Source organism: Carassius gibelio, chromosome B14 (assembly GCF_023724105.1).
Source record: "Carassius gibelio isolate Cgi1373 ecotype wild population from Czech Republic chromosome B14, carGib1.2-hapl.c, whole genome shotgun sequence".
NCBI lineage: Eukaryota > Metazoa > Chordata > Actinopteri > Cypriniformes > Cyprinidae > Carassius > Carassius gibelio.
In genome coordinates, this window is record NC_068409.1 from 14,305,838 (window position 1) to 14,377,926 (window position 72,089).

The 72,089-nt window shown below is 37.1% G+C and overlaps 3 long non-coding RNA genes across 4 annotated transcripts; 1 reads left to right on the forward strand and 2 right to left on the reverse strand.

The window, feature by feature from the left end:
• Window positions 1–15,074: 15,074 nt before the first annotated feature.
• On the forward strand, window positions 15,075–18,042 carry LOC127971839 (uncharacterized). 2 transcript variants are annotated; one of them, XR_008156935.1, is made up of 5 exons: window positions 15,075–15,236; window positions 16,007–16,127; window positions 17,141–17,188; window positions 17,281–17,373; window positions 17,486–18,042. It is a non-coding gene; the product is annotated as an uncharacterized LOC127971839 (long non-coding RNA). The 2 variants fall into 2 exon arrangements; XR_008156936.1 differs by lacking the exon at window positions 17,141–17,188 and having other exon boundaries at window positions 15,077–15,236.
• Window positions 18,043–67,312: 49,270 nt separating this feature from the next.
• LOC127971072 (uncharacterized) lies at window positions 67,313–68,910 on the reverse strand. The gene is made up of 3 exons (XR_008156742.1): window positions 68,856–68,910; window positions 68,663–68,727; window positions 67,313–67,956 (listed from the first exon to the last, which is right to left on the reverse strand). It is a non-coding gene; the product is annotated as an uncharacterized LOC127971072 (long non-coding RNA).
• A 72-nt stretch (window positions 68,911–68,982) lies between these two features.
• Window positions 68,983–70,200, reverse strand: LOC127971071 (uncharacterized). Its single transcript, XR_008156741.1, has 3 exons — window positions 69,950–70,200; window positions 69,245–69,498; window positions 68,983–69,080 (listed from the first exon to the last, which is right to left on the reverse strand). It is a non-coding gene; the product is annotated as an uncharacterized LOC127971071 (long non-coding RNA).
• Between the last annotated feature and the right edge of the window lie 1,889 nt (window positions 70,201–72,089).

Here is a 72,089-nt window from a genome sequence, read left to right on the forward strand (position 1 = left end):
GAGGTGGAGGAGAATCAAACTGGATTCTGTAGCCTCTCTATACAGTGCACAGGACCAATTGAGACACATTTAGCAGTAGTTTTCACACTGATAAATGGTCTACTAAAGGAATCAAGTCTCTTGAGACTGACCTCTAGTGTATTCAGAGTGGCTGGCTCGGTACCCTGAAATGGCGAACCGACAGGGGACGGGTGTACTAGTTGCTGTAGAGACTTCCGTGGAGGTTGCGATCCTCTTAGCATCGCTACATTTCCAGGCGGAAAATGAGAGGAGCGCTTGGTGGAGGCCACTACACCCTGGAACACTGACAGGGTTGGCAGCCGATCTCCTGAGGGCACTGAAGAGAGATGGGCACCATGTAATGCAGTGTACACTGCTCTTTCCCAGAGGGGCCTAGCCTCTGAGGTCCTGGGCCACAGCTTCAGGATTCAAATACCTGAAGTCTCCTATTGAAAACGACAGCCCTCAGACCAACGTAGTCTGTTTGGAAGACTAGACCAGAGCTTAATCGGGGCAGGACCCAATGAAGCACGGTTGGCAGAGGCTCCCACATCACCAGGGGACATGCTAAGGGAACCAGTCTCACAAGGCTGGCCTCTGGTGCACTTAGAGCAGCTTGCTCGGTGCCCTGGAGTGGCAAACTGGCAGGGGACATTAGCAGCTTTACAGACCTCCGTTGAGGTTACGAGCCTCTTAGCACCGCTACGTTTCTGGGCAGTAAGTGAGAGAAGTGCTCGCCAGAGACCACTGCTACCTGGAACACTGGGTTGGCCGACCAGTCTCCTGAGGGCACTGAGTAGAGTAATGCATGTAATGCGGTGTACAATCTCCTTGGAGAAAGACAGGCGGAGCGTTGCACCCTCTCCCCGGGGAGAAGGACCACAGTGTAGGCTTCCAAACCCAGAGAGTGGGCACTTGATCTGTTGGTTAGTGAAGATAGGGACTCTCCCGACTACTTTCCCTCCACCAGATCCATATGTGAAACCCAAACAGAGTACAGATGCCCCTCCGCCTCGGCGAAAGACATGAGAAACACTAATGAAGGCTCCCTCCTTAAAAAGAGCCTTCTGAGAGTGAAGCAGTGGCAGTAACAAAAATGCTTGCATTTGGAGGCAGTCAGCTCCCTCGAGAGCTTACTCTGTGTGGTTCGCTCCCAAGCAGACAAAACAAAAACTGTGTGTATCCCCTCCTGAAATATAGCACAGAATGGGAGGAACACACAGCCTGAATGCTACCTGCTCACCGAAATGCTTCTTTTGACCGAAGCTTTGAGGTAATGGAGCTTATAAGTGGACAAACAACACTAAATAAAGACTCACAAACAGATAACAACTGACACACACAGAGCATGTGAATGACAGAAAGATAATGCCAGTCTATTGGACTAATTACCAGATGAGCATGGTCACGTTGGGGGCATTCCCATATCGTTCAACGCAGCTAGGGTTCCTGAAGGGGAAACTCCATTTATTCATCCATGCATCCTAGTATCTCAACAAATTAACTGCACCATGTAAAATAAAACCTTTATTATCCTGTTGATGACTGGAGTCTTAAATGAGTGAACATGATAAAACATTTCAAATTGGACTATTCATTTATTTATGTAAAAATTTTTAATGAGGAAAAAAATGACTGAATGCACCTTTAAACTACCCTCCAGACATTCTGCTGTCATATTTGTCACAAATATGTCTTTGTTTTCTTTTTAAAGATGGTAGCACATTCGGATGGCTGGTAGGCTGTTGTGAACAACTAGCTTGCTGCTGGAGCTGGTTTTAGTCCGGCCAGCAGGGGGTAGTCATTTAAGTCTGCTTCATTATACTAAGACTTTTGCATCCATACAAGTCAGAATTACCACCCTCTGCTGGCCAGACTAAAGGGGAATCCATGTCAGGAGTCCACAGAGTCCAGTTTAATGAGTCATCTGAAGGATGCTCTTTTTCAGAATCTAAAGTCTGTGTTACACTAGGATTTTTGCACCTGTTCAAGCCAAGGCATGATTACTCCTTGCTGGCTGGACTAAAACTAGCTGCAGCAGCTAACTACATTTTCACAAATTGTCTCTCACCAGTGGCCTGCTTAGCTTTAGTGAGGATCCAGACTCTTCCTACTCCATGCAACAGCTACATTGGTTGTGTGCATCTAATAGGTGTGTGAAGCTGGTGTGAAGCTGCTCTAATAATTTTAACATTCACATTGGTAATACAAATTATGCAATTAGGACTTGTGTTTACTGACCTAATACTCTTAAACTCCATAAAACTCTTTTGGAGTCAGGAAAAACTTCACCGGGCCAACTAATCATTTCAGTCATATGCTAAATTTAATGATATTGCATGGAATCAATCTTAATTATATAGATATTTTAACTCAAAGTGATGATGTTACTGACCATTTTCTTATATCGTGCATGTTGGGTATTACTGATAATAAATATATGACTCCACGTTATCTTCCTGGCAGAACTATTGTTCCAACCACCAAAGACAGAATCACAAATAACCTGCCTGATATACCTCAACTGCTCTGTGCACCCATAAATACACATAAACAAGATGGAATGACTAGCAACATGGGAACCATCTTCTCTAATACATTAGAAGCTGTTGCCCCCATCAAATTGAAAAAGGTTAGAGAAAACTTACTGCTCCATGGTACAACAGTAATACCCACTCTCTTAAGAAAGAAACTCGTAGACTTGAGCGCAAATGGAGAAAAAACTAACTTGGAATTTTTTTTTTAATTGTGTGGAAAAACAGAATGTCCAGCTATAGACAGGCTCTAAAAGCTGCCAGAGCTGAGCATATTCACAAACTCTCAGAAAATAACCAAAACAATCCAAGGTTATTATTTAGTACAGTGGCTAGATTATCAGTTAACCAGATGCCACTCAATCTATATATTGCCTCACAGTTTAGTAGTAATGACTTTATGTATTTCTTCACTTATAAAATAAAATAGTTAACATCAGAAATACAATAATAAATGTAGAACCTACAGTGTCTAGTACTTCAGCTTCATTCATTGCACTCAAAAATAAACTGCAGTGCTTTACAACTATAGGACAGGAAGAGCTAAATAAACTTATCACTACATCTAAATCAACAACATGACTTTGATCCTGTACCCACCAAATTACTGAAAAATTGTTACCTGTAACAGAAGAACCTCTTCTTAATATTATTAACTACACTTTATCTTTAGATCACATCTCGAAACCATTTAAGCTGGCAGTTATTAAGCGTCTTAAGAAACCAAAACTAGATCCTAGTGAACTAGAAAATTATAGACCCATTTCAAGACTTCCATTTATGTCAAAAATTTTAGAAAATTGTTTATGTTCAGTTGTGCTCCTTCCTGCAAAAAAAAAAAAAAAAAAGTATCTCTGTGAAGATTTTCAGTCAGGTTTCTGGTCCCATCATAGCACAGAAACTGCACTTGTTAAAATTAAAAATGACTGGCTTTGTGTGTCATACCAAGTCTGCATCTTATTTCTAGATTTACTCGATTTTAGTGCTGCGTTCAACACTATAGATTATGACATACTCATAGACTGATTACACAACTAAATGGGTATTCAAGGGGAGGCTTTAAGAAGGCTTAGATCCTATCTGTCCGATTGTTACCACTTTTTCTATTTAAATGAGGAGTTATCTCAATTATCACCAGTAAAATATGGAGTGCCGCAAGGATCTTTCCTAGGTCCTCTGCTATTTTCTATGTACATGTTTCCCCTTGGTAATATTATTGGAAAATATGGGATTAGTTTCCACTGTCGTGCTGATGATACTAACTAAATATCTCAACAAGACTAGATGCAACTTCTAAATTATCTAGAGTGTGTTTAAAATGTAAAAGATTGGATGACCGATAATTTTTTTTAAGTTCCATATCAGTTACAAAATATTAATAATTACTGTTACTACAAGGCCCTTAATGGTTTAGCTCACACTACAATCCATCAGGCTCCCTAAGGTCGTAAAGCGGCATCTAGGATAGCAAAGTCCATTAAATGGGGGTAGAGCTTTCCCATTTAGCTGGATCCCAAACTCTGGAATAGCCTTCCTGATAGTGTCCGGGGTTCAGACACGCTCTCTCTGTTTAAATCTAGATTAAAGACACATCTTTTTGGCCAAGCATTCCAAAAATGCATATCATAATCTTTGACTGCAGTTATATCTGATCAAATGTGCATTATTATTCTTTAGCTTTGGTTAAACAATTTAATTTTACTTTGTTGGAACAGCAGCAATGCTAGTTATGTCTCTATTTGTTTCTCTGTTTTTGCAACTAGGGTTTACACAAGTTTAGGTCTGGATCCAGAACACCTGAGAAGAGATTATGCCAACCCTGAAACAACATATAGAACTACTAAATGTTGCTATAAGCTTGATTGCATCATATAATAATTACTGTTAATAGTGTTCATCATCTGTTTGATTACATTTTTAATGGATTTTTTCATACATTTGTGCCATATCTGCATAAACTGACAGTCACCACTGAATATTGTAGAATCTTAATTATGTATAAATTTGCTTTGCAATGATTTGTATCCTAAAACGAGCTATACAAATACACTTGATTTGAATTGACTTTAATAAATAGAGTGGTAGCACATCCTGATAAGCTCAATAAGGCCATCAGGATGCCCACCAGTCTAAATAATTAAGTCAAATTCATATTTAAGGTGGGGAATCAATGACAACAGAATGTTAGGAGCCTAGTTTAATCGTCATGCACTGGTTGCTGTCATGCACAATGCCAGCAAGAAATTATGAAAATGAAAGTAATTCTCTTGACAGAAACAACAAAAACTCATATATTTTCCATTCACGTTCATCATTCTTGACTCGGAAAACAAAGCAAACATATATTAGCAATAACATTCCAGTGGTATTTTTATCTGGACCAATAATTCAAGCAGCCATCATATAAATAGCACGGCCTGAAGCTGTTGCATTGGATTATCAGCAGTCCATTTGATTATCGACAGTGATTTCAATCACTTATGAGCGGGAATTATTTATAAGTATAAATAAAGAAATACATTTAGGCCTCCCGAGATTTACTGGGTAATAGCTGATCAATAAATGGCCTCCCCTACCACCAATTACTCCATAACGAGGGAAACAGAGTTTCAAGGCATGTCTTGAAGTTCCTGGTTATATGTGGAGTCATGCCTTCAAATCCACACAAGTCCATAACCCACAGCTCTTCTCTGCTGTATGTGTGTAAAGAAGTGTAAAGAAGTCCTGTGCATATTTAGTCAAAGAACACATGCCACATGTCCTTCCTCAAGTGAACTTCACTTTTAGATGAATTGATTTCCTTTAGTTTTTTAGGTCTGACATAAGATACAAGGTTATTGAACTGGAGGGTTCATATCTATGATATATGACTCATCTTTTGAAGGCATACACACACATGTGTTTGCTCACCATGCAGAAGATGAAAAAAAAATGGTCTGCTTGGCACCCCACCCCCTCATGTTCACACCACTCAATCCCCCATCAGACTGAGACCCAGACAAGAGTGCTTGCTATTTGCATTACTTCAAATATATATTTTTTTTTCTTGAGACCATCCACTAAGGAATCTCTGTTGTGTTTAATCTCAGCATGAGGTCGAGACCACAAAGAATAATTGTGTTTGTACTTCCGTGCGTACCGGATGAACGTCTCAGCCCATCCATATGAAAGACAGCTTGGATTTGTATGCCATGCGACAGCGTGACTCTGCACAAACTTAGCAAAACAACTGATATGTTTTATTGGACAGGAAAAAGGCAAAATGAGTTGAAACAAATGTCAGGGAACGCTAATGGCAGGAACTTCTGGTCTGAAACATGTTTGGGAATTATTTGTTCCATATTTAATCTCCTCTGCCCATATCAAACAAGTCTTTTTTTAGAATATTACGTTATCAACATGTTGGCAACAGATGTATGTCAAAAGCACTGCAGCCCACCGGAACTCCAAATGTCACATTAGTCTACATCATATCTGGGCAGCGCAGCTGTAAACCTGTGGAATATCCCAATAGGTTTAACTAAAGGCTGGCCATATATTCACACTGACTGAAGAGCTTCATCCAACTGATCTCAATTTCCTCCTATCCATGTGAAAAATTTAAGTGGAACAGCTGACGTTGAAGGAACTCTTAGGGTTCAATGCAACGTAGGGTTCATCAAGCATTTCTGACGTGATGTGTATAACAGAAAATCATTTTTACTCATTAAAACAGAAATGAAAACAAAAGACTTAATGGTAGGATAAGCAATTTTTCAAAAACGCTTTAGAAAGGTACGTGTTTTCACATGATGTGGAGGGAGAGAATTTTCAGTGCACCAGACGGACATTAGCCGAGACAAGCTAGAGGAAGATAGAGATGGTGGATAAAAAACAAAAAAGGAATACGCCTGCGGAAAAAAAAGAAGGCTTAAGGCAATAAGGCAAGAAGTAGGAACCATGTAAATATCGGATCAGCTTTCCAACCGATCTCACAACTGCAGAACACGTGTAACCAACACCAGTCAAGGACCTCCACATCCAGCATCTTCACCTCCAAGATCGTCTGAGACCAGCCACCCAGACAGCTGCTAAAACAATTGGTTTGCATAACCAAAGAACTTCTGCACAAGCTGTCAGAAACGATCTCAGGGAGCTCATTTGCATGCACGTCGTCCTCATCGGGGTCTCGACTTGACTGCAGTTCGTCGTCATAACCTACTTGTGTGGACAAATGCACACATTCGATGGCGTCTGGCACTTGTGAGTGGAGAGGCGTTCTCTTGACGGATGAATCCCGGTTTTCAATGTACAGGGCATTTGGCAGACAGTGTTTATGGCGTTGTGTGGGTGAGCGATTTGCTGATATCAACATTGTGGATTGAATTGCCTATGCATGGTGGCAGTGGGGTTATGGTATGGGCAGGCATATGTTATGGACAACAAACACAGGTGCATTGATGGCATTTTGAATGCACAAAGATACCGTGACCATTGTTGTGCCATTAATCCATGATCATTACCTCATGTTGCAGCATGATAATGCATGGCCCCATGTTGCAAGGATCTGTACACAATTCCTGAAAGCTTAAAACATCCCAATTCTTGCATGGCCTGCATACTTACCGGACATGTCACCCATTGAGCATGTATGGGAGGCACTGGATCGGCGTATACGACAGAGTGTTCCAGTTCCTGCCAATATCCAGCAACTTCGTACAGCCATGCTTATGATAAATCTACTAGTTAACCTTTTCAGTGGTGAGTTTAAAATATTCTAGCGTTTTGAGTTTTTTTAAGACTACCGTTATTTTAGAACGTCCCCCTTACAGTTTCCATGGCGACGTGTCAGGCTTGTCACCTGACACACTGCGTCTACAATAACACTGAATGACAGATGGATCGCTTTTATTTTGTTTTCACTTTTTTTTATTTAAAATAATAACAAACCAGCCTACCATGTCATGAACAATCTGATATTCCAATTCATAAATATGTGTAAATTAGTGTGTTTCGTCGTTTAAAAAGCTTTCTAAGTGATCTTGATAGTGATCTGTATTGTGAGATGGGCGCCGCCATGTTTTTCGCGCTGCAGTGCAGAGTCCTCTCAGTCGGATTTACAGCAAGTAATTGCATCAGTCTCTCCAGAAATACATTTAATAAGTGGTGGGAGAACTGGGTGAAGAATAGAGTGAACTTTATAGTTACTTACACTATTTGTATCTGATATGAATGCAAATTAAATTTAAATGGATTGTTATGGTTGCTTCCATAGACATATGCATGTATTTTTCAAATTCTAAATGTATTGTTTTACTAGTAATCATGTGTATTTAAATGTCTGAAACCTAAAGTTTGAATTTGACAGTTATGTGACGTCACTGAACGTTCTGAATCCCATATGTGGGACCGTACAGCTCAAAAGGTTAATAAAACCTCAACTATATGATGTTTGGTATCTATGAGTTCATATTTTCATGATCTAAGTTAGAGTGTATATTATATATTGATACCTATAAAACACATTAGTTTTATAACATTATTTTCTTTTGAACCTCCCAATCTCATTTTGTCAATGCAAGACACCATACTAGAGACAAAAAGTTGTAAAACTTCCCTCCAAAAGGTACCATTCCTCGTTGGCTCACTCATATCCAGAGGCTGTGACATTGTCACCCTATAAAGACCACTGATCAACAGATCAGAGCGTTTTCTGTAAGATTCAGAAATCCCAGAATAAGATGCTGAGCTTAAAAACTTGCACCAGGCCTTCAGTCTTGACTTTCCATTCATCAAGATCCGATCTGATTCGAACTAGTCTTTCCCATTAACTCACTTCAGCAGAGACCAACTGGAATCCCAAAGTGCATCAGGACTCTTTTTCAAACAGGTGAGATGTGCATGTGTCAAACTTAGTCTTATTAATTGATACATTACAGGGTTGCCAACTCTCACGCATCTGGCACTCACGCTTGGACTTCAGCGTGAGATTGATGATGAAAGCGCGAGTGGCACGCCAGATGCATGAGAGTTGACAACCCTGTACATTAAGTATCATATGCACCTTTTACAAAGGTGTGTTTGAACTAAGAAACGTATGTTTCCTTCAGGCTGTAGGTCTGCTGAATATGAAATTGTATGATAGCTTCATGTTTTTATTTCTCTACTCTTTACTGCTTAAGCTTGAACCCTTTTACCTATGCCCACTGTATGTGTGTGTGTGTGTTGTGTGTATGTTAGACTAGTTTAAGTGTTAACGTAGTTAATAAAGTCTTACTTGTATCACACTTGAGGTTTGCTCAAAACTGAAGTCCCTAATCATGCAGATTTTTGCTACATGCTGTAAGTAATAAATTACAGTAAGAAAGTTATTTTCCTTAACCGGGAAATTAGTGTTCTTAGAATAGACAGACAGTTGACACTGAGAGGTCAAGTAAATACTTACAGCAGATCTAAATATTTATAATTAATCATAACTAGTTATGACTGACTTTTGAGCCTTTGAGCTGATTCGCTACAGCGTTTATAATTTTGTTCAGTGTATAAAGCATATGAGCACATATAAAATTCAACTTACTCAACCCAATGGAATTATGTCAACAATGCATAAACTGAAGTTCATCCACCTAGAAAAGGTGCCTTAAACAAGGATGGGTTTGCTAAATAAATAATGTGTCTGCTTTAATAAAAATACCAGCTTCACATTTTTGCTTTTAAACCCTCTGGAACAGTGAGCTGGGTTGCTTACAGTAAGTCTGTAAGTAGGTTACTACCAAATACAAGAAAAAAAAAAAGTAAATAGTGTTCTTTTACATGACTATTCAATGTCTATAAAGATATTTGTATATACAACTAACATTGTGCCAAGAAAATGGTGAGAGAAAAACAAGACAGGGTTTGGACATTAAAGCCATGTGAAAACCACCACAGAGACACAGAGAAAGAAGCCGTGCTTTCAAAATGATACCAGCCGAGAATCTTTGTTTTGAACATGAAGAAAGGCTGGAAGGCTCAACCTAAAAGTGGGCCCATTGTTAGCATGTGAATAGAACCACATTTACATTTGTTTTCTTGGCAGATACTTTCGTATGAAAATGACTTTCAACAGCATCCATATTGTGAGGTGTTGTGTTGATTACTTCAGCAGATAGTGAAAGATACAAATTAAGCAATGAGGCAAGACTGACTATAAAAATAGAAGCAATATGTACGTCATGCTGCGTGTAGAGCATGTTTAAAGTTAGAATTACTGTGTAGGTGTATTCATGCTGAGGTTTACTGATATTTCAGGTATTTTATGAAAATATGCTACATCTTAAACCTCATGGACTCAGCATGAGAGCAAAAGTTCTTCCACTTTCTGATATCACTGCAACAGAGAACATAAAAAGAAAAAAAAAACATATTTGCCTTGTTTTCCATCAATTATACCTAAACAACCTTACACCAAAAAAAATATATTTACTTGGAGCAAAACTACTTAAAAGGGGTCACATGACTGCTAAAAAAGAACTTGATTTTGTGTATTTGGTGTTATGCCATGTTTATGTGGTTTAAGGTAAAAAAAAAAAAAACATTACATTATTGTTTCTCCTCTATGCCCCGCCTTTCTGAAATTTGTCTATTTTTAGAAAGCTCATTTTCCTGAAAAGCGAGGTGTGCTCTGATTGGCCAGCTATCCATTGCATTGTGATTGGCTGAATGCCTCAAGTGTATGACGGAAATATTACGCCACTTAACACTGTGATGCTTTGTGCCTGACGGGTAGGATAAAATGCCAGGACACTGATGCGTTGAGACAAAAGCAATAAGACCCATTACAATCAAGGCTCCTCCTCAGACTTGATGCACACGCAGGTTGCCAGATTCACAACACCCACAAGAACGAGCACATTTGACGATGTTTAAAATGAAATATGCTGTGTTTTCTGCCAACTAGCAACCCGTTGTGCCAAAATACAATTGATAAACTGGTAGTGGGGGGGGGGTTCAAAAACCAAAACAGAGACCGACATTCAGGCCCAGAATGCGCATTTTCAAAGGAGAATAACTAACTGTAGCATTGTTTTTTTCCCAGGTAAACAAGTCTCTACAACATGGAGCCATTGGCGACAGCAAGAATAAAAGTTACGCCTTCTTTCTTTGTGTGAACATTTGGGCGGCGTTATGCAAATCTCCCTACATTGTGTTGTAGACATCGGTCGGGTGGCCAATTAATCATCGGATTTTTGGTAGGGGTGAAAAAAATGGATACACATGAGTATCATGTTATGTTGTTTGGCGATACTGTATCGATTCTCAAAAAGGTAATATCGATAAAAAAAATAAAAATAAAAAAATCATACAAGATTCATGGCAATTGTTCCATTTTGAGTTTATTTCCCGACTGCTAGATGGCAGTCTTCAACTCTGAACAAATCCTGAGTGACTGGAAATACTAGCATTAGCGCACGCCACTAATGTTAGCGTTAATGTAGTTCGCTGCTAGTTATTGAGGGTGAAAGAATAGTCCCAGTTCATGTTTCTGTGTACAAAGCTGAAGTGTGCCGTCATTTGGGCTTTTGTGGTAATGTCCACGGTGGGACTGTGGCGCTGGCTCTGCCTTGGTTCCGCTGCTTGCCACGACCGGTATGAAGAGGCAGGAGGGTCGCCCCACGGCTGCAGCTTTCTCTCATTTTGGGGGATTTTTGTGCACTTGGTGCGGTGCTCACGTCGCAGTTTCGTCAATTCCTTGCGGAACATAAATACAAACTGAAAAACTTGTGAAATCCAAGTGGAAAGGTTCAACGTCTGTATTTATTTTATTGTTTTACAATTGTTTTGTTATCTTTAAAAATCCTGTAAGCACTTTATTTTTCATTGATATTAAGCAGATGTAAATTATTTTGTTCAGAACAATTATGACATTGTCTGCCCGGCGACAACTTCCCCTGGTGTCTGTCAGTAAAAAAATTACATTTGGTCATTTAGCAGATGCTTTTATCCAAACCAACTTACACATGAGGATAATTAAAGCAATCAAATTCAACAAAAGAAAAACCTCTATTTGAGACTTTTGCAACCTACAGATCTTCTTTATGCAGCAAGAGCTTGTAACACTCCAAAAAGAAAGGAAATTTTGAAATAGCATCAAATGACCTCTTTAATATATTAACCCATTTTCAGAAAATGTAATGTAATTTTATTTAAAAATTATGTTTCCTACTCAACTGTCAAATTGGTTTGTATTTTCTTGTTTTAATCAAACATTTAGCCTGAAACAAGGGGGGGAATGTTTTATTTCTCAAGTGGTAAGAGAAATAAGCTAAATTAACTACATCGTGTAAGTATGATTAGATGTTTTACTGGAAAGCAAGCCAAAAATGCAGCTTCAGAAAATGATTTTCTGCAGTGTGAAGGACACAGATAGAGAAGTTTCTATTTCCATGTCTAGTTTGTTGTCATCATTTGTCATGATTTACCTCTTGGATGCTCTATATTTCTGCTTTGCTGTCTGCCTTTTCTCTTGATAGATATGTTTGGAGGGAGTGGGTGCTTTAAAGTAAAAGATGCAAACAATATGAATCAAAGATTTTGTGATAACATGTAAACATTAGGAAGGTGATGATTTTTTTTCAAACACCATATATATTCATATAAAAATTGTGTTTGTAGTGTTTGACTGTGTGTTCATTTGGTGTGATTAATAATGTGTATAAACCTTTGCAGAACAGGATCAGAGTCCAGAGTCCAGAGCTGGTGACATACAGTATGACATATACTCCCTGACCTATGGTGTTATGTCATAGAATTCATGCAATTCTAATTGCAGTGTAAATGCATTCATGCAAGTGTAAATATACCTATTTATTGCATATTCATATGCAGCATATGAAAACAATGTTATGGCCACACTGTATCCTTAAAGGTTTGTGTAATAAATTCTAATAAAATTAAAATATTTATTTCTAAATGTCTATTAAATGTTTTTCTCTTTTAACACAATTTTGACTTTATAAATATGCAAATAAATGCATTATTTTCAAATAAATAAATAACAAATAGACATTATCATTCATATCAATGGATGCTGGAGCAGTATATATTCAGCTCCAGCTTCCATTGATATGAATGAGAATTCTAACAGATCCTCCTAGATCTTCTTGGCTCAAATAGAGCACTGTTTTACTAGTGCTATATAGCGGTATTCCTACATTACAAAAAAATGACACATATCTAAACAAGGAGACACATCTTATCTTTTAACAACTTTAAAGCTATCACTACTGTAAAGAGTCGCAACAATATTTTCTTCACAGACCAGAAATAGAGTTTTAAACTGGATTTTGATATTATTAATGCATGGAAAACTTTAGGAAAGCTGAAAGCAGCTTTGCTCTGTGATATTCTGTTTGCATCGTGAGAGCTTCATACTTCAGGTAGACAGAGTGGACAAGGTCAGATATCACGAGAGGCTAATGCAACCCTCATATACATTGTCAGCATTAACAAATTTTGATTAAAAAAATGTATAAGGAACAAGGCAGCATGTGATACATGCTAAGTATTCAAAATGAGCAGATCAGCAAGCAATCGATGCACTGATGGATTGTTAAAGTGTTGTACTTCAACGTCGTACCTTGCTAGCACACCCCTGCATGTCACAGGTTGGGTTAGCAGCTTCTGTCTCACACCACGTCTATAGTGCAAGAGGATAAATCTTTAAAGCTGTGCTTTCCTGATTAGATGCAGTTAGCTGCAATAAAGGCATTGAGGCTCCATACATGACTGATCAGATCAATAAAGTGCAGTGTGGTGGTTAACCTTTGGGTGGCACTGCAGCACTTTTACGCAGTTTCTGATCAGTGGTTCTCAATCCTGTCTCTATTTGCTTTCACTCTGTAGTTTTCTTTCACCTGGTCTCTCCATTTTGTTTTTCTTTCTTTCTTTCCTTGACTCCTGTATATTGTTGTTTTCTGCCTCTTTCTCACACCACTTTTACTTAATCAGCCTCTCATTCACATACACAGACTCTGTGCTGTAAAAACCTTGAGGACAATGCAGCAGTAGACTGACCTGCTTACTGGCAACATTTTTAATATGCATTTTTTTTTCTTGAGCATTTAGGTTTACAATACACATAGCCTTGCCCGCATCCCTGGAATAAGAACATGTGGGTGTTCGGCCAAATTTAGTAGTGATCCTGCCAATCGGGTGTGCAGCCTCTAATGTGCATTTCATCATCCTCTTTCTGTTCAAAAGCTTTGGCCCTGGTGCTGAATCCACGGTGCACAGCACTGCAATCCAGATACTAGCTAACATATTACCCCGTGACTTTCATAAGAACTATTTGCACTGAGAGCTATTATTCTGCCACTTGATAATTTTTGTTTTGTGTATACAGAGAAAAACAACAAATGACAACAACAAACACCTGTGTACGAGTGGGTCTACATGCCTTGAGCTCATGTCTGTGGGTGTTGAGAACGCTTTCCCCTCGCTTAGACTCGGCACAAAAAGTGAAATATTCATTAACCTGAAAATTGTTGAAGGCTGCAGCACAAATTACACACATTTAATAACTGACAACACCCTGTGTCAGTCATCAATTAATACTGAATGTATTTAATCCTTTGAAAGATTGTTTAGCTATCCATCCAACCACCCATCCATCCAACCATGATACATGTTGAAAATATATGAAATATTTTACTATATATTACTATATAACTTTATCTATGTAAAGAAAAATCATATATCACATATCAAACACAATATATTTCGAACAATTCCTTGATTGTTTTATTCACTGAAGTTTAAAAGTAGATAAGGCAATAGTAATTGATATGATAGTACATGACCTGATAGTGTTGACACTGCAGTAAAACATTTTATAGGAAAAGTAGAAGTTACAAGATATATTTTATAGCATTATGCAATCGGTTAGTAAAACTGTGATTAATACGGGTATTTTTACATTCACAATAAGAGCAACACCAATATGCTTAAACCCGTGATTGCAGACATTAGATCAGACCACTGCATTTATGTCTGTCAAGAATATGATTTGATAATTAAAAAAGAAATACCAAGCCCTCTGGACACTGGAGTTTTTTTTTTTTTTTTTTTTTTACAAATTACAAAAAATCTAATATTTTCTTGAAACCATTTGCACACACAGGAACATTAAAACACAGATAATCTCTTTTAGCTTAGTGGCTCAAATCTGTCTCTCTCTATGAACAGATATTTATCTCAGAAATGTTGCAGTGCCAAGACTACTCACTCAAGGTGTGAGCTGTAATCGAGCTGACAACATCCGCACTCTAGGGATTAAGTGTAAGAACACAGACATATGCCAGAACAAATCAAATTCAATCACCTTGTCAGGTAGAAAAATGAAACCACTTAAAAGTTTTGGATGAGGATTTCCTTTTTCTGTAAATGCACTGTAAAAAATTACTGATGCAAAAAGTTGTACAAATGAGGAAATACATGTTGGCTCAACATAATGGTTGTGTCAAAAAAGAAAAATATGTTTGGTCAATGACTGCATGATTTCCATGATTGTACTACAAAATGTTCATCAAGAGAAAATAAATAATTATGTTGAGATAACTTTTAACGTTGCACAAAAAATATTATGTTGGCCGAGCAAGAGAGAACAGCGTCAATCGTCTGAGCATGCGCAAAGGAGTTCTACCAGGCAGCGCTGCAGCAGGCTGGAGTCACGACATTGCATTGGTGAGTACTTTGTGCTGCGAGTTAATGAGCAAATTTAGGTTAATAATATATAGATTGTCTATCAACAAAGTTTGAAATAGCTTTATTGTGAGTACCTACAGTGATTAGCAGTGCTGGAAAATAACGTTTAACTCATAAAGCTTAGCATTCCTTTCCAACTGGCATGTGATTTAAAGTCGACCCTAACGGTTATTAAGCATGACATGTTCCCGTTTAATATATTTAATGGTCAATATTTTCAAATTGACTGTAACAGACAGCTAGTCTTGACAACTTGTGCTATTGCTATCACAGAGTGACTGATAATTTAGGCTAACGTTAGTTCTAACTGTTAGTGGCATTCAAAGCACATGTGCCTTTGTGTTAGCAGCTAGTACTTTGCACAAAGCCTCAATTTGCAAGAGTGAAATAACATTTCAGTCTGATAAAAATAAATAAAGAGTTGTGCTAACACGAAAATTAATAGCTGTTAATGTTATCAGATTTGTAAGCTGTTTAACGTTATCAGTTTTCCAAACGGTTACATGTTTCCGTTTAATATTTTTAATGGTCAATATTTTAAAATTCCATTTGCATTTTGGCTTATGATATATATGATAATTGATTGTAACAGACAGCTAGTCTTGACAACTTGTGCTTTTGCTATCACAGAGTGACTGATAATTTAGGCTAAGAAATAATTTGCTTTGCTTTTAATTGTTTGCTTCTGAATCTTTCATTACCCACGGGTTTGTGCTGAATTCTTCCGCATCTACCGTATTGACCTGAAGTCAGCATTCCTGACATCGCTGGACAATCACACCCAGGGGTTGCTAAAGATGTACAGAGCCAAAAGCAAGACTGGGAAGGTGGAACAACTTGGATTAACTTCTGGAACAACTGGATGCCCAGGTATATTAATCATTTCTTTGTATAAGATATAACAGTGTTAAACAGTGTAACATAATTTACTGATACCTGTTTAAGAGAACAAACTGCCAACAGCTCACTGATCCACAAAAACTTAACTGCAAAACTCAACATTTTAATTTCAAGGTCTCTGGCAGTTGAGTTGATAATTGTCTTGTGACATTTATCCATTGCTCATTATGTAAACAATAGAATTATATTATATGATCAGAATTTGTCAAAAAGGTTCAATGTATACTTGATTTTGATGATCTACAATACATGTACAAATCCCGCAAATACATAATATAATGTATGCCATAAATGGCGTTCAGAGATGATGGCTTATTTTTTTGCTTGTGGGATGCCACACGTATTGTTTACGTTATCTTATTTACATGGAGTGTACATGGAACCTTGGTTGAGATTTTGATTATGGTGCTATTTTATTGTTTCAATTGGTATGGATAACAAAATGGGCAAAGCAGTCAACTTCCCTGATTAAGACCTTGAGATCAACATGTATGCATTAGAGAGAAATATTTTGGTGTAGTATTAAGCTGTTTTTCTCCTATCATATAGCTCCGTTTGACCAGCACCTACATACTGGGCAGAATTGACTCATTTCACCATTGGTTAATCTTGATCAGCCTCATAAAAGTCACCTGACATGCTTTTGGTCAATATGACTGAACAAAAAACAGCCATCGTGCGCACAGCATGTTTGAGACCTATTTTAGGACTGTTAGAAAACCACTCTCAGTATCTAACCTAAGTAGACTCTGGTAATGTTATTCAAACAGTCTTAAAGGGATACCCCACTGACATTCTTCTAAATATCTTCCTTTCTGTTCAGCAGAAGAAAGAAATTCATACAGGTTTGAAACAACATGAGGATGAGTATATGATGACAGAACTTACATTTTTCGGTGGAGTATCTCTTTAAGGGATCTGTAGACTTGCTGCACTTGTTAGCTGATTATCCCTCTCAGATTGTAATCTTGATTGTATTTCAGGAAACTATTTCATGAAGTTGGTTGAAATGACGCCCAATGGTGAAAAGAGTAGGTGATCCTAAACTGTTGGTAGAGTATATGTGTAACCCCTTTGTTAATTAAGCGACTTAATAATGTCTTATTGATGGTCTTTTTGGCAGACCACAGATCTAACTACTCATTGAAGGTCTGCTGTTCTTAGTGGTCTTCCCCTGTACTTGAGAGAGCCAGCTTCAATTTCAAAGACTATTAAGGTAATTAATTTGAATATCTTTATTATGGTATTACTGTTTGTGATGCAGTAGTGATTGCATAAGACATTATGCTTTCAGTCTGACACTAAAAGACATTTATTGTGTTTCACAGGATACTGAGGCACTGGGGCCACACACAAAGGCCATGAAAATGAAGTGACTGACAGTTCTACCAACTCAGGACCTTATCCCACAGTGGTCAATGTGGCTGTAGTAGTGGAGGAGGAAGTTGTCATGGACAATCTGGGAGACTTCACAAATTCCCTCATGATGTTTGTTTCGGCACTGGTTGAATACTTGTGTAATATTTTACTTGAGCCTAACAGGCAAATTCATATGTATTTAAATAAATAAATAAAATGTTTTTTTTATCAAAGCCTAGTGTGTAATTTATTTGAAATAATGAAAAATAGACTATTTTGACCAAGAATAAATATTTAATACAACATTTTATTTCAATTTGAGTCTGCTTGTTGGCCCAACAAGCTATGTTTAGTCAACAGAAAATATTTAATTGACACAACATTCTATTTCAAGTTCAGTCTACATGCAGGGGTAGTCAGCACAACACAAAAAAGTTGGTTTCCGCAACTTAAATTGGGCCAACTAAAAATTTTAGGTGCAACGGGTCACTAGAAATTTTTATGTTGGAGAGGCATATTTTTTTTTACAGTGTGCACACTGCCGGCTTTAGGGTAAGATGGGGCAACACAGCCCCTGGGATGTGACAGCTCCTCACCTGTAGTTTAATACTTAACCATAGATGGCACACGGTCTCGGTTTTATGCTGTAATGAATATATTAGCAAATGTTTCCAACAATTTTCCTTAATAATACACTGGAAGATGCATCATGATCGTGTTTATGCTAAACACATCTCTGTTCATCAGTAAATGCTCAGTGATGTTTTATGAAGCCATCGTCTCATTTGTCCATCCTCTACTCCTTACGAATGATTTATTTCATTACAATAATATTGAATTTACTCTTTGTAATAAATTAGAACTAACAAGGTCTCATGTCAGGTGACATTAATTAATGATTAAATGCCATATATATTAATTAGTCATGGTAGGTGGTGATAGACACATACATGCCTGTCATTGTTAACCTTGACAATGAGACAGCATGCAATAAAAAGGAAGTATGTTTAGTTCATGTCGAGTGGAACAATTGTATCCCTTTGTGGTATAGGCTAAATTATGGCCTATTTTACCATATGGCATGATGCAGACAGGAATATTAGTCATTCCTGCCTCTCATTTGTTTATTGAGTTGAGTTAGTTTATTCATAAAGTCTCATTAAAACACACAAGGCTTTACAGATATGAGATTTCCATAAACCCCAGAAAGATTTTTGCGTGCAATTATTATTTCACTTATTTCAGTTATTTAATCAAAGTGGAACTCTTTTGCATACACGGTCTGCCACTGAATTGCCACGGTCTGCCATGGATCTGAATCTCGATGAGTTAGTAAATTTGGAATTTCATACCTGTCCACGTAAGACAGTTATCATGTCATGCCTTCATATAGATCCAGCGGTTTGGGCTGTGAAATTAATTGCGTAACACAATGAACCAGTAATCTAAAAGGTGTTCAGCATACAGTTAAGATAGAGAAGGAAAGATAAAGAGAACATGGATCGAGTTTGTCCCCTTGTGATTTTCATAATTAAGGGCACAGTATTTTCTGTGTACAGTCTCCATCACCACCGGAGGCAAAACTCCAGAGAAGCGTTCAAGCAGACAGCCGAAGTCCAGTCTATTCTCAAGCGACCTGGCCTATAGTTGAGCAAAAGAAATTCCTGTGAAGATCCGGCCAGAGTCCACCATCTGCAGGGGGACCCTCAGGCCTGTACTGGTGTGCAGTTATAATGGAACAGAGCAGCACCGATTTGCTCGGTGCATGTCCACTGGTACTTCTGCGTGTTCTGCTTATCATTTCTGTCTCTCACTCTCTCCTCTCTGTCTCTCATCCTAACCACCCACCCATATCACCATCTACAAAGCACACCAAAATGGAGTTTCCATCATGCACCAAGCCACTTCACCTCGCCCCCTCTCTGATTCATAACTCACTACTAATGAAATTAATGAGTAGGAATTAAACAAATCTACTCTCCAGGGTAATATCCAGCTTCTTTTATGCAGCCTTTGATTTATCCAGCATATAAATTGTTTTTTATTTTTTTAAATTGAACTTATTTTAAATTTTCAGCAGCCATTACGCCAGTCTTTAGTGTCACATGATCTTTCAGAAATTATTCTAATATGCTAATTGGCTGCTCGCGTAACAATTCTTGTTATTACCAGTTAACAAAATTTTGTTTTCGGTTGTTGTTGTTTTTTTTTTTTTTTTGATTAATAGAAAGCTCAAAAGGACAGCATTTATTTGAAATATATCTTATATAACAGTGTAAGTGTTTACTGTAACTTTTGATCAATTTAATGCATTTAATGAATACACACACACACTTTAACAGTCAGTGTTTTGTGGTTGTCAACACCGGTGAGCTGAGATGGGGTAAAACACACAATCTTCTGCTGCTGCGTATGCCCCTAAAAGGCATCAGACACGCCCTTTGTTTATTTTAGGTGACAGCCATTCTATACTTATATTTGTGCAATACCTAAGTAAAACCATAGCCTGAGTATTTTCTGTATCCTCATCGAAAACAAACATTGATGCAGAGCCTCTAAAGCTGTGCATTTCTTGGCTCATCTCAGAAATGTTTTATTTCACAAGTATTTGACAGCAGCCTTCTCTGTGCATGTTGAACATGGTGTATTTTCATCCTGAGCAGTCTTGAATATTCTGCTTCTGTCACAGACAGGCCATGATGGCAAACCAACCCACATCAGCGGCCTCCGCAGCCTCAGAACTCAAAAACTGTTTAAACCAAGAGTAAACAGCAAATTGTAGCACCTCTCTTGGGCTCAGGAATCTCAAACATTCACAAATTCTAACTCTTGCAGCTTCATTGTAGGACGATTTTGTCATCTATCATAGAAAAAGGTCTTTTGTTGTGGTTAAGAAAACAAGGGTCTGTGACTCAAAATCAAAAGAAAAAATAAGATATCTATTTATTTATGTTTAATATTATTCTCATGAACAGAAATGTAAACAAATAATGATAAAAAGGACACTTCCTTTTTAAGGTGACTTATTATTTATTTATTTTTCTCAAAAAAATCTCCTATAGATCTCAACAATGCCCCAAACATGAATCCCAAAAGCCTGCAATCAAAACTTAAATTTCAGTTTGATTTCAAATGTTAACTCAAACAGTTCTCATTAAATTCTCCCAAGACCAAATTATATGAGCTATGTTTTTCAAAGACATCGCACCCTGCTGCTGAATCTACAGCCTCACAGCAAAGTCAGTCATACTTTACCCAAGTCCTTAGGTGCTGCACATAACAAAGCATGACCACTGTGTTTCTATTCACGAATGAATGACTTATATGCCAGGTATAAGAATTTTTATTTTTTTTTTGCAATTGACAAAGATTGAATCAGTCCGAAAAGATTATATACACTATACCACTCAAAAGAAGAAGTAGCTTTTGCTCACCGAGGCTGTAAAATTACAGGAAAAACAATGATATTGTGAAATATTATTACAATTTATAATGACTCTAATTACCCATACTCAACTCTAGGCAACAATTATCCAGTCTTGTGTCTATTTTCAAGTCCTCCAATAAGTCTCCTGAGCTTTGAAAGAGCAGTTTCTGAGCAAAACATTTCCCTCTGTGGTCTTATATATTGCAGATATGACATGTTCAAAGATACGCCATCAACCTTCGGTAGTGTTTTTGTGACTTAATCACAAACGTAGTCATTTACCCCTTGGTCTGTTGTGAACTCTATAGCGCACCGAGGGATTCCATCCAATCGAATGCTCAGGCATATCTATGCTTAAACAAACAGACGTGAGTCAGAACCCGGCAAAAGTGTAAAGATGTGACACACACAAAAAAGGGTGTTTGCTTTGTGACTATCCATACTCCTGGGGAATAATTGCTGTTGCCACATGACAGAGAAGATGTGTCACTGTGCCCTGTAGTACTTGAGGTATAATCTCTAGGGGGGTGTATGTGTAATGCTCTGGCATCCTCTCTTTGAGTTTCTAAAGTAAGCCTTTATATCCTAGTGAAGGGTTTTAGCTGGTGATTTCTGCAAAAAAGAGGTTGTTAAGAGAAGTTCTGGCACCCGCATTTAGAACTGGCTCTTCATTGGATTTCCAGCAGAAGAACAATCTGAGTATTCGAGAGCCAGTCTTTATCAGCTCTTACCTTTTCTTTTTATTGTAGTCAAGCAGGCTTCAGGGTCCAAGTGAATCCCCGGCAGGGGCTTTCCTGCGGTTTAATCTTTGTAAATGGTAGAGGAGGGGTCATCAGTTTAATCTGAGTAAATGTTGGGACCAGTGTGGGGGGCGGGTTGGGCTTTGTGTTGGCGGATCAGGCCGCTGTGTTGGCTGCGGGGTCCTTCATTGAAAGTGACCCTCTCCAGCAGATGGACAGGTATCTAACACCTGCTCCTAATGAGCTCATTAGCTAAACTCACCTCTTTAGCAGGAGCCAAGTTGCCAAAACGGTGCCAAGCAGCTCAGAGAAATTATGCAATGGCATTTGGCTGGCACGGGACATCAGAGAGCCCTTTTTTTTTCGCTAACTGTGATAAGAGAGGACTGTGACAGTGTCTTTGTGTCTAATCACCAGCCTGTGAAGTTAATCTTGAAAAGACAAAGTAGAGAGATATTTAGTATAATACATAATATGTTCCTGAACAGAGCTTAGAGTGAACTTTAGCTGATTATCTGGTTAGTGTGTTAGAATCTGCCTCAGGGTTTTCGAGCAGCAGTTATATGTTATTTTAATGCAAGTAATTCTCAAGCAACACATCTTTTGTGTGTCATAGAGGATGAAGCCTGGTCAAGTACTAAAGAAAATATTCTGATATTTTCAGTGTTCCAATTTGAAAGCACCACCAACAAAAACATTTCTACATATATTATATATTTGTCTGTTCCTGTAGCTCAGTGAGCAGCATAAGATAAAACTTTCAATGGGCACATACACACTTGAAGACACATACCTTAAATGAACTGTTGCTTTGTTTAAAAACGTTAAGTGAATAACTGTAAAAAAAAAAATTCAAATTTATTTCCAATATTCTTTCCTTTTTTTAAATTGCTATCATTAAAATGCTAGAATGCTGTTTATGTTCTAGGTCATTTAAGGAATCATAAAGGGTAAATTTATGACTCCTTATAAATTACCCTGTTGGTGTTTGGGTCACTTTGACCCAGAGAGGTTTTTTAAATGCAATATTTCATGATAATAGAGCATAGCGTGAGATTCATAAGTTATTTTTTGTAGGCCAGTCATTTTAGAACACGTGTGACTTTGTTCCATTTTGTACAAAATAAAAGCATTTCAAACCAAATGTCCTAGTAAAAAATTAAAGCATGGTAGTCAAACATTTTATTTGGTTTTCCATATTTTATCGAATACTGATAAAATTATCCACAAATTATGCTTTGGTCCCACTTTATATGGGCCTTAACTACTATGTAACATTTACATGAATCATTTGGTACAATGCAATTATTGTTTTCATATATATTTACATTCTACCTAAATTTTATTTGCATGTAATTACATCTGTAATTACATTTATAGTTATACTGTTGGCCCATCGCTTAAATATTAACCTACCCTTAAACCTACAAATACCACCAAACCTGTTCCAAACCTTACCCATATCCCATCTCAATAGCAGCAAAAGTGTTATGGGTAACACTTTATTTTAAGGTGTCCTTGTTACACATAACATGTACTTACAACAACAATTAATTGAGTATACTTACATGCAAGTAACCCTAAACCAAACCCTAATCCTAACCCTAATCATATAGTAAGTACATGTACTGTAGTTATTTAATATTACTCAGTACTTAAATGTATAATTACACTATAACAAGGACACCTTAAAATAAACTGTAATCTTGTTTCACAATTCAGTATGAAAACAATAAGTACACTGTACTTATTTTTGACATAAGTGGGACTAAAGATTGAAGTTTTGGTGATAGCATAGCAAGAGATTTACAAGCATTTTTCAAAAGACTGATTATTTTTGACAAGGAATACCAAAGGGTTTTCAACACAGCACAGTGTTTAAAATCAAGACAGGTCAGTTATAAAAATAAAACAAACTTCATAAGCCACATAATCTGAGGTATCATTCACATTTGCAGCACAAACAGTGCAAGGCGAGTTACATGCCGACCATTGCTACTCATATTAATGCATTTAAACAACAGTGATGTTTGCCTTTAAAGTTTAAAGTCAGCATTAAATGACTAAACTCATCTGGCTGTTGGACAGCATTATTGTCCTGCACTTTATTACGGCACATGCTTTGTTAAAAATTAAAAAGAAAAAAATAAATAAAAATAATTATAATATTGATGTGCACAGACAAATAATTTATAATAAATACTACAACATTCCATAAACTGAATGGTCAATTTTGATTTCAAAGTGACCTTGAAAAGAACTTTAGCCATGTGTAAACTTCATCTGCTGAAGTATACAAAATCTGCTCAATAAAGGGAGAGTTCACTCAACAAAGAAAATTCTGTCAGCGTTCACTTCCACTCATGTCGTTCCAAAAACCTGTATGACTTACTTTCTTCAGTGGAACATAAAAGATGAAGATTTCTTTGTGTTTCACAGAAGAAAGTCAATCATACAGATTTGGAATGACATAAAGGTGAAAGCTGATAGAATTTTCCTTTTTGAGTGAACTATCCCTTTAAGTTGGCTCATATTCTGTGTTCCCTTGATCACAAACAGATTTGTTCAACAGTGTCTCTTTTGTCTAGGATGTACTTTCAGAGCAATTAATACACAGCACTTGAGCAATCAGAGGTTGTAGTATTGGCTGTTTTTAGGACGCTGGAATAATGAATAGTCAGCAGCATAATTTGCCTTGACCCATAATGTTATACAAATGAGTTCCATGCGTAAGCTAAGAGCCAGCATGTTTACTCTAATGAACATTAACAGACATCAACGATGTGGACTTTCATGTTTGTTTAGTGTATCTGATTAATTATTCATTAACATCAGAGGTGAATGGAAATTTTATTAAAAAATACAATTAAAAACCCCGTAAAAGGGAAGGCATATTGGTGTACATTTAGTTAATTGAATGACTCCGCTACAGTTTGGTTGATTGAGTCTTAAAAACCAAACTTCAAAAGTCCAGTGTTGTCACACAGTAATTACAGCTCTTTGCCTTCGTGGGGGAGTCTGATTAGTGAGGTCATTTGTTAAACAGCCAGATATCTTCCATATTTATCATTCATATTATTCTCTTTATAGTCTCAAGTGTGTTGCACAGAAGTACAGAAGATCTATGGAAAATCTGTTTGTGTTCCGCTGACTGATGAGTTATACATTTCCTGCTGCAGTCTCATTAAATGAGTGTGGCCCAACTGCGTTTGACACTTCTCTGACTAATTTCCGCACTTTGAAACATTCTCGAGCAAGAGCTGTCCAATCTGCAGCAACACCAGGCCTGTAACAAGAACTGATGTGCTGTACTGTGAGAGAATTATCACAGAAACCTGCACGCCCTGAATGTCATTATCAAATTGGATCCACTTCCTCCTTCCCCGACGTAACAAAATGAGAATGTCAGAATTCTCCATGCGCTTCCAGCGCGTCAGCAGACTTTGGATTAACCGAGGGCTTTCTCAGGCATATGCTCGTTCTGGAAGGGTCTCCAATCTCTAGTGTTGGGCTGCCAGTGGGCTGAATAGACAGTCCCATTTTATTTGCAGGACAAAAGGCATAGCGCATACCTGAAGAGAAGCATCCAAGCCTCATAGCAACAGAGGTTCCAAACGCCTGAGTCTGTCTCATCACCCAACTACCCATGCCAGACAGGGTCATGGCTATTTAAGCAGGGTGAGATTGGTGACTCTTGGCGGATATGCCTGGTTAACACAATGTACTGTGCTCTGCTCCTGCCAGGGCAAAAGCAGATTGGGAAATAGAGCAAACAAAGCACATCTTTTTTTACGAACATGTCAAAATTGGCCATCTCAGAATAATGTGTTCCAGTGCAGCAAGGAAAGGTTGCCAGTGTGCCAACATAGAGTAGAAAAAAACATGGGCGAAATATCGTTTTTTTTTTTTTTTTTTTTTTTACAGTCAGACTGCACATAACAATGAAAAAATGTCTGCCAAGATACTGCCTTCCAGACTTCACCCTGTGCATATGTAGTCTTACAGTTAACCTTACCCTTTACCCTTACAGATAATCTATAATGATGTATATATGCAAAAAATATTTACAGACAAATAAAACATTATTGCACTGTATTCATTCCAATGGAGCAATACCAGTTTGGAATTTTATATCAGATGCCACTCTGATGGTAAATTTGTGATATCATGGCAAGTATATGCTAAGTAATCTATGCTAAACAGATATGTCTAACCTACTGTAGTAGCATAAATAAATTATAAAAATAAAAAAAGTAGCTGTATTCATAATAAATTCATGAGATAGAGACAGTAAAAGAGAGAGGCTAGTTGTCAAACATTTTCTGCAGTGAACTTCTCTCAAATTAAGTTTATTACACATCATTTTGTCTTTGCTATAATAAAAATTCAGTCACCGTAAATTCATCCATTAAAGTCATAAAGGCCTAAATGTCGAAAAACTAAATACAAAGCTATTATTGTTTTGGCCAAACGATACTGCAATTAACCGTATAAAACTGCAACATTTCAAATGCGTGACAACCTGACTTGACCTGGTATTTATGAAAAATACCCGTTTCCACCTTCATTATGTAGATGACTCTTGCCTGAATATATTCTAGTTTGGTTTTTTTTTTTTGCATTTATTTGTTTACCCAACAGCTAAAAAAAAAAAAAAAAAAAAAAAAAACTGATGATACTGGAGTTTGGAAAACAGAATTAAATCAATATATTTTAATTTAAATCTAGGGGTGCTCCGATTGATCATCTACCAATCACTATCAGGCGATAATCATGTTGGGATAATTGATCGGCGGTCTCTAAAATGTTGTTCTCAAAAAAACGATCTCAAGGCTGATGACGATGCCGTGAGAGGCTTGGCGTCGGTCTCAGTCTCTGTCCGTTGTGGTGCAGGTAAAATAATTATAATGCTATGTTTCTTCATTTAATAACTTATAAACTAATTAAAAAACCTTGTGTGAGATGTAATTTCACAAACAGCATGAGAGAATCACGTGCTCTCCTGGAGACCGTACACTCATGAACACTCAAAGCACGCAAACATAACATTCACATTACTCTGTTACATTACACAGTCTGTGCTGCTTCCCCTCACACAAGAGTCACCTAAGAGGGGAATTTCCCCCCTTTAAAAATAAATAAATTCAGGCCCTGAATAAATGTCTAAAAATCCTGATTGGAGTATCACTATTATTAGTCATGAATGATAGAATAAAAGATCAGTATCAGTGATCAGTATTGGCAGATAGTGCTTTCTATGATCTGCGATTGGTGATCAGCCTCAAAATTCATCATATCACAATAGCAACCCTATTTAAAACACTTTTGAGCTTGTTTGAACCCAACATACTCTTTTGTGTAACTAGACTTTTGAGTCAAAATGTTGCTTTTATTACTGAGACATGACAATGTCCTTGTGTGATAAGCAAACCACTTGTATATCGTAAGTTTATACAACATACATGTCTAAATGTGTATTTGTCATTGCCTTGGTTTTGAGATGTTGTATTCACATTTTATAACATGCCATCTTTCAAACGCCAATCAATATTGGGAGGTTTTAGCCCAAGATCTCATTTTGTAATGACTTACTTTTATTGACTAAACGTAATTATGTTCTGGTGGTCTGAAGTAGATTCAGAACATAGCAGGACTGCATTAGCCAAGGAAGCTGAAAGGTTTGAGAGGAAAGGGAAAAAAAGAGAACCAGAAAGAAATGGAGTGAAAGAAAAAAAAGGAAGCGGGGGAGAAATAGATGGAGTGAGTGAAGGAGCAATGCAGATGGAAAGTTTGTAGACTGAAAGGTGATTTATGACCCTTGGGAACAAAATCAACAAGTTGAACTTTACTTGTATTCGTTGTGATTGGGGGGAGGGGGGTAGTTAATACCACCTCGTGATCGATGGAACGGGGCATCGGCTTTGGCTGCACACTTTGTCTTTTCAGCTTTGGCACAGATATAAATCCGGCTGATAAAAGCAATTAATTGCCGTGAAAGTTCTGTGCTAATGCTAGAAATGAATTCTTGGCTTAGATTTAGAGAGAAATTTTTACTGATGAAAATATGGCCATGAATCCAATGCTGCATGTTTAAATAAGCGATTAGCATTTCCGTGATAAGCCCTATCTGACCTTATTTCATCTAATCGGCCGACAAATGAGCCACGTCCTTATAGATTAGAATTATTTTTTTGAGTAAAAAAAAATAATGAATGTAGTTGGACAGAATTTAAATTACCCTGAACTCAGCACCATAATGATACCTACCATAATTCTGTTCAATTTAGCAATAAAATGTATTGATAAGTTAATATGGTTACACTTTACCTTAGAGTAAACTAATATACTCATATAAGGTGAATTCAATTTTTATTAGAAACAAACATTTCATGTCTGAAAGGGATAGTTCACCCAAAAAAAAAAAAATGTCATTAATTACTCATCCTCATGTTGTTCCAAACCCATAAGAGCTTTTTCCATCTTCAGAACATAATTGAACACAGTTGTTCAACCCCATATATGTATATAGTAAAGATTATTTACTTCTGTCAATTTTTTAATCATGATGAAAGAGAAAAAAAGTCTCTATTTACATGGGCTGCTTTAATCATGCACATTTTTTTTTTAATGCCACTATTGATGAATATTGTATGATCTTTGGGTAATATCGGCCTTTAAATGCAAGATCTTCAAAGTGTATCTGAAGTATACTTCCAAAAGTTCCCATTAAGCACAATCATATAAAGGTGCATCTCTATAAATTTGAATGTTGTGGAAAAGTTAATATATTTCAGTAATTCAACTCAAATTGTGAGACTTGTGTATTGAATAAATTCAGTGCACAGAGACTGAAGTAGTTTAAGTCTTTGGTTCTTTTAATTGTGATGATTTTTGGCTCACATTTAACCAAAACCTCAACATCTCAACAAATTAGAATATTGTGACATGGAAATCAGCTAATAAACTTCAAAATGGTCTCTCAGTTTGGTTCACTAGGCTACACATTCATGGCATTCATGGGGAAGACTGCTGATCTGATAGTTGTCCACAAGACAATCATTGACACCCTTCACAAGGAGGGGAAGCCACAAACATTCATTGCCAGAGAAACTGGCTGTTCACAGAGTTCTGTATCCAGGCATGTTAACAGAAAGTTGAGTGGAAGGAAAAAGTATGAAAAAAAGATGCAACAGAGAGAACTGCAGCCTTCTGAGGATTGTCAAGCAAAATCGATTCAAGAATGTGAGTGAACTTCTCAAGGAATGGACTGAGGCTGGGGTCAAGGCATCAAGAGCCAACACACATGCGTTTAAAGTATTTTACTAAACCACAGACAACATCAGAGTCGTCTTACCTGGGCTAAGGAGAAGAAGAACTGGATTGTTGCCCAGTGGTCCATAGTCCTCTTTTCAATGACCATGGTGTTGGTGTGCTTGACTGGCCAGCAAACTCACCAGACCTGAACCCCATAGAGAGTCTATGGGGTATTGTCAAAAGGAAAATAAGAAACAACAGACCAAACAATGCAAATGAGCTGAAGGCCACTATCAAAGAAATATGGTGTATCAAATTTTCCTGTTGCGTTTAATTGCGATTGTGATAATGCTTTTATCACTGTAAATGGTATTATCATGGTATTGAGATTTAGTTTTTAAAAAGTGGTCATAATACAGTAAACAATAATGATACATAAAACAATAACTTTTTTCTTGTAACAAAAATAACTGAACATTTAAATACAACAATGCAATACAGAAAGGTCTATAAAGTTAAAAGTTTTACATGTATTGTAAGTAAAAGTGAAAAATTGCACATGCAATTGAACATGCACATCTCATCAGTAAAGACGCTCCTTTAATTAGAAGTATTATCTCCAGCACGTGTGTTCAGATCAGGGTTGCCAGGTTTTTACAACAAATCCTGCCCTGTTGCTTCTCAAAACTAGTCCAAAACTAATCGCGATTCCAGGAAGTTCCCAGATTAAAAAAAAAAAAAAAAAAGCTTCCCGGGGTTAAAATATACGTTTTTTTTTTTTTTTTTTTTTTTGGCATGGTTGTCTTGGTAAAATTAGCATTTTAGGGGCTAAATATCACGTTATTGGTATGGGGTTGCTTCGAACCGCGGACATGAAAAATAATCGCAGACTTGGCAACACTGGTTCAGGTGTAGCGGCAGTTACTACACAGAGCCGTAGTCTACCGACAACTAACACAAAATCGCTTTCAAAATCGACAAAGAATCGCCTGCCATTTTAAAATCGATTTTTTGTAGATTGTCAGTAAATTACGTCTCTGTGTAGTAAATGCCAACCAGTGTTGCCAAGTCTGTGGTTGTTTTTTCATGTCCACGGGTCAAAGCGACAACACCAATAACGTGATATTTAGCCCCTAAAATGCGATTTTACCAAGGCAATCATGCCATAAAACTTACATTTTAACCCCGGAAAGCAATTTTTCATGGGGGAACCTCCTGGGAACGCGATTGGGCTAGTTTGGACTAGTTTTGTGAAGCAACTGGGCAGGATTTGTTGTGAAAACCTGACAACCATGATCTTGAACGCACGTGCTGGAGATATACTTCTAATTACAGGAGCGTCTTTACTGATGAGATGTGCATGAAAATCGCATTCGATTTTTTGCACAGCCCTAACTATAAAGATCAATAGGTATAACTTTACAATAAGACCTCATTAGTTAACCTTAATGCATTGACATTCACAATGAACAATTGCTACAGAAGTTTTTAATCTTTGTTAAAAAAAATACTTAAAGGGTTAGTTCGCCCAAAAATGAAAATTATGTCATTAATAACTCACCCTTATGCTGTTCCAAACATGTAAGACCTCCTTTTATCTTCGGAACACAGTTTAAGATATTTTAGATTTAGTCCAACAGCTCTCAGTCCCTCCATTGAAGCTGTGTGTACGGTATACTGTCCATGTCCAGAAAGGTAAGAAAAACATAATCAAAGCAGTCCATGTGACATCAGAGTGTCCGTTTGAAATTTTTGAAGCATCGAAAATAGATTTTGGTCCAAAAATGGCAAAAACGACGACTTTATTCAGCATTGTCTTCTCTTCCGTGTCTGTTGTGAGAAAGAGTTCAAATCAAAGCAGTCTGGACATCCGGTTCGCGAACGAATCATTCAGTTCACCAAATCGAACTGAATCGTTTTAAACGGTTCGCATCTCTAATACGCATTAATCCACAAATGACTTAAGCTTTTCACTTTTTTAATGTGGCTGACACTCCCTCTGAGTTCAAACAAACCAATATCCCGGAGTATTGCATGCACTCACTAATGAAGCCCTAATGTAAAGTGTGAATGAACAATAAACAATCTAAACCATTTTAAACAATATCTAGAGCATGTTGTAGTCCATAAAAAAATAAAATAAAATAACAATAAAAGGTTTCAAAGTAAATAGCCTATTAAATCTAAGTACTTATATTTAAGTATTTGGTGATGTGATGAACACCATAGTGCAGCTGCTTTATTTATGGGGTTTTGAGGGTAAAGGCTGCATTTTCTGCAGTTTAGCGCCATCTGCTGTCAGAGAGTGAAGGTGATTTCATTCAGCGCATCTCTCACGTGTTCCCCCATGTGGTTCTCATGCGAGCTTGATTACATCAGATAAACTTTTCCATGTCATTCTAATTTATTGAGAAGCACCTGTATATAGGCTTTGGGAAATCTACCTCATGAACAGTTAAATGTTCTCCCATTGTGCAATAAAAATATGTGCAATAACCTTATAGTATATATCCCTTTACATCTAGTACATCCCTAAAACTTAGTTTTTTTATTCATATTCTACACTATTTTATCTTTAATGCGTGCATATAATGCGTGCATATTTGCGTGCAAAATATACATGCATATTTTATTCACACCTTTTTTATTATGTGTGTTGTTGTTGTCTCTGTGTACTGGAAACAACTGCCTTGTATCTGCAAACATACTTGGCAATTAAGCTCTTTCTGACTTCTGATATGGGTGTGTTTAATATACAGTAGACCTACTACAGTATGCTATATATGCATATTTTTCAATTAAAAAAAAACACATGGACTGCTTTGGGTGCTTGACACTTTATTGGTCATTTTGTGTTTTAAGAATGATATTTAAGGTTAAGAATACGCTGAAAGTTACTTCTGTTATTTATAAATAACAAGGTATCTAGGTAGGCTATACATTAGAGAAAGAGGACTTTCCTTATTGATCACATCTAGCCTCAGATAGAATGCATATTTTTTCATGAGTGCCTGGATGTTGGAATGACGTTGTTTGCATTTGCTCAAACTGATTTGCCGAAGTCAAAACATGGACCTCCATTAGCATGAGTCCTGCTCGCTGTGAAGCAGGAGCGACCAGCGGCTGGAGGATTCATCATGGCCTCCCTTGAACGGCTATGTTCACAAATCAAACACTTGTCAAAAAATAATTATTAATTCTAAATCTAGAGTTTGTAATTCATATGGCCTAGGTGGTCATACAGCATATGCCTTAAATTCAGGACAAACTGCGTTCCATATAGCTTTCATACAGAATGTGTCTTTGATGCCTTAAATACGGGACGATTCCACATTATAAGGAACGGTTGGCAACCCTACTGACACCATTAACATAAGTGAATGAAAGGCAAATGTTTCGATATGTGTTGACACAAATTACTTTATTAGAATTTTTTATTGATACAACAGCACTGAGTTGTTAGAAAATAAATGCGTAGAGACATTTTTGCTTGATGACGTCAGGAACCAAGGAATCTGCTTTTTGAACCGGTTCAATGAGCTCAACTGTCTGAAAAGAACCGGTTTGCAGAAAAGAATCAGACTTTGCATCACTACTATCCGGTAGTCTTCTGAAGTCAGTTTTGGTGTGTGTGTGTGAGTAATGAACTGTTTGTCACCACAATTTGATGAAAGCCTCAGTTTTCCATCACTAGAGAAAACACAAGGAATTTAGGAGCTGGGGTAATACAACCCATAGAGACAAACAGTAATAATAACCAGCGAAGGACTGAACAGAATAAGGAGTATAATAAATTTCCTATTTCCCATTTATGAAATTGAGCTTGTCGTATTCAAGTGCTTTATTGTCGGGGAAAATGAAATATAGCATCCCATTGGTTGATAATCATATAAACATTCACCATAATTTTCAAAATATTAATTAGTGTATGGTTACAAGCCAAGATCTCTATATGTTACTGCCACATTATATTGCTGACAGAATGCAGTGTTTTATAATCCAGAGATTGTAAAAGAATGTAGCACATGCACTGACGAGTCAAGTGCCAGTGGATTAGAGAACTTCTCCTGTGAGACCTGACGCAACAGAGTGCAGCGCGTTGGACAAGACTTAATAGGCGATTGCAGAGACTCGTGTGTGTGCTGGATTCGGGAGAGTAAAATGATTCACGGGACTCCAGTAAAATAGAAATATCTAAACATAAAATATATGTTTATTGTTATTCATCTATTGCACAAAAGCAACATGAACTAATATAAAATATAAACGATTAACCGACACATGTGTATACATAGTTTCTATTTAGGCTATAACACGTGTTTGCAGCATTGTGCAATGCAGTGCTGAAATTAGCATGCTCACATTTCCTCTCATTATAACACACGAATTGTAGACATTATGAAATATTAATTATGCATATATTTATTGTGTTATAACAGAGATTTGTGAGATTGCATGAATTGAGATCATAGGCGAAGGGTGAACCAACTCCAGGGTAAGTCTAAAAGCAGCCAAATGTTTTTACAGGGTGGCCACCACTAACAAATGTGTGTTGCACAAATACTGTAAATGTGAGCACACTGCACTTATACTATAAAATATGTGAAAATGAAAAATAACTCATTTTATATTCTGTCATTTATGACTGTTGACTTCGGCCTTTTTCAAAATTTTATCAATACGCATGACACATTCAGGAGAATTTTGTGTTGGAGAGCAAGCATTAGGAAGTTTCTAGAAGCTGAATAAACAATAAAGCTATAGTGAGCCCCTTTATTAAAATACCTGGAGGTGAGGAATAAAAAATATATATATATATATATATATATATATTCACTCAGTATTACATTATCTAATTGACAAATATCTCAAATACAGTTAAGTAGAAATTAATTGTACTCAGTTTTGTTTTAGGCAATAAAACAGTCCAGTACGTTATAATCAAACATATTTTTATATTGAAATAATGAAGATTTCTGTGCCACCCCAGACTGGTTGCTGGCCCCTCCCTGGCAAACCCTATGAAAAACATCCTGGCTCCGCCACTGTGTATTAAACATCATAAACACGTCTATTTTGGCAAGAACCACACATGGATGTCACGTAGGGTAAATTTTTTTATGGGAAATTATTTGTATTTAACGAGATTACAACTTAATAATAATGTCAGATGTATAATTATATAATGTTTCCTTTACATGATTATTCAAACAGCGAATAAATTATATATAGAGTGACATTATCACTAACATTGATCTATCGCGATTTTAAGCACTCTCAAGATCCAAAAGTTCCAAGATCCATTTTTGATATACATATAAAACGTTATAATCAGTAAAGCTGTTAAATGAATCTAATACTTTGTACATACATCTGCGCTTTGTTGTTTATGATGAGGGAATTCACAAGAGTCCGGAATTCAGTCAGCGAATGTGGATGTGCTCAAAACTGATGAGTTTTCAGCGAGGACCCATCTGAAGGCTTCTGTTTTGCCATTGCATTCCTAAACTTAACAGAATTGTGTGTGATTGGTTGAAATGCTCAACACTGTAAAACGGCTAAAATAAAATACGGTGCGACATGAGAAGATTTTAATTTAATGCCACATTCGACATTGTCTATTCATATTAAATTTGTTAGCAACAGATGTAATAGATTATATTTGTTTTTGCAGTGGCAATTTTTTGCACAATTAAGTGCCATACATGGCCAGGTGAAGGCTAATCATTCCCCAGCCTTACACACGCTCCGCCTATGATTGAGATGTCTTTTTGAGATTATAAATGCGGCGCTCTTTGCTTGCATTATGCCAAACCATGAACGCAGAAGCCGCTTGCTTTAGTTAAAAATAACAGTTTTCTGTGAATGTTGATGCTTTAATAACAAATTTTTATTTGGAGCATGTATGCTGGGATTTCATAAATTTCTTAGAGAAAAGTAATGTTACTTGTTATGCAACTAATTACTTTTTAAATAAAGTAATCAGAACAGTAACATGATTACTTTTAAAAGGAGTAATCAGTAATTTGATTACATTTTCAGAGTAACTTTCCCAACACTGTTTATAGCCTATAAATACACTACTTTATACTATCTACGTAATACTACGACAAAATGATGTACTTGTTGTGAGAACAGCAATGACAGCAGCAATGGTTGTCCCCTCCATCATGTTTAAAGTTTATGACCCGCCCCAACTCAGAAACTCTGGTATCAAAATTATTTCAGAATTTCCCAGTAGTAAATACGACTTTAGAGGCCATTCATGTCCAATTTCTGATTAGGAAACTCATATTAAGTTAACCTGCACCAGAACGCCCTCGTCCTCAAAGCCTCTCAACTCGCACGTGTCAGTGATTATGAATAGATTAAATGAAACAGGACATATAACGTAATAACGATTCATAAACACATCCACAGCTGTAAATCCCAGTTTAGTTAGAAAGGTAAGGGTCCACTGAGCGACATCTCATGAAGCACGTTAAGTCCAAAGTAGCAATAACGTTGTAATATGGATCATAATTCCTTTGTTTACATTTCTTTTCTTCAGGGACAGAATTGTTTGTGTCAGTGATTATGAATAGATTAAATGAAACAGGACAAATTTAATCTTGACAAACTATGTATAATTATAAAGATCTAAGCCTCAAGCATCGACAACAGATCGCCGTTTTTCAATGGAAAGCTTATAAAAACTGTATTTGCTACATTTGTGTAAGCAGTACACATAAAAAAACATGAACATTAGAAACGCTGTACATACCAGATCCGTCGTAATAACAGGTCATTAACATCCACAGCTGTAAATCCCGGTTTAGTTAGGAAGGTAAGGGTACACTGAACGACATCTCATGAAGCACGTTTAGTCCAACGAAGCAATAGAGATCGCTAACTCATGTGACCAACTGGGCGGCAACGTCATCAGAACGCAAAGAATTATGGGTATGTTTGGCCAGTTAACATCGTCTGGCATATCAGGCAAGTGTTCTGGCATGAAAATAATGAAAAATTAGCATGAAAAACAGAATATAATCCTACAAAATGCAGCGGGCTAAAGAAAACATTGTCGGAGCATACCGCCTAAAACTAAATCCTAATGCAAAGATGAGATATGATGAGAAAATAAAGAGAATCAAAAGTACTCGATCCTTACGAGCAGAGCGACTGGTCAAGGTAACACCTTCTAGCCCAAAAGAAGGGCATGTGAAAAGGCTGTGTTGTGGTGCTTTTGCAGACAGCCTGAAGAGCTTGATGACATGTTTGCTTGCGATAATCAGAACTGTCCTATACAGTGGTTCCATTTAGACTGTGTGGGACTCAGCAGCGCACGAGCCAGAGAAGAGTCATGTGTCTGTGACTTATCACCCACAACCTACCTCATACATTTTCAGTTTCTCATCATTTTTATCGACTCTTTATAAATGTAAATGTATTCATCTAATTGTATTTACATGTTAATGTATTCATCTAAATGTATTTACATGTTAAATATGTAATGAAACTGAAATTAAGTTGGTTGTTACTAGGGGTGTGACGGTTAGTATATAACCGTGAGACCGGCGGTTATAGTTGAACACCGTCATTAGAACTCTATAACCGCCAAAACAGTGTCATTAAAATATTTTTTACAAACATTTTTTATCAAAAATTATTTTCATTTTTTAGATAGAATCATAAGATGTGCAATATATCGGGAGACATGGTTTTTACCACTTAATGAAGTTTTGTAAATCGTCAGACATGATATTAACCACTTCATTAAATTTTGCTTTGTAGAAAACCTTTCTTAAAATCGAATTTCGTCTTGTACAAATTCAATCTTAATTTTAATAAATGTTTCATCAACCAATTGCATGTATTTTAATAAATAAAAAGCAAATATAGCACACAATGATAACCGAGACATGGAAGCGCTAGCGCGCCGCGTTCACTTGCACTGCACTGTGAACTAGAGCGCATCTCATCGTAAATTAAACTCAGCGTAGGCCTATGCCTCATACATTAGCATTAAATATCTTTGCTGCATCCTTTCTAGAACAGACAAGGGCTTTTTTTTGCGGCTCGCATCAGCAAAGCATTGCATGATCCATAGACCGCAAAACAATCAGCGGATGGCGGGCGGGTGCGGCTTTGAAATTTGCTCAAAAAACGTTGGCGCGGATGATGAGTTTTGTAACAGATCTCCTTAATAAACGGAGGTCTGAAATCTCTGCCCCTTTACCGATCAGAGCGCGCGCTGACACGGAGTTAACCCGCTATCTCCAAGAACAACCAATTGACTCTATGGCAGATCCACTAGCATGGTGGCGAGACAATGAAACACACTATCCACTCTTAGCAAAATTGGCACGTAAATACATGTGTATTTGTGCTACAAGCACAGCATCAGAGCGAGTTTTTAGCACTGCGAGGAACATAGCTACCCCTGTCAGATCGTCACTTAAACAGAGTAAAGTGAACATGTTGGTGTTCCTGTCACGGAACGTCGAAAAAGATTAGGAAATTGAAATGTCATTGCACTTCTTTTTTTTTTTTTTTGTTTCCTTTATTTAGTTAGTTTAATTAAGGTATTATTACAACAGTCGTTGGTCGACTTTTTTCTTTGATAAAGGTATGTAGATTTTATCATTTGTAATTTAGGCCTAGGCTACTCATTAATTTTTATGCTCTTATAGAATTTAAGTAGCCTACTTTTTTTTACAAGGTTTTGTTTACTGTGTGTGATTTATTTAAAACAAAGCACGTTCATTGCAAAGTTTTTTTTTTTTTTTGTTGTTAAGGATTTGTTCACTGTGTGTGATTCATTTAATGGAAAGCACATTCACTGCTAGTTGTCTTCCTGTTAATTTTAAATAAACGTAGAGCAAGTAGCTAATCAGTGTAAAAATGTAATGATCATTGAAAGTTCATGTTAATGTGGATGTTTGTTAGATGTTGCATTACTGTAATTAATGTTAAAAGTTAAAACTTTTCATCTTGAAATGTATTAGTGATTATTGAACGTAACATAAGATCAATAATATAAGCATTGTTCATTGCTACTTCATGTTAACTTAGCCTGCACCCCATGCCCTTGTCCTCAAAGCCACTCAACATGCACGTGTCAGTGTTTATAAACAGATTAAATGAAACGGGACAAATTTAATCTTGACAAACTATGTATCATTATAAAAATCTAAGCCTCAAGCATCGACGACAGATCGCTGTTTTTCAATGGAAAGCTTATAAAGACTGTATTTGCTACATTAGTGTAAGCAGTAGGCCTACACATAAAACACATGAACATTAGAAACGCTGTACATACCAGATCCGTCATCGAGTCATAAACACATCCACAGCTGTAAATCCCGGTTTAGTTAGAAAGGTAAGGGTCCACTGAACTACATCTCATGAAGCACGTTTAGTCCAACGAAGCAATAACGTTGTAATATGGATCATAATTCCTTTGTTTACGTTTCAGTTCTTCAGCGACAGAACTGTTTGCGTCCGTTATGGAATAACTCGGAAACTGCGTCTTTGTAGTAAAAACACGGCATGGTTTTGCAGCTTACAGTGTCACAAACAGAATGAGGTAATCCACCGGAAAAAAGAATGAATTAAAAATAGGCGGAAGATAGTTTATTTGAATTTGGCGCTTTCTCCTGTGGGCTCGTGAAGCGCTCTGACGCACCTGTCAGCTGATCGAGGCGGAACTTACAGCGATCGTCTTTTTCTTTGTTTTGTTTTTTTTTCTTTTTAATTTTCGACCATTTTTATATATGTGAGAGTGTGTTTTATGTTGAATGTGAATGTATCTGCATGATTACCATCTTTTTGAGTGCAAATCAGCCCAAATCAACTCGCTATCACTGTATGATCACGGCTATCAAAGTGAACGCATCTATATGAATAGAGAGAGTGGATTATTTATTCTATGGCATATTTGTGTTATTACCATCTGTATAAGTGGCCATCAGCACATCAGCACTTATTTGCATCGTAATTCATTGTAAAAGATGAGTTTATAGCAATCTGGATGCAGGATGTTCTGTAATTGAATAACAAAGGTAAATCTTTTTATTTTATTTATTATTATTCTTATTTTTCTTACTCAAATTATTCTTATTGTATTTTCTAGTGCTCAAATAAATCACTTATATGATGTCTAAGTTTCTGCCTAGTGTTTTATCATTGAAAAAAAACAATGCAGTGGTATGTTTACTGACTAAATAGTTTGTAGAAGCCTTAGCCAAATATATTTTCTTATATTTGGGGGGTGGGGGGTGTAGACATAGTCTCATAAAAATATTTGCAGGAGTCTCATTTTTTATGATATTTTATTCAGATTTGAAATAGAAAATCATGAGACATGTGGCTTTCAACCCATTACTTTTCTAGATTTCTCAAGGACACATTTCATGTATTTTTATATAAAATAAAAAATATTTAAGAGTGGTAAAAAAAATTCAAGGCACTTCAGTGTCTATAACTTTTAATATTTATGAGCGTTATCAAATCTGGTTGATAAAAAGTGAAGCCCAAAGGGTCTTCTTTCTAAAGACACCACAATTATGTTTGTAACACACTGAAGTAGGAAACTATTACAATTATAAGTTTGGTAGAGTACTTTCATCTGTGAGTCCAATAATGGGGGGTGCTGGCTAACAGGTTAACATAATTCCAATGGCACGTGAAGGTAGCATAAATACTAACGCAAATGAGGGACTAATGACTTGATAAATGGAACAAAGGTGAACTGAATGACATAATCAGGGCAACTAATGAAAACTAGATCAAAGGAACGACACTAACACAGTAAACCACAAACATAAAACATTGTGTTTTTCTGTTGATTTATACACACTTCATAATCATTAAAGCATAAAAGCAGGGCTTTTTCTGGAATTACACAAAATCTTCATCAAGGTTCTGAAGGCAAAGATCTGAAAACCAATGTGAGTTTTTGGTATAAAGACCTGCTGAATAACTTTGTGTTTAAAATACATTTAGAACAACGTATGCAGTATGAATGCAAACTATTAACTTTTGCTGCTTATTAATTCAAGTTCATGGCAATGCTGAGAAGTCTGTTGCTGTTTTTTATCGTGTTCTCCATGGGAGATGCGGATGGTAATCAACGTTGATTTTTTTTTTTTTTTTTTTTTTTAAACAAATAATTCTGTTAACTTGTTCTGCCAAACCTTTGGTGTTTTGTAGCTTCATGGAGTGGAATTAGTGAGAAATGTGCAGTATTTTATTGACTAGTATTTGTATACGTAATGTGAATATTACAAGACTAACATATGTAGGCCTACTGGATACGGTTGATATAGATACATGTCAGTATGGATGGACACAATTTGGAAGCCGATGCTACAAGTTCATCTTCTTCCACGAAACCTGGATCACAGCGGAGGTAAAGTGTTGGTTGCAACAAGGCAAATCTATTTATTTTAAGTATTATGATTAAAAACCTCTTAAGCACAAATTCTATTTTGGGGATTTCCATTTTTCATTTTCCTACCTAATTTTGAATGCCTGCCTATACTAATGCTACAGTGTAAGCTCAGAAAGTTTGGTATAATTTCAAAGGAAACCCTTTGAAATTACATAAAACACTGTTGAAATTAATAAAAATGACAATATATGCTGTCTGTGTTATAATAAATAGGGAAAAAAACAAGGCACTTTTTTATTTTATTTGTGTAAACTGAAGTTTGAAATGGTATAACTCAGGCATTGAAGGGGCTGGCAACTTCAGACCAATGTCTTGTGCTTGTTCCACTTGTCAGCTATTAGAGGAAAACAGAAATTTCTTTCTATCCTAATCTATGCAAAAGTTATTCTATTCCAACTGAAGGAAGGAATAATACCATTTTTGTATAAAATTTTTGTCTAAATAAGTATGAAGTCATCTTTTGCACACTTGCAGTATGGAATAATGTGATCTCTGTATATTATTTTACAGAAAACACTCAGAAGTTACATAAAAAGCTGCTGTTTGTGACAAATAGTATTATTTATGTTGTTTCACATATGATGAACCATCTCAATACAATGTGCTTTTTTTGTGTGTGGGTTTTCTGAACAGTATTTGAAAGAGAATAAGTCAAATTACACAATAGCAACATGCATAAAATTATAAAAATATCTGGTCTATCAAAATCTAAAATAGAATCCACAATCTCCAGCTTCATATCGTTTAATTTATGTCTATTCTGCATCGTGTAGAGATTGGGAGACCTCGCCTGTCTCTTTCATATATAATATTTTGATTTTTTATCAGCGTGTATGTTGGTTTCGGTTCTGATACAGCGTAAACAAGCTCCCCGAAGCTTTTGCGCGAACTTCGGAGCGTCAACAAACTAATTTATGTTTATTCCCCCAGTACTGTACGGATTACTGTACATTCACTGAGATGCGGTCGAACACTGCACAGTTATGAAAATAAACATATTAGCTTATTGCTAGCGGAGCTTCCAAGCCTCAGAATAAAGAATCAAATGTATGAAAGCGAGTAGCACGCGTACACGCTTACCAGATGCGCGTCCTGACCTCTCCACGGCGAAGTTGGCCACCCATAACTTGTTTTATGAATATTATGCATTATAAATCCGGAGATTCGGCCGCTTGTAGTTTCGCTTCGCGTGGCCTTTGTTTAGAAGCAGCAAAAAACTCCGTTTCCCAGAGACCATCGCGTCACACGAGCGGAAAAGAGTGGGCAGTCGCTGTCCAGTTCCTGCACCCCCGCTGGTGCTGAATCACACATTCGATTGGAGGGAACGACTTGTGAATGGCAGCAATTAGGACAAATAGTGCTTCACAAAAGAGGTCAGATGTCTATAGCAGAAGAAAGGCTTTTAGACCCATGTATATGAGTTGAAGATCTTGTCAAACATACAGCCCTTGGAGCCCTTTTGCGCACTTGTACAAAACGCTTTATATCTCAGCAATGGAAGCACGCAGAAACGTAAAAATGGTCTTGTTTGAAAGAAGAGATTCTAATCTAAAAGATTATATCGTGTATATAGGTATGCTTGGCTGTTTGCGGCTGACTGAAGCGGTGCAAAATGTATAAATAATAAGGTGAGAAATTTTACATCGCGATTCTGTTGAAGATCATTCGATCTGTGATTGTCACACAATAAAATGATCTACATCATCAGATTCCTGAGAATGAGAGCTTTCTTGTGATATATGACTTGACTGTTTTGTGAAAAATATTTTAAATACACATTCTTACGAAAACGTATTCGCAATCGTTAGATGGAAATTTATGGGGGGGGGGGGGGAATATATTTCTTAGCTTAATTTGACTACTTTATGTATCATAAAACCCCAATTAATGGTATTCTTTGTAAAGAAAACACTCTAAGCTTTAAAATGAACCCATTTTTGGGCAAATACCATATAAGGAAGGATATGCAAATGAGACACAAACATCTGGCATGCTATTTTCGGACCCGGTACCGGGTCTGCAGAGTTGGGGGGGGTTGTTTGAAAATAACATGGGGTGTGTTTTTTTTTTTTTTTTTATATATATATATATATATATAGAGAGAGAAACTGTATTGCTTTACATGCGAATCTCGCATCTGTGCACAGTCGAGAGGAAAATTATTTTCTGCTGGAACTGCTGCCTTCTACTACTACACAATGTTGGCTTGGTAATCAAGATGCTGCAGAAGTAAGTTCAGTTGTTTCTAATGAAGATGATTTAACTTCAAAGCCAAACTAAATGACGTTGTCAGTAAAACACAGTAAAACACACTTTCCTGTCCCATTTGCTCTTTTACTTTGCTCACAGTGCATACTCTTCAACAGTACGCAGATATGTTGCACACGATATATATCACTTCATCATAAATAACCCGCACAAGAAATATGAGCATACATACCAGTTCTGTCGTCAGTCATGCAATCTCCAAAAAGATGATTAAAGCTACAAACGTTGCTTGCATACGCAGCATGCAAGAACGTCGCTCAAATGCATGTACTAAAATATATTCTATAATTCGAGAATACCTAAGGCACAAACTGATAGGCTATGTATTTTTATTTGTAATTTAATGCATAGATACTGTAAATGTGAGCACAGTGCACTTATACTAGTATAAGTGTACTGTGTTCACGTTTATTTGTGCATTAAATTACAAATTTTACAAATCTAGTAGAACATATATGAAAATTAAAATTAAAATGCATAAAATAAAATAAAAATATCCTGGCATTTATGTCTACTGTTGACTTCCAGCCATTTTCACATCTTTCTGCGTGTTTCATCCGTTAGTATGCAATATTGGAGAGCAAGCATTTGGGAGTTTTGAGAAGTTGAATGAGCAATAAAGCTATAGTGAGCCCCTTTATTAAATATCTGGAGGTGAGGAATAACAAAAAAATTGTCATATTCACTCATACTTGATCTAATTCACAAATATCTCAATTACAGTTTAGTAGAAATTAATTGTACTTAGTTGTGTTTTTGGAGCGAAAACAGTCCAGTACATTATAGTCAAACACATTTTTAAATTGAAATAATTAAGATTTCTGTGCCACCCCAGACTGGTTGCTGGCCCCTCCCTGGCCACCCCTATGAAACATCCTGGCTCCGCCACTGCTTGCGCTCCCTCTGTGACGCGCGCTCTGATGCACCTGTCAGCTGATGGAGGCGGAACTTATAGCGATCGCATTTTTCTTTATTTTTCAACATTTTCCATATATGTGTGAGTGTTTTTTATGTTCAATGTGCCTGTATCTGCATGATTACCATCTGTTTGAGTGCAAATCAGCTCGCTATTACGATGTAATCACGGCTATCAATGTGAACGCCATCTATATGAATAGAGTGTGATTTATTGACTTGATGGTGCATTTAAAGAGCCAGTAAGATGAAAATTCTAAGCATCCTATCACTGTTTAGGCTATAAGTCCTGTACATTAGGTTTAAATCCATCCACGGTTAAAAAACATTGTCATTTTGTTAAAATATAATTTTAAAATTACCTCAATTCCCATAGATCCCCAAATGGTTCGCGCAAAGCTGTTCAAAAGATTCAGTTTCCTTAAACCCCACCTTTCGGTAGCATACTGTGTTCTGATTGGTCAACTAACATAGTCAGATTTGATTGGTTGTTCCGCACACACCTTCACGGTAAACAATGTTAGCATCTGTTTGGGGTGAATTATGTCTTATTCCTCTCTTGCGAAGCAAACAGTAAAATAAAAAAAACTTGAACAGTCTCGCTGCTTTTTCTTCTGTGTGTGCGTATTCAAGCCGCGCGCTTCAGTTTGAATCTGAATAGCGCGTTCAGCGCGGGGGCGTGGTCACATTAGATATAATGAAGGGAGATGTGAAAAACTGACATCGCGTTGTTTTCATATGGATTACTTTATCACAGAATATCTGTTTTCGGCAGCACTTGTTTAGTTTTAAAGTAGACGTCAAGCTTTCTATAGATATCTCTCTCATGTCTCTTCGTTGAGTATTCACGGAGTTACACTTAATTTTAATGACGTGTTTGTAAATGAAGATCAGGCTGCAGACAGCACACATACTGATAAGACGCTCGGGAGAAAACAGACACATAACTTCATAATCATACTTCGCGTTGTGATTCGGAGATGCTCGTTGGTCTAAATAAAGTTGGTAATGAACCCTCTTTTATGGCCAAATGCTTTGAAAATCCCTCCGTGTAAGTTACTCACCGAGATTAGAAAAGCAGTCATCAGTGAAATGTTGTGAACTCAACAAAAGGGATTTGTTGTACTGATCTGGTATTGTGGTAAACATGAACTTTAGCCATTGGTTCTTCTGATCTTCATTCTTTGGCAGTGAAAATAAAGCAAACTTGCCTTTACAATTAAAAACACACGGTCTCCTCGACATGATGCTATCAACCAACCAGAGCGTCTGTGTGGGGGGTGGGGCAGGTCAGAGTAGTTTTGTTTCTCCCAAGACGGTAGGCGGAGATTATTATGCAAAGAGTTCCTAGTGACGTACATAGAGATAGGCAAAAGATTTGAAATCTATAACGACTCGTTTCAGCGATTCAGAGTCGACTCCTTACTTTAGAAGCCAATAACTTTATAAATCGTGTACTTTTTGGTTTAATTACTTTGCACATTGTTTACACTGATGGACAGCTACATCATACACTGTAATACAGGTAATTTTTGATTTCCCATCTGTGTGGCTCTTTAAATGATTACCATCTCTATAACTGACCATCAGCATGTGATAATTGACTATATGACCAGAATTCTTTGTAAACGCTGCATTTCTAGCAATATCAGGATGTTCTGTAATTGGCATACAAGTTAAAAAATAGGCAGTGGTATGTTTAATGACTAAAAAAGTTTGTAGAGCCCTTTAATACAGTTGGTAAATATTTTTTTTAACCTGGGGGGTGGGAGGTGGCTAGACATAATCTCAGAAAAAATGGTTGCAGGAATCTCATTACAATAGAAACTCATGATACATTCGACTTTCAGTGTGTTAAAAAAAAAAAAAAAAGATTCAAGGGTCTTCAGTGTCTATAACTTTTAATATTTTTGTAACATTATCAACTCTAGTTGATAAAAAGTGCAGCCCAGAGAGTGGCCAAAGACACCAAAATGTATGGGAATCGTGGCCTAGTGGTTAGAGAGTTTGACTCCTAATCCTAGGGTTGTGGGTTTGAGTCTTGGGCTGGCAATGCCACGACTTAAGTGCCCTTGAGCAAGGCACCGAACCCCCAACTGCTCCCCGGGCGCCGCAGCATAAATGGCTGCCCACTGCTCCAGGTGTGTGTTCACGGTGTGTGTGTTCACTGCTGTGTGTCCACTTTGGATGGGTTAAACGCAGAGCACAGATTCTGAGTATGGGTCACCATACTTGGCTGAATGTCACGTCACTGAATTATGTGCGTAACATACTGAAGTAAGGAACTGTTACAATTTTAAGTTAGGTAGTGCCCTTTCAGCTGTGAGTCCCATAATGGGGGGTGCTGGCTAACAGGTTGAATGTGAGCCAAAATCATCACAATAAAATATATATATATATAAAAAAAAGACTTACTACTTCAGTCAGTGTGCATTGAATTTATTTAATACATGAGTTTCACAATTTGAGTTGAATTATTGAAATAAATGAACTTCCACAACATTCTAATTTATTGAGATGCCCATAAACTTCAATATATCTCTAGTTGGACTGTAGCACTATTTCCACACAATTAAAGTGTATTAAGTACAAAATTAGTTGTTCCACCCAATCCAACCTGCAAGACTGTGCCTTGGCAATTTCATTCAGCACAGATTTTGTGTACACATTTGCACCATTACCTGATTTGCATAATTCCCTTAGTGAATTGGGCACAAAAACAACACAGACTGTGTGTGCAAACAAACGGTGCTATCACTGGCCGCAATTCATTCATAGAGCATTCCCCTTGAGTCTGAACTATGTTATTTCACAATCAGCAAATGAAGTAGTGGGGATTTACAGCAGGGATGAACTGGGCTCCTTCTGATATAGTGGCTAAAACCAGAGAGTACCTTGTAGTCCATGAAATATGCAAGGAATTGACTGCCGCTGTAAAATTCATGCATTTAATATGCATAGCTTCTAGGTTTTTTTATTTTTATTTATTTATTTTTTTGATGTGGCTACCACAACACTGCATTACTCAGTCACAAAATCACACACACAGAACCTCTGTGTTAAAAATGTAACTTTTCAGGAAGTTGATTACTGTAATGGCAAATACAAATGACTAGTCAAACTGGGAGATATTTTCCATGACTCTTCTGCTTTCTCTTTCATTTTTCCTCTTCGTCTCAAGGTTTTGAAAGAGTTTAATGATAAGAGGACCTGCAGGGCTTGCAGTTAATAAAGCACACCCATGAATTGGGATATTAGTGATATATCCTTGCAAAGCAGGAAGCCCCTTTTCTTCACCTTCCCATAAACTCCATATCTGATACTGGGAAAATGTATACATAAATCAAGATAAATCAATTACTCCGGCCCAGAACACATCCCTCTACAAACAAATTATTGTATTGATCAGGTAATAATTACCATGGTCACATAAAAAAATACCTGGAACAGATTGGTCGTTCAGATTATCGATTCTCCTGGACTCTCCTTCACTTCTCATCGTATGACTGTTGTACAGAGCTTGATGATATGGGCTATGCTCTGCACTACTTTTGGGGTTGTGTCGGCATGCCTGTATGGGGTTTATTCATTTTATTTCTCCTTTTTTAAAGCTTGTGTCAAGGTGATTTTCACCAAGTATTCCAAGTCATTCTGTTCTCCGAGTGCACTTTTAGCCTGTACGTTGCATACTCGACCCCATTCTCTTTTGCTTCTGTCATGAATGTCAAAATGCATTTTTATTATTCTCTAAAAGCTAGTTATTTTTACTTTTCCTTTGCCTATTTTTGTCAGATTTATTTCCTAAAAGTACTATTGTTTCTCAGTCTCTTGCTCTTAGTTTTTTCATCTCCCCCTCTCTCTCTCTTGCTCTTTTCTCTTTCTAACGCTGACCTTTCCTCTTTCAATGGTGTAACTCCAGGGATGCCTGAGAATGCACCAGCTGTGTAGAACGCTTCATTACCCAGCTATCTGCAGGCCCGTGACCCTAACTCCTGCTGCCCACAGCAACTCTCACCACAGCACACCCGCCCTGACCCCACCAAACCCCATGCAAACTCATTTGCCCTGCTCCAATTGAACCTGCCAGTCTTTAATTTTTACAAGCATAAAGAGCCCTGTATGACTGGGAGAGTTTTTAAATTTACCTCAAATTAAGTGATGGCAGATGTGCATAACTGAGAATCAAAAACAAAATAGATATCGGGACGAGCAGTTTATTCGCTTTGGGAAAATAAGTCACTTGCACTTGAATAAGACTACAGGGAAATTACTATAAAAATTGTGTAACTTTTTTTTAATGGGTTTCTTAATGTTATTGGTCACATTAGGTTTTTACTATATACAGTAATTTATTCTGAAAATGTTTAGTGAGCTGTTGTTTCATAGAACGCAATGTGTTACATATACATTCACCTACATTGTGTAGATTCCTGGAAAATATGAAATATATAAACTGTATGTATTTATATATAAGTTTCATTGCAGGTTCTAGGGATACAAATGAGTATTTGTTGGGTCTCTGCAGGAGGGTGTGATTGCTAATCAGAGCCTATATAGAAACGTGTTATTTCACAAGTACTTGAATACTGCAAACGGACAATTCTCGCACAAACAGAGGACAGAGACACAGTGTGACTGGCCACGCAGTCGTGTTTGTTAAGAAGCCTAAAGAAAGATTCAAGCTCCATAATGATCAGCAAGGATGAGTGATTCTACTGTTGGATCCGGAGTGTGTTAATTGAACGCTGTGAAATAAACATCTTGCAATTAACACAATGTTCATGGATAAACATGCTAATTAAAGTGTTGAGTGCGGAAAACATCATGGGATGGAAAACTTCACACCCAAGCACGACACTATGCCTCCCCCTTCCTCCTCTATGTGCCTTATGGAGCGTATAATGTTACAAGAGAAGACATATATATGGCATTTGAAATGAAGAAATTCACATAGAAAACCAATCTGTTAATTTGCAATCACAGCATGAACAAAGCATATATTGTTATATTACATGCATGAACACTCAACTCATCTATAGGCTTATCTAATATCCTGCTGATGTACTGAGTATAAGAATACTGTCTGAATGAGATCTGAATATATTTTATTATTATTTGCTAGCTCAGATGTCCTCACATGACATGCACTAACAACACTTTTAGAACACAACACAGTTTCTAGATAGGAGACGTGTATGAAAAGTCAAGCTATGAAATGAAGAATTAGAAAACTGTTTATTTACTGTATATAGTAAATGTATACTTAAATTTGTATACAAATATTCCAACCTTTAAATGTCTAATCAAATTATTGGTTAGGAAAATCATAACAGCTACTGTTGCTATCACTTTCAGTTCACTCATCACACTGGGAACGCAAGGTCAAGTAAAGTGCACTGCATTTTGGCATGTGGTTGGCTCGATCGCCTACTGTGTTGGAGGGAGGAACGAGGAGTTTACACCAGTAAACTTTAATATTCCAACATGAGGAACACACAAGGTAGCCGGGAGACGCACACGAATCACAGAGTGGAGGTTTAATACCGGACGAGGGAAAATGGAACAGGGGAACAGGCTAGAACTCAAATAGGGTAGATAATGAGGGATAAACAGGTGAGGAGGATGAACTAATAATGAAACATACCTGGAAACCATGTACGATCTCGAAGACCGTGTTAGAGCCAGAGTGACAGAGGACTGAGGAGGAGCCGAAGGGATAAAGGAGCCAGACAGAGCCGGAGGGATGAGGTGCATAGTCGGCGACAGACCAAGGCGGAGCAGGAGAGACAAGGGAATGATGGGCCATGGTGGAGAGGAGGGAGCTAGGAGCCATGGTGGAGCCACTGGGTCTACGGGCCGAGGTGGAATCCGGAGGTGGAGGCCAGGGATTCTGCAGACATGGTCACGATGGAGGATGGCAGACCCATGGATCTTGCGCCATACAGATGGTGGGCTGAGGGTGACCAACAGGGCTGCCAGATGACAGCGGTGAGGAGGCAGGTGGGGCGGGTGGGTGCTTGGTTATTTGTGAGCCTCCTGGCTTTCAGGGCGGGTGTGCACCACCCACACACACCAAAATGCGACTCCAAGTACAGGGAGTGTGACTGACAGAGGAATGACTGGGCTTAACCCAGGAACAGGAGCCCTTTTCAGCCTTCCACATTCCGCAGCTCCTCTCCAGACTCTCACTATCCATGACTCTCTCCCCCGTGGCATGCTCTCTAGCACCTATCTTGCACCTGGTCTGATGTCACAGGACAAGGCTCCGGGGTGATCCTCAGACCTATCATGCTCTCTGGCGATGGCTCATTGGTTGCGGTGGGTTCTGGCTCTTCGTCATTGGTTGTCTCAGGCTTAAGCTCCATGCAGCAGGGCGATGGTGGGCTGGGCTCTGGGTCTGGCTATGTTCATGATCGGAGATAGACGCTCTCCAGACACCAGATGATACCTTCACTCCAGCTTGTCTGGTGGTGTCTGGGAGGTCGACGGGGCAGTGGTAATTAGCCCCAATCCAGAATAGTGAGTTCACCACAGCGCCTTCAAACATGTTAAAACGGCATACTCCAACAGGGAAAGGTCCTTGTGGGCAATGGCGGTGAACTTGGCAGAGAGGGGATCCATGGGGAACACAGGGAAAGACAGAAAACAAACCCTATCAAAACACAGAAAACAAATGAAAGGAAAGATGCAAATAAACTATTTAAATGTCCAGTTTTATGTCACAATCGCCTGCTGTGTTGGAGCGAGGGACAAGGAGTTACAACCAGAAAACATTCTTTAATAATCCAACATGAGGAACATGCAGGGAATGCCAGGAGATATACACGTAGCACAAAGTGGACATTTAATATCGGACAAGGGAGAATGGAACAGGCTAGAACTCAAATAGGGCAGATAACGAGGGGCAGATAGGTGAGGAGTACGAACTAATAATGAGACACACCTCGAAACAATGAACACACAATGGGTACAAGAACCAGAGAAAACGTATATGGATTATGTCACACACGGGGGAAAACACACACAGGGAGTCCATATTTGTGACAATGGTAGTGTGTACTTTATTTTACACCAATGTTGTGCATATTTTGACAAATGTTGTATATCATTTTGGTATTTGAATACTGCACACGGTATACAAAATGCAAAAACAAGAAAAGAACTGTTGTATTCCATTCCAAACATAGCCATAGAGAGTGAGAGAGGTGGAGACTGAGTGAGAAAAGGATATAGATTAAAAAAGACAAAAGATGCACCTTAGCAATCTGCAGTGAACCTGATGTGGCAGGTGGTTAGGTGTCTAACAGAGTCAGGTGTGAACCAGCTGATACTTTGCTCATATCTGTCTCCTTTTTTTTTTTTTTTTTTTTTTTTTTTTTGCAGTAATGGGGAAGCTACTTTGAAAGTTATTCCTAATTTAAAACTGTTTAACTGTACAGAAAAAAATACAATCTGCTAACAGAAACCAACAGATAACAGTCCTCCTTTCTATGTATCACATATCACAGCTTCCATCATGGTTGCCAGATTTTGTAACAAATCTTACCCAATTGGGTTTTGATAGGGGTATCCCGGTAAAATAGATTTTACCAAATTAATATTATTAATAATAAGTGGTTCCAAATCACCAATGTTAGAATGATTTCTGAAGGATCATGTGACTATGAAGACTGGAGTCATGGAGATGGAATTTTACACTATTACTGTGTTTACAGTTTTTTTTTTTTTTTTTTATTCAGGCTTGAGCTTCTTTCAAAAAGTTACTGAGCCCAAATAGCAGTTTTGAATTAAATATGTCACTACATAAAACTACGGGCATTATTTAAATCAATCTGTTAATCAGGAGAATAATTCTAATGAATAATTGTTCATAAAAATGGACCATCTGAACAAAAAAACTTGCAAAAGTGAATTACATGATTTGTTAATGAAAAATGCACTACACTGAAACAGCAACTGAGCAATGTAGTTAAGTTATCGCCAAACTTTTAGTTAGTTTCAGTTTAGTCAATGCACAGCATTTATTCATTCAGGACTGTTCCTAGACATGAGTGACTTTGGAGGCAGAGTTTCATTTCATTTCAATTTAGGCAATTAAAGGAAAGGTCAGGTGGAGAAACAGATGGTTTGCTTACAGCACCGCACCCAGCCCAAAGACACAAAAATACCGTTGACATTTATCCACAGTCTCCAGTGGACCCCGATAAGTGTGTCAGGCAACGAGAGAGAAATTACACGACTGATAAAAAGCTACACTTGGAAACGTGTCTTATACTGTGCCGCCGTGTTAGATGTCTATCATGTTCACTCAAGGAGGCAACAGCTAGATTCAAAGTAATCATTTTTCACAGGGTAGGCAGTAATGACTTCGGGTTAACGAGAATACGGTTGGGAGAAAAAGCAACTGATCGTGAACAAGATTTGGGGGGAATAAAAGCTAAGGGAAGAAATTGTGAAAATTACGATTATGCAAATGGGAAATTTAAATTTCAAATCTAAATGTTAAGGCTGGGTTCCTGCAGTAAGGGCAGCAGGTAATGATGCCACTGGTGGGAGAAAGTGTGAGCCCCAGTGGGGTGGGGGAACTGGAATTTAAAGAAGCATAAATTTCTCCTTGTTAGGCGATGGATAATTAAAATGAAAGGGAAGCTGCTCTCAGGCAGAGGCAGGACAAAAAGTCTCCCCTGAGGCGGGGAGGACGGAGTGTGTCTTAGCGTAGGCAAGACAGCAAGCAGAATGTTGTCTCCTCAGAGCAGCAGGAAAAAGACATAGAACTGTTAGTCAGAATGCTGCCTAAGGGCTCACGGCTGTTCTTTCTTCCTTCCTCCCTTCCCCTCTCTCTCTCTCCCTTTGTCCTTTCTTTTCTCTTTTTGACCTACTCTCATTCTCCTTGCCTATGTGCAGCTGTATATAGCTGGTCCTGATGAGCTAATTCAGCACAGTGAGGAGACGGGATAATTCTTTTCCTGTGAACAGGTACCTTTGTCTGCTTCAGCATCCAGAGACTCTGAATATGCAGTGGGAGTCGTGCCACCTCCTCTCTCCATGGTAACCCCAGCCTGGTCCAGCCAGCCAGATGAGGACAAAGTCTGTGTGTGGGTCCCTGGCTTTCATCCATTCATTTTAGCACTGCAGTACTCTTTACGTGATGCATATTTTGTTCGTGAAATATCAGATCTGTGTGAAAATATTTGCTAGACAAGTCACATTTCTATAGTTCTTTATGTAATACAGATTGTTTCAAAGCTGCTTCACTGCAATAAAGTAAAACATAACAGTATTGACATTGCAAAATTCTTTGATTATAAAGAATGTTTCATTTTAATTTTAGCCCTGAAAAGACAACTTTGTCATTATTCCACTCAATTCAGTTAATTTCTTATTTAATTTGGTTTAATAATGCCAGTGTTGCAAAGTTCATCAGTTATGGAACAAATTTTGTTCAGTTACATTAAACATTTGGTGTAGAAACCATTTTTACTCAAATGTTACTGGTATACCATTATACATTTTAAAGTGAAATGTACTCCAAAAATCACTTTTATTTAAAATATTGACAACATTACTTAACTTGAGTCGGTTCAGTGTTGTTTCACTTCAGTTATTTAACATTGCAAAGTTCATCACTGATGAAACAAGTTAATTTCAGCTATCAGTAGTGTTATTATCCATCTCAATTCAGTTAAAGTTTTTTGATCTCATCCGACTGCATTTAAATTGTTATTAATAATAATATTATTATTTTAACATTACATGAAATAACGATAAAACCAGCTATTGCACTTGTCACTGTTTTTTAAAGTACATCCTGACATTTCAGAGTGGTTGCCTCAGTGAATTTCAGCTCTGAGGTGTGTGGGCTGAGGTAACATAGACCACACGATTTCCAGAGCTTTCACCATACAAACAGAGTATGTCATATCCCTTTCCTGTTTAGAAGTCGTCGGGAGATGGGTGGCCTCCGGGTTCAACCAAAAATATGGAAACTTGAGCTTTGAGTTACTGTGGCCTGGTCCAGACCAGACCGGATAAACCTGGTAATGCGTAGACATTACATGTATTACTGAGAAAAGCCACTGGGAAGACATTTTATTAACCAATTGCCCCCTAATCCAGGAATGACCTTGCCAATCCCTGAGCCCAAAGAACCAGCTGCACTCCATATGTCACTCAACACCTTCTGGGCTAATTTAACTAAGACCTAAATGCACACACACTCATACATGTACATGGCCACTTCATGTCTTCAAGCCAAATACCCCCTCTCAAATCATATGCATCATAAAATTTTATGTCATACAGTCAGATTGAGAAAGTACACAGCTGTCTAAAGTAGTTTGCTTGTCTATATAGAATTATGAACCACATAATATTCTAAAGGTAAGGCGTAAACTACACAAATAGCTAAAACAGTGCTAGCTTTATGGGAATATCAATAACTGTAGTTAGCGGAAACACTATTTGTGTGATTAGGCTGGAGTAAAATAAATAAATAAGCAACAAGAAAATACAGTTTGTACATGTGGGTTTAAAAGAAAAACCATATCTGTACATGCAGAATAGTTATTAAGTCAACATAAAACAGGATCCACAAGCCATTTTACTTTCATAATGTGACGCATTTCAGAGTGATAAGGATATTTAGTGAAGATTTTTTTTAACACTTTAAGGTTCAATTTAGTCAGATTATACATCGAATACATACATACATACATACATACATACATATATATATATATATATATATATATATATATATATATATATATATATATATATATATATATATATATTAAAGGATTTATTAATCCAGGTTAATTTTAATTTATGAATATACTGGTGCTCATTAATAATACACTTAAACTTTACAACTTCAATATGTTTAAAAAACATCTGTATTTGGAAATTAAAATTAATCAGTGATGTTGTGGAGATGGAGTCTTGATTTTATCTTTATGGAAACGATCAAAAAATAGCAAGTTAATCACAGCTTAATGGAAAATTACTAAAACCAACATATTTTCTTCGGGATAATGTACACCAATGAATCTTGCTAAAAAGACCATTTGCATGTATTAAGAAAGTTTATAGGATTTTAAATTTAAAGTTTATGTTGAGTTTGCAATGCAGTATTTTGCTTATGATTTTGTTGTTATGTTCAGAAACAGATGCAAGTTTTTAGTTATGACCTCGTTCTCTCTCCTACAGGTGAGAAATTCACTCCTATGCAGCTTGAACTTCAGTTACATAACCACTCTTAAAGCCCTTCCTCTGAGGTCTCAGCTGTTATTCTAAACTCTGGGTGACCAAATTGTGTCCTCCTCAATCCATTTTGATTCTTCCTCACTGAACGAAATACGGCATCTACCACATAGGTATCACAGGCTTTGTGTGAGGTCCTTGTTTTTATTCTTATTTCATGGTCTTGCTCTCAAATTTCCCATCATGCCCTCCATCTGGCCTGCACCCCCAGCAGGTGGCATATGCAGGCAGATGTGTTTATTCTGCCATCAATTCAGGCTGAGGAGGAGTAAGTTCTGTTTTTGGAACAAGTTTTTAACCTTGACACACACCTGTGAATGCATGTGAAAGTTTGGTTTATTCTATTATATCTATTTATCCACCTTTTTTTTGTCTTAAAAAAGGGCGTGGTCATTTGTAAATGATATGGGTCTGGCTTCTGCGTTGAAGAAAAAGGTGGATATACCTCACATTAAACCTCTTCCATGTCAACTTCTTTCAACTTTTTTTTGAGATGTCTAGATCTTATTATTCGATTTAATTTTAAGATAAGGAGATCAGATTGCATCTGCTTCTGTGATAAAGGAAATATTAAGTCCATATTCATGACGTTGAGTAGGGGTCTAAATATAGACCGTGTTCCCACTCTTTCCTCAGCATCTTATGCTCTTCCTCTTGTGCATAAGCAAAGGGAAGTTCTGTTAGCCAGAGCCGATTTATTCGTCATTAAATATAACAGAATAACTGGCATTATCCACAAGTTCCATTCATTAGAGGCCCTAATCACAGCGAATAATTAAGCAGATAATAATGACACTTTGCAATCTGCAAAATGAAAACCAGCTCTTATCTTCAAAACCAGGAAGCATTTTAATGAAACTATGCATTCATTTTATATCAAACTAGGATTCCAGTGTATACAAATGCTACATCAATGTCTAGATGTATTACCTTCATATCAGTTATAATGACTACAGATTTCAAAACAACCCCAGGGCTTTTAAACAGCACTCTAACTTTAAGAAAACTAAAACAAATCACAGAAACACTTATTAATCTTCATTATTTAGTATTGTAAATTAAATACAATTGGATTCAACTATTTTACTGGTAATGTCTGTGAACTTAGCTTGTAAAGTTGCTTAAATAATTCACAGTCACTCTTTTGGATTTAAACATTTTGGTAAACTCAGATGTGCTGTAGCCTACGCAGGGCTCAATCCCCCAATGGATAAAAACAAAAAAGCATCCCCACTTTGAAACTACCATCCCCTTTAATTAGTAAATTAAATGTTACAATTCTCTTCTTATGATAATTCACAAACTAAGTAATGATGAATGGCCAATCAGAACTCTGTACTATTACAAGTTCTTTACAAAGAAAAAAAAGAAGGAATGAGTTTTCTTTGATTAGAATTTAAAGAGAAATGTCATTTTGTTGTAGCCTATGTAGTACTGTGAGGGACTGACGAGTATATCACTGACTTTGCAAAAAAATCCATTCACTTGTTTTGATTCTAATTGATTCAGTCGTTGTGAACGAATCATTTGATTAGAATTATTCAATAAATATTATTTATTATTATGGATTTTCTGCCACCTACAGGTGGTTTATTGTCATCTTTATTTATCCATGACAGTCCTAAACTAGCCAAGCTGCCAGTACAAAAACACATTAATCAAAATATTGTTTTTAACAGTTAGCAGTAATGACCCAAATTAATCAAAATATTAAAATAATAGTTAGTTTAATAAGGCTAATTTTCCATTAAATTCCACACAATTTTTGTAATCATTGTGTAAAATTACATACAGGACAAACCCCAACCCTACACCACATCATCCCGTCTGGATTTGTTTTTTACAATTCGACCACTGGTTATACAGATCAGTTCATGACAAAATAAAAGGCTAACTGTAGGGCTGTCATTGGCTCAAGTCGAACTTTTAAACTTCTAACAGCATAGTACAAGACGAATCAGTGACATTTATCTGTTTACACGGACCATCAACATAAAAACAGACCAAATACAAGAACACGTCTTGGGAAAAACACCGAAGTCTACCTCCACAGCTGGACAAACTCAATTGCAAACTAGATTGCTGTGAAGTACATTAAAGGTCAGCGATGGGATTATGATATCTAAATACAAAATATGCTGACTTCTGAAGCCACTTATTCAGAGACATATCTAAAATTAATTTAGGCAACAAAAGACAAAACAAAAAATTGAGGTCAAAAGACATGCTAAACATGCAGGAGAGAGGGAACATTTGTACATCATGCCTCAGTAAAGTAAGTGACTTCCCTCATTCTTCAGACTACATTTAGTTATATGCTGTCATTCTCTATAACTTGCACTGGCTGGGTTTTCATGGTAATGACTTAAAATAATCATAGTGCACTGGGGCAGGAATTGTGCACTGACCATGACAAGCTCAATAAAATAAGAGAGTTGTTCTTTGCCTTTGACTCACGTTTTGAGTCAGAAACTTCTTACAGCTTTAAACCTTAATTTGCTCCTCTTTTTAGGAAAAGCTGTAAGTTAACGTTAATGCTTTTATGTTTGGGTATAGCTTAGATCTTGTAAATTAGAATTCCAACCTTGAAAGACTTCCTTTTTTGGTGCAGCATATCTTATTTGCTTGAGCTCCATGGTTACTGGCCCTGTTGTCATTCTCAACTTTTCTGACTTCAATATTGACTTCCACAAAGATCTTTGCCCCTTTTGTGTGGCCATCACATCCTAGCTGGCTGCTAAACTCTCATGACACATCTATCATGGTATACAGCTGTATGAGCGCACATTAATTATCTCATCACTCTCTGTAGTGGAGGGAAATTACGATGGCGTCCAATGAAAAGTGGTTGAGTGATGCACAGATGGAGGCCCGATACTCCCACCAACGTCTTGAAAGGTTTCTTTAATTAACAGTCAGCTCATGATGAAGAGATTCTGCTCTGGCAAAAACTGTAGCCCACAGCTGCCCGAAACTAATTTTACAGTGTAGTCGCTTCCCAGAAATAATTAATTTCCCTACATGAATCCAATTGGATAGCCACAGTAACCTTTCAGCGTGACTAGAAGGCCATGCATGGGCAGTGATGATTCTCTGTGCTGAAGTATGAGGAGAAGAGTGTCCAAATTTGGCTAATTTACATGTCATCCACATTCACAAGGTACTCTGGGGTACACAAATGTATTTATGCAAATAAAACGGATTAAATTGTGCTTGCTCCAAAAAAAAAAAAAAAAGTCAACAGCTTAAATCCACACTGAAAAGTTAACTTATGCGTCTCACGTCTGAGATGTATTCAAATGCTTTTGTATTGTTATTCAGAATGAGTCAGCTTGACAGGTAAGGGAGAAAATGTACAGTTTGGCCCTGCTAATTTAACTTTAGTAATATTAATCTAATATCCACTTTTATTCCTCAGAGCAGGAAAGTGATTACTGTCAGCAGAAATGTTAAACCTGAGCTACCCACTTCTTTTTCCATGTATCTGTCTACCAAATGTTTCTACCTTAAATAACAATGTCCAAAAAATTACAGATGATTTTGATAGACCATTTCACAAAAATGGTGCTTCCTACGACTTTCATTAGCATATGCATAATCAACAGAGAGTAGCTGATACCAGTTTTTACTATGAGCATTTTTCTAAACACATCTACTCTGCTGGTATGTCGTAAGTACACCATCTGGCTGCAAAGAGCATCTTTCTTAATTAACAGCCAAGAACATTGGAAAATAGTGTTACAATCCTCCCCGTCTGGACAGCTATGATATTTCTAGAATTTGTAGAATTTTTTTTTTTTAATTTTTTTTTTTTTTATGTTGGTGAAAAGCTTGTGTTGATGTCAAAATCAAGAAAACATGGTGATTCAGATGAGGCCAGTTGTACAATTTAATATGGTGTCAAATTATTACACAAGATTAAACTACATACCACACATAAAATCACTTTCTTACCTCAAAATAGTTTTTAATATATATATATATATATATATATATATATATATATATATATATATATATATATATATATATATATATGTCCTATTATATTGACTCAGAGGCTTACAACTTCTCCCATTATCTCAGAAGGTTGCTGCTCATGTATCAGTGATATTTCACCCCTTTAGTTCATTACTAATTGGAAGAAATTATGGTGTTACAACTTCACCACATGTTACAACATGCCCCAGTCTCCTGTACTATTATTATATTCAGTCACATGTAGTCACTAGAAATATCAATGGGGATTATTCAGCACAACCACCCACACCTGAACCTACGCTCATGCCTCTCTCTTCCCTTTCTCCAAAATTGTGCTTTCTTACTTCCTGGGACAGAGCAGATACAGTATCTGCAATTTTTCTGTCATTGTGCAAGACATGATGTTCTACTGGTTAATTAATGCAAAGTCACCAGCAGGGGGACGGGGAACGGAGCTTGGCTTTCAGACAGATGAGCCAAATGGTTCTTTGTCAAGGCCGACTGGGAGGTGTGAAAAAAAAAAAGAAAAAAAAATTGAGAGAGGAGGCTGTCATATTGGTATGTGACTCACCGGATGTCTTTTCAGTCTGAGGCTGGAGTATGACCTTTTGAGAGCCCTGTCCACCCACAGCAATCCAGCAATACTTTCTTCAGATAATAATTTCTCACTGTGTCTGCCTGTCGTTTACGCTCAGAAACACAGGATCATAAATAAGTCCGCCCTGGAAGGACTGCCATAGGGAGAGGGAGAGAAAAAGCCTGAGGAAAAGAAGCAAAAAAAAAAAAAAAAAATATGAACGAGAGAAAACAAGCTTGTAGCAGCAATCTGAATTTCTGTGAAGAGCGTTCCATCTTGTACATCATAATATCTGGGGAGGATGTGATGTGTCTGTGAAATGCTTCTCGGCAGAAGTCGAATTTTTTGAAAGCTAGCTGAAATGAGAGTGCAGAACTGGCCATCTTTTCTCAATAGCACCCCTGCAAACATGTGACTGTAAAAATGTTAATCAAAATGTGCATATTTACTAATATACAAGATATAACATCACTATATTTAGTGTCAGGGTATTGCATTCTCATCAACCTGGAGCAAAAATCAAACAGACCTTCTTGCCTTTTGCTCCTAGTAAAATGAATGAGTTAAAATTTCCAGTTCATACATTCAGTCAGTTAATAAAACCATAAATAAACTGATAAATAATAATGATAATAATGATTAAAAAAAAAAATAATAATAATAATAATAAAGTGTTAAAATAACACTAGGGTGAGTAAGTGGTCACATAATTGTATATTTGTCTTTCTGGGGAAATGTAGGGTCCTATGAAATAAGTTTTACTTTTTGCAAAATTCCATTTAATTTGATCAATTTATATTTAATTTTATAAAAAATTATGTTTTATTCTAGACTCTGTTTTAATGGTTAAATTAAATTTGATGAATTAAGGCCCAACATAATGTATATTAAATGTTTCCCATTAGTTTTCTGGATTCCATTTATATTTATTAAATATTATAAATATTATAATATTTATTAATAAATTAATAATCAAAAGCACCTCTAATTAACTGATTTCATCACACACACACACACACACACACATATATATATATATATATATATATATATATATATATATATATATATATATATATATATATATATATATATATATTTTTTTTTTTTTTTTTTTTTTCGGCTAAATAAATAAAAAACACTTTTGATGTTTAATATTTTTATGGAAACAGTGATATTTTTCAGGCTTTTTTGATAAATAATAAAATAATAAATGTCTTTACTGTCATTTTTGTTTAGTTTAATCTGTCTTTGCTGAATAAAAGTATACATTTAAAAAAACAATATTCGTACTGACCCCAAACTTATGGACAGTAGTGTATGTTGATGGATCACCCGCAAAAGCTTTATGGTGCTACCTGTAAGGAAGCTAGAAAGAGCTTGGAATAGAAGTGTTATCAGATACAATAAAATCTGATTTCCTTGACGTTATATAGCAGGAAGCTGAGTAAGTGGGCGGTTGTTGAGATGTTGAACTGGACAGTGAATACTGCACCAAGATTTCTGGCTGGCTGTATTGTTGTTGAGCTCGTAATTCCTAAAGCCTCAGATTCAGCTCGGTATGGTGACAGTGAGGCACAGTGTGAATTACAGCTCATTTACTTTCTCTTTCACCATTTCAAAGAAACAGCACTGTAGATGTTAGCACTACAACTATCGCCATAAAGACACACTTGAATTACAGTCACAGAAATACAGGCAAATGGGTACGAAAGTGCCTTATGAAATGAACTGCAATACAAAATTATTTTAATAATAGTGAATGTCAACAAATCTCCCAGCAATGTAAGCTTGCACAAAGGCTGTCTAATGAAAAGAGCTGCCCCAGGCAGGATAAGCAGTGTATTAGCAGTGAAGAGTAACAACACACTAATGATTACAATTATCAACGTTACTTTCCATTTCAAAAAAAAAAAAAAAAAAAGAAGACTTCCTTTGTTAGCTTTGAAAACCTTTGTAAGTCTTTAAATTGGAGTAAGATGATTGTCAACATTGACATCAATGGGACAGAGTTTCCTCTAGTGGGTGAAGTGAATCTGGGTTTCAGCACACACATCATACCAACTTTAAAGGCAGGCTGTCATGCATGTTTTATCAGAAGCAAAAAAACAAAACAAAAAAACACACACACACAAAAAAAACAGGATATATCCACGGCCTTGCCTGCTTTGACAGGGAGCAGCCATCCATCAAGATGGAGCTCTGAAGCAGTCGGCATAATTTGGGTGTTGAACAACGTGAGCAGCTTGGATGTGTCTGATGACCAGCTAATGAACGAATCGGTATTCTGATTGTGAGGTCCGCATGTGCCGTCTGACATTTTGTTTTTCCTGTCTACACACTGGCTGCCAACTTTACGGCCAAATCGGATTGTGGTCCACGGTAAATTTCCATCGTCATACTCTTACATGAGCAAATGAGTTTTTCTCATTTGTAAGAGCATGGAGGCCCAATCTCAAGGAACAAAGACTGCCGACCGAATGACTGGAACTCGTAAAAAAGCACTATGTATGTAAATATATTTTATTGCACCACTCTTGAACTTATTTTTGAATATAAATAAGAGGGGTGCAGTCTATATACATGCATAAGCTATACGCCTATACATCTGGATCTGCATTCATAGGGGATAGCGATCTGCGAGGAAGCCTTGGATTAAAATTTACATCTCTACAGAACATCCCTGAACTTTAGAGGACCCAATGACACGCTTATTGTTTACTCGTGTTCACTGTCCTTTATAATGTGGCCCCAAACACATATTTCTTATAGCACCTCAGCTGGGCATTCAAGCCCAGACCAGATGAACAGTGAAGTCTAATGTAATACCAGCTCAGTGACAGCAGTAATGGGTCATAAATCCCAAGTTCAGGTAGGGTTTGATTGTAAATCAAAGGCCCAGACTACAGAGCTGATTTAAATCCATCACAGACTGGTGCAAGGTTTTAAAGGTTTTTAAAGAGAGGCGGGATACTTTATTGCCTAGGAAATGGTCTGTCCTTAGTTCAGCACGTCAGCACATTGTGGGAAGAGCATATGGCACAGAGCGAACATGTGGCACTTTTAAATCATGTATGCTAATCTGATGGCGTCGGGTCGGGTTTTGAATGGCATTTCTCGCTCAGGCCGATCTCTGTTACCACTTGTAGAGAGATGGCATTTAAAAAGAATGCTCACTGTCAATGACAGTCCGGCTTAGCGTTTGAGCTCACGTGAGGTCCTCATACTTTGACATTTGGCGGTTGGCTTCTTTTCACAGCAAGGTCACCATAAAGATAAAAATAATCTCCTGTGACAAATTTTAGAGCCTCACTCTACTGCTCCATCATCTTTTTTGAAAAATTGTTCCAGATAATGCTGACTCAAAGGGAATTCTTTGATAGGTCTGATGAATTGTCTTGTATCTGTAATTTAAATGGCTCTATCGTCTGTTTAAGGAGGAAAATAACTGTATGAAAGGGCCTCATGGGATTCCAGATTTGGACAAATCCATGAAAATGTTATCACAATAGATGATAACTGCCTGGGCACCCACAATTCAATTATTCCAACAATTTCTGTGCAGATTGAAAGTTACTATTTTAACCCCTTATTTTACAATAGCAACTTACTACCCATAACCATAATTACAAACAACCCAGAGCCTTCTAGAGGTGATATCAACCGGAGGTAATGGCCTGTGCACTGACAGTTTGTAATCAGACAGGTACAGTTACTGCATTTTGTGGAATACCCTGTGATCACTTCATATCTGTCTTGTAAAATAATATCTCACATTTTAGCACCTCAGGCATCTCAGTTCAATACATGAGTATTGTTTCATCCGTCAAACAGGGTCTACATGGATTTGCAGAGACAATGCAGATAGATAGATAGATAGATAGATAGATAGATAGATAGATAGATAGATAGATAGATAGATAGATAGATAGATAGATAGATAGATAGATAGATAGATAGATAGATAGATAACAATAATAATAATCTGCAATCTGCATTATCCACAATAATATACTGAATTTATACTGAATCTTATATGTGTCATAGAATATATGTCTTGACAGTTTATAACAGAATGATTATTATGCCATGATCCTAGTTATTCATCATAAATGTCATTTTGCATGCTGCCTTTCATAATTTATACTGCACAGCGGTTAAGGCAATTATGTATCTGTGAGCATCAGGTTATTATAGCAAAAAATAATAATTTGGCACCTAAAAATGATATGGGCGTTTCAGCACTGACAAGAAAACAAAGTCCTTTGCAAGTAATTTTCTTTTTTTGACAAACAAAAGTTATGAATCACTGAATCATTGTGAGACGTAGCCAGTGATCTAAACTAGGAAAACAGCTTAATGAGGATGTCTCATTTCAAATGTAAAAGTGCAGAAAATATATATATTTATTTGTTCCTCTGTGTGTTTGCATGTACTTTCAGGGACATGCACATTAGAAAAACCTCTGGCCTCAAAATGTTCAGGTTATATCATGATCCTCAACCCCACTCAAAGATCATATATTTACTTACGAAAGCTTAAAACTTATGGTTAATGAACATTAAATTTCTGTAATCCTGTTTGTACACCAGAAAAACATATTGGGCTCCTTGCCATAGTATAGATGTGAGAACATAATAATCAATGCAGCCTTCAGCCCTAAATATTACTCATTCTAAGTTAACTTGAGAAGGGTATGCCTATTCCCAATTGTAAGATGCTTTCAGCATTATAGCATTCAGTTTTAATGATAGGAACTGTGAGTGTACTGTAATCTCTTTAGAGGGTTGAGGTCTTATTCACTCTCAAGAATCCTGGTCTGCCAAAGGCTTGAAATGAGAGATGGTGAGGTGTACCGGGCCACTACACCTTCTTTGTTCACTATGTCTGTGGTATCTTGCAGGCTGAATTTCAATCAGAATTTTAGATGCCATGTCATGTCCTATAAAGTCCCCTTATGATTCCTGTGTGCACAAACCACCGCAATTGGAGTCATAACATGCTCCGGGGGCAGTACACATAGTACATGTTGAGAAGAGTGTTTTCCCTGCATTTGTAACTCACTTTTGTTGAGGTAAGAAAACAAACACGAACAGCCCACTGAAATCTGCCATCTAATTCAGGCTTTCTTAAGGGCCAACAGTCAGACTTGCTATATTTCAGATGGCTACGTGGTTCAAGTGGAAACGGTGCAATATTAATTAATAACACACTGGACAGTACTCATTTAAGTAGTGCTCTTGGTCTGTGTATTTGGTCAACATTTGCCTCTCTATACTTACCAGTGGTTCCAGTTTTTAATTGCTCAGGCAATATTTATACAGACTCCAAAACAAATTACCAAAAAGTGTTGTTTTTTATTTTGATAGCACAGGATCACAAAAACTGTTTTGATACAACAGTTTTTTCAGAATTCCTGTCACCAGTGACAATGCCACAAAAAGGAGAGAAAACATCAAACTCATTGAAGATAAGTAAACAGTCTAATTACAAGCAAAATATGAAATACTACATACTTTGTGTCACCTAATTTAATCAAAAACACTTCTGGTTTTCTCTGTGTAATAGTTAATTTAGTATGCAGTAAATTCAATATTACAAACTGTGCAGTGTTTTTGATTAAATTTTTTCTTATTAAATTACAAAAGGGATTTAATGCAAAGCAATGAGAGTTTTTCTCTCAATATTGTTTGATATATTCAAAACCAAAGCCAGAACAACACACCAAATCTGCAAAACCATACACTAATTATAAACCTTTGACTCAGTTTTTAATTTCATAAAGCACTTTTTGCAAAAAATACAACACATAATTCTCCTTTTCCTAGCGTTTATACCGTATTGGCGCAGGGTCCCCTGTTTGGCACATCGCTCTCAACTTCTTCCGGTCTAGGGCATCTCAGGGGCAGCATTGTTTTGTTTCATATCTTGCTTGATCCGGTCCATCCATCTCTTCTTCAGTCGACCGATCAACCGACCTCAGACATCAGAACTCGACCTTCTCCAAGTCCAGGAATGTCATGTGGACTTTTTCTCTCTGTCTCTGTATTTCTCCACATGTAGACAGTCAGCATGGATATCATCGATATTTCTGCATAACTTGACAAAACTGCACTGATTGGGATGGTTCTGGTGATACTTCGGAGACTTTCATAAATTTTCATTGTATGACACAAAAGGCAGAAAAGTCTGTAGTTGGTAAATTCACTGACGTCATCTTTCCCATCCAAATTGGCACAGTGACACTGGTCGTCCAGGTTCTAGATGGCTTCTTTTCTGCAGTCATCATATTGTAGAGTAATGCCAAGATATCAGCACCCCACCGGCCCATTAATTTCCAGACTTCAGCTGGAATATCTTCTGGTCCTGACGCTTTGAGATTCTTCATTTTCTTTATGGCTGCCAATTCTTCGGCTACACTGATTGGTGGGACAGGTCCAGAAATGGGCTCAGGGCTGGGAATCGGTGGATGTGAGAACTCTTCATTGGAAATCCGTGAGAAATAGTCTCACCATCATTGTAGGATGGCTGATGTTTCTCAACGTAGCAGATGGTTTGCATCCTTAACATGCACCGACTTGTGATGGAAGCTAGTAAGGCGGTGGATCTTGTTCGCCCCTTCCCGCGTATCCAAAACCCTTTGTCATACAGGTCATTGTAATGTTTTGCATTAGCTTTTGTTACTGCAAGCTTCACAACTGATGTAAGAATCTTGTATTGCTGCAAATCTGTGTCCAGTTGTGTTCGAAACCAGGCCTCATAGGCCATTTTCTTAGCCTTAATTGTTGCTTGAATTTCCTCTGTCCACCACCAAGTTGCCTTGTCAGTAAACCGCCTTAGCTGCCTCGTCTTTCATAGCACATTGATGGACATTTTATGAATATGGGTGGTGATAACATTGCAGAAAGTCTCCACTGGTTGTTCAAAGTCAGTGTTAATGGCATTGAGGGCTGTTGCCAATTCGTTCTTGTGTTCAAACCATTTCCACCATCTAATTCGCTCATGCTCTGTCATCTGCACATGTAGTAGTTGTTGCAGACACATCCAGACATTGAGGATGAGCAGCTGGGGAGCTTTATCATCTGAGAGGTTCACCTTGGCATCAAGCACTAGCCTCAAATCTCGGCGACATAGCATCCAAAAGTTGATCTTTGTGAAGCGCTCTCTGGAATAGGTTGAGAGGGTCTCTTCTTAAAAAAGGTGTTAGCGATGGCACAGTCATGCAAATCCCCAATGATCAGGACATGCTCATCTGCTCCAACACATCCTCTGGGCTGCCAGTGTGGAGGGCAAATAATATGAATGGTGGTTGAGCCCAGGATAATCGTAACTGAGTTAAGGAAGTCAAAGATATTATCAACCTCAATGACATTTTCCAGGAATTGTTTGCTGATTACCACAACTATTCCATTTCGGGTTGTCTTGATGCCATAGTACACTCTAAAAACTGCTGGGTTGAAAACAACCCAATTTGGGTTATTTTGACAACCCAGCGCTGGGTCAAAAAGGGACGAACCCAGCGCTGGGTTGTTTTAACCCAACCAGTTGGGTTATCATATTTAACCCAGCCTGCTGGGTTGCCTTTTTTATGGTTTAAAATGACTATATTGCAGGGTTTAAAAAAACAGAGCGGGTGTTTTTTTTATCACTGTATTTCAGAAGGAAAACTACTGTATTTAGAAAATGTTCGATATCATTTCGCATGTGCTTGATAAGGCAGCGTTTGTGAGCTCAGTACCGCTCTGCAGCCGTTACAGGAGAAACCTACCTCTCCCGCTCTTAGCGCCTCCTGCTGGCAGAAAATAAACTCGCAGAGTGCAGCCATGTGGGGAAACAATGCATTTCTACATTAAAATTAACCCAAATTGAGCTAGGCATTAAACCTACAAATGTTATTCATTTTAAATATCACTTTTACACACAAATAATAATTACCAAAAGGAAAATATTTATTAAAAACAAGAGAAAAGTCAAAAAGTAACATGTTAGAAGAAATGCAGAAAAGGATGGCATTAACAGCTACAGAGTTCATAAACAAAGCATTGAACATTTGATGAATATAACTTAAGATCAAATTGGACTTTGTTCATTTGTATATATTGTATAAAAATATACGAAAACACATACAATAAATTTACAATTAGTTAGGTTTTTTTCCAACTATTCTGGCATGACAGTACACAAATAAATCACATTAACTTTGATATTATAACATTTAACAGACGCATGTGTGTGTGTGTGTGAAAGAATGTGAGCAGGTGTATGAATGACAGAGTGTAAACTCTTCTACTAAACAACACAGAAAAAGCATTTAACTTTTTTTTTTTTTAACAAATTATACACTTACAGTTTGTTTCATAGTCCATGAATACAGATCATGCATCACGGTCAATTTTCATGATCTCTTTAGCATAACTGATGTAATCATGAAGAAACCCCATCAGCACAGCATGTGACATCTTCTACATCATCCAGGGCAGCGTCCTCCTTTAAAACCACCGCTGCATCAGTTTAGGGGAAAGAAGATTCTGCTCTCTGACCAGGATTCATCCAGTCACCGCCTGTTCTTCATCAGTGGCCTAAGAGAATACACATATGAAAAAATTAAACATTTAATTAAACTATCCATTTTCAGGTAGAGGTGTATTCACATCCGTAAGGATAGGTAAATAATCGGTTTTAAAGTTTCAACACTTTGTGCGGTTGTTTAATGTCTCAGTCCACCACAGCGCTCCATAATGCTATAATGGCAGCACTAGTGTGAGGACATGCGATATTGTTTGAATAAATATTGCTTTCAGAAAACTTCTTTACTGAAACATTAAAACAGACATGACATTCACATACCTCACAATATTCATGTACATGGAGGGCTGCTCTTCAAACCGTTAGTTCACCAAATAATTAAAATGTTTATAATTTACTCTCCCCATGTTTTTCCAGACTCATACAAACTCTGCTCATTTTTTGGAAAACGTATGAATATATTTAATATTCTCTTTTTGTGTCCTCCATTGTTGGTCTGGGAAACCAGTATTTTATTTTGAACATACATGTTTGCTATCATATAATTTAAGATGTATTCATATATAAATATCAGAATTTACTTCTACAATAACTCTATATTTATGAAGCTTGAAAATACTGATTATCTAAACTATAAATGGATTAACAAATATTATGAGAAAACTAAAAATATATTAATTTATGTTGTAAAGACAGACAAAATCTTATAGGTTTGGAATGACTTGAGGGCAAGTAAATGATTTTTTGTGTGAACTTTACCTCTAAGAGCGAAGACCAAGAATAATGACTCTCCAAATCAGACAACTCCAAAGTTGGTTTGAGTTCTGCAATAAAAAACACAGACATCAATGGTCTTAATGAAATGAGCACGTAATCACACTGTTGTTGCATCAAAATGTGAAGTAAACTGGCAGGAGACGACAGAAAAATTTATTTTCTAAAAATAACTTACATAAAATCTCAAAGGAATGATGCTCTCCCATGTCTCTTGCTTTTAACATCTACAAAAACAAAAAACAAACATTATTTTACTCTTAGTAAAAAAACAACAACTGATAACATGAAATATGAAGTTTACTTGCCTTAAACGATCTTTCCCTCTCTTCAGAAGAAGCTGAGAAAACCTCCTCCTCACACAAGCAGACTTGTGTGTCCTTAACTCCAGTTAGTTTGAGTTCTGCAAAGAAGGGGCATCAATGGTTTCAATAAAATATTAACATATACATACATACATATATATAAAATCACATTGTTTTTGCATCAAAATGTGAAGTTAACAGGCAGGACACAACAGAAACATTAATTTTCTAAAAAAAAAAAAGTAATAATAATTTAACTTACATCAGTCTCAAAAGAATGAAGTTATCTTGTCTCTGGATTGCAACATCTAAAAAAACAACAACATTATTTTAGTCTTAGTAAAAATAAAGATAACTTGATGTTATTCTGAAGTTTACTCTCCTTAAACCGTCTGTCCCTCTCTTCAGAAGAACACCTCCTCCTCATCCTCACACAGGTCTGTGACTCCTCACACAAACAGCTTCTGTGTCTTTAACTCTCAGCGCCAGGACAATGAAGACACAAGCTTGACAAGTCTGAAATATTACATGTAAAACATACTTTTAACAGTTACCACTTCAACAGCCTCAAAATAATTATGCTAGTCTTTACTACACAATGCCGTTTCATTTAGGAGACAAACATACATTCAGTTTAACCGCGAAAAAAAAAGACAAATTCACATGAGCGTAACCGTGACCATAACCGTCTGTTAACGCCTCAAAGAGAACAGATAATGTAAAATCTTATGTAAATATGACAAAATACATTCACAGACGTTATATTAAAAGTACATCCTCCGTTCAATAACGTTACATGAGGCAGTTAAGACCTCCGTGTCCGAGGCGAAAACCGCGTCCGTTTTTTTATATATATATATAACGTTAAGCTCCTTTGTTTCCGCCTTTCATAAAACCTTCCGCCTTTCATACAACCGGGTAAACAATAAAAGATAACTTTACATTTTGAATATTTAACGTTACTTACCATAGTCTTTCACTCGCTTCTCGCTTCTATCACGCTGAGAAAATGGCGGCTGCTCGCACTGGAGACGTACGATTTTGACGTGACGTGCGTGCTCTCCTTCACGTCCGCGTCCTCAACCCACCCCGCTGGGTTAAAAAAAAGAGTTATTTTCAACCCAAACTTGGGTTAAAACATCCCAAAGTCCTATCCAACGGCCTCAACCCAGCAGTTGGGTTGAAAAAACAACCCAGCGTTTTTTAGAGTGTAGATGATCTTATATCCCTTTCCGATGTGCCTGGCCTTGGCTAGCTTCCATTTTGTGGAATACATCCAATGTCCACTCGCCGGTTCTTCAGGAAGTTTGCTAGTTCGGGGCTGCGCCCCTTGAGCTTATCGATGTTAAGTGTGGCCAGTCAGATTTTCTTATTTACTAACGTCTTTAACCTCACCTGTCCTTGGGCAGGTAGCCCTTGCCAATTTCTCATGTCATCCAGATGAGGACAGCATGCGTCACCTACGGGGGACACCATAGTATAATTGGAGGCTAGTTGTGTTGACATTGCTATTTGAAGTGACTGAAAGAAAACCCCTGGTTGATGCTCACTCTGCCTGATACTCTGGGAACCCTTACCTTTGCCAGGGGGTTACCCTGTTACCAGCTGGCACCACAAGGAGGTGGTGATAGTTTTTTTGCCAGCACAAAAGCAAAAATATATATATTTTTATTATTATCCACCATCATTGAATCCATCCTCTGCACTTCAGTAACTGTCTGGTTCAGCTCAGCTTCTAAATCTGACCTCAGAAGACTACAGAGAGTAGTCCGGACTGCTAAGCGAATCATTGGTACAACCCTCCCTTCTATTCAAGAACTGTACTTATCCAGAGTGAGAAAAAGGGCTGTCAAAATCACTTTGGACCCCTCACATCCAGCACACTCCCTCTTTGAACTGTAGCCATCTGGTCGACGCTACAGAGCACTGAGCACTAGAACGACCAGACACAGGACCAGTTTCTTCCCTCAGGCAATCCATCTTATGAACAGCTGATAATAACGGCTAACACACTACACTTTATATTTATATACACACACACTTTATTTATCTAACACACATACTTAGTATACACTTAAATTTTGCACATAATTTACATGTACATACATAACTGCATTTTGTATATACCTGCCTACAATTGTCATTTGTATATTGTCATTCACTATCTACTTATTTGTATTTTTTATTCTTTTATTATGTGTTTTATGTTCTGTCTCTGTCATTCTGTTGTACTGCGGAGCTTCTGTCACGAAAACAAATTCCTCGTATGTGTAAACATACCTGGCAATAAAGCTCATTCTGATTCTGATTCTGATTCTGATTATTTATTACATTTTATATTTATTACACATAGTTTTGTTTCACATGGAGTGTTAAAAAAATCTGGAGATTATAAAGCTATTAAGTCCATAATTTAATAATACACTTTTGCTGGAAAACAAGGTCATAAAATGCAAAAAGGTACTGCCTGGTTTTAAGTTTTCTTACTGTTGATTTAAAGACTTTAATTGCTGTTTAATCTACTACACAATACAGTATTATTACTATATATATATATATATATATATATATATATATATATCATAAAAAATAAATATAACATCTAATTTGTTCCATGTTTTTTACATTTTAACAGTAAAGCGTAAACAGCACCTTGTTTGCCAACAAATGAAAGGAATTATTTACATTTAATTGGTTATTTTTTAAAGGATTCATTTGATTATCACTGTTTTATATAATACATTTATATTTGATTAAAACAGACAACTCTGAATTTCTGAAAACGAACTCAGAAAAACATTTTATAAAACACGGTGCATGTTGTGCAAAACATGGTTGAGTCATTCCAGTCTGTCCTGGTAGCTGCATGAGAAGAGAAGAGGACAGAAATGAACCAAACTACAGGCATACTGTAATTGGCTTGCTGAGTCGATGGTGAAAAGAGTCTTAAACAAAGGTGCTGTGACATTTAGAGGAGACCTTTGCTTACATCCAGCACAACATTTTCAGCTGGAAAATGGACTCTGATTAATAATCCAGACTGTAACGTGATGCCTCATTCGTGAGAGGCCTTTTACACGGTGGGGAACATGAGCAATGACGGCACG